The 67,534-nt window shown below is 36.0% G+C and overlaps 1 protein-coding gene, 1 long non-coding RNA gene and 2 pseudogenes across 2 annotated transcripts; 1 reads left to right on the top strand and 3 right to left on the bottom strand.

Annotated features, from left to right (window-relative positions):
• Positions 1 to 6,793: 6,793 nt before the first annotated feature.
• On the bottom strand, positions 6,794 to 8,257 carry LOC116109190. Its single transcript, XM_031395424.1, has 3 exons — positions 7,790 to 8,257; positions 7,247 to 7,294; positions 6,794 to 6,877 (listed from the first exon to the last, which is right to left on the bottom strand). Exons 1-3 carry the CDS (start codon positions 8,255 to 8,257, stop codon positions 6,794 to 6,796), a joined length of 600 nt encoding a protein of 199 aa, XP_031251284.1.
• Positions 8,258 to 22,988: 14,731 nt separating this feature from the next.
• LOC116109189 lies at positions 22,989 to 29,572 on the top strand (annotated as a pseudogene).
• Positions 29,573 to 32,337: 2,765 nt separating this feature from the next.
• On the bottom strand, positions 32,338 to 32,912 carry LOC116109217. Its single transcript, XR_004124743.1, has 2 exons — positions 32,851 to 32,912; positions 32,338 to 32,744 (listed from the first exon to the last, which is right to left on the bottom strand). It is a non-coding gene; the product is annotated as an uncharacterized LOC116109217 (long non-coding RNA).
• Positions 32,913 to 33,222: 310 nt separating this feature from the next.
• LOC116109215 lies at positions 33,223 to 34,806 on the bottom strand (annotated as a pseudogene).
• Positions 34,807 to 67,534: the final 32,728 nt, after the last annotated feature.

Below are 67,534 nucleotides of genomic sequence, written 5' to 3'. Positions count from 1 at the left end.
TTTTTGAGAGTTTTGAGTTGGAATTTGACAAAGAAGTGATCCTAAGTAAGAAGAGGTAAGAATCCCTACTCTAGAGATGAGTTTTATTTATGTAAGGGTTAAGTTCTTACTAAGTTTATGCTTAGGAAATAAGAGAAAGCTATGATCCAACAAGAGTAGAGAGCTTTAGTGGAGACTACTCAAGTATGAGGTAAGTAAATCCAACTCAAGCTAAAGTTTAAGAAATTCTTAAGTAGAAATTTATTTATGCATGTATATATGATGCCTATTGAGAAATTGAGTAGAGATGTATGTCTATTTGTTTAGGAATTGAGCTGAGAAGAGTATTTATGTTATGTTTGTTGGATATTTCCTTTATGGGAAGTGTTGATGTGTGATGAGTTTGAGATGAAGTTGGAGGAGATTGAGTAGATATCTTGGGAGTGTTCTTCTATGATAGGAACCATGTCCATAGAAGGGAGTTTCTTCCCATTTTGGATGGTTAAAAAGAGAAGGAGAGTGGTAGTTAGAGAAGAGTTTTGTATGCATATGAGTTGCTTGATGAAATGCCTAAGTGAAATCTGCCCTGTCACAGCCATGACTTTCTAAGTGAATTTTTGGCATTTTAAGGATTTAACTGGTCTGAGACCAAAACATAGAAGTTGTAGCCCTATCTCTAAGCTTTAAAACGAGACCAAAACCGTAGCAATCCGAGGTATATAACGCAAGTTATGCCCTTTTTAGTATGACCTATGCAGAATGACTGTTTTGATGCAATATTGCGCATTTGGCATTCCAAAAGTGCATTAATGAGTATGGACCATCCATATGCATTAATTGTGCATTGATACGTAGCTTGAGAAAGAATAGAGAGTGTTGAGTATGAGCTACATTATGAGTACTAGCTTAAGAGTAGAGAATTTTGAGTAAAAGTTATACTATGAGTAATAGTTTGAGTAGGAAAGAGTAGAGACTGTTGAGAATAGCAACTCCTAAGAGTAAAGAGAATGAGAACACTCTGATAGTAAAGAGAAAGAGAGATTGAGCACTAGTGAATAAAAGAGCGAAAAGTGCTAAGGAAGAGAATAGAGTAAGTTGTGCGATGGGGAACCTGTGAGTGATGAGTAGAGTCACGAGAGTGGGTGCTTTGTGATCCCCAGCCGTGCCTCCAGTAAGATGAGGCCGTGACCATCACGCAGAGTGGAACATGAGGTTCCAGCCGTGCCTCCAGTAAGATGGGGCCGTGACATTTAGAGAGAGAGAATACACTCATATGGCCAAAGGTTCCGAATCCATGCATGACCAAATCCGATCGGTAGAGAAATAAGCGGAAGTCACATAGAGTGGTAGCGCCCAGTCGTGCCTCCGGTCAGATGAGGTCGTGACATTCTAATGAGTAAGAATGGGAAAGAACAGAAAGAGAAAAAGAGTAAAGTCACGAAAAGCGGGTTGAGTTCTCGGCCGTGCCTCCGGTCAGATAAGGCCGTGACATACACCAGAGGGTATATAACAAAGAATATGAGAAACAAAAACAGAAAGAGAACAGAGATGAGAAAAGCTAAGAGTTAAGCTATATTATGAGTACAAGCTTGAGAAAGAGGAAGAGATGAGCAAACATGAGAAAGAATAAAGAGAGAGACAATGAGTAAGGTTACGAAGAGTAGGATGAGTACCCAGCCGTGCCTCCGATAAGATAAGGCCGTAACCTACATCAGAAAGTTAACAGAAAAGAATTATGAGAAAGAGAGACAGAAAGAGAATCAGTAGAAGTCACATAGAGCGAGAGAAGTCCCGGCCGTGACTACGGTAAGACGGGGCCGTGACATTCAAAAAGCGAGTTAGTAGAAATGAATTATTAGAAATGAGAATGAGATAATAGAGAGAATTAAAGAATGAGAAAGAATGAGAAAGCTTGAGAAAGAATGAGATAGAAAGAGAAAGAATAAGAGAAAGAATGAGAGAGTTTGAGTTAGCAAAAATAGAGAGTAAAAGAAAGAAACATGCAATTCTTTTGCATTAATTGCATGTACCTCTCATACATGCATGTACCATGAGTTCTTCCATGGTTAGTGAGAGTATAATGAGAATAAGAGAGAGAACCATGATTTTCCTTCATGGTGAGTAAGAATAGAAGGAGAAAAGAGAATAGGAATAGAGAGAAAGAAAGAATAAAAAAAGCAGAACAGAGTTAAGGGAGAATAGTAGTATTAGCAAGAAAGAGAAAAACAGTGAGAAAAAGAAATAGAAGAACGATAGAGTAAGGAAAGAACCAAAGAGTGAGTTGCAGGGACAGGTAGTAGAGGATTTACTTACTGAGCATTATTGTGCTCACCCCGTTGTTCTTCTCTGTTTTGCAGGATATAGGAGCAACGGTCGGATGGACGTCGATGAGCAAAGAGTATTGGCACCACTGTCCACTAGTCATGATATTTTGTATTAATTAGAAAGTTTTTAACACATAGTATTTTGTATTTTTCAAGAATTATATTTTATGAGTAAAGAAAAATTTGAGCCCATTATCTTTCATAAGATATACATCTCTATATTTTACATAGTATGAACTATAAGAATAGTAGTTGAGAGCAAGTGTTACAACCAGCATCAATTGTAAGATTGGTCAGATTTGCAGTTCCCCTATGAAACTCATTCTGCACCACTGAATTCAGAACAGAATTTGCCTTTTCCAATCTTAATTCTAATTTCTATAGAATAATTTAAGCTTCCTAAATAGAAACAGGCTCAATTCTAGATTCTAATCTAGAGGTTATATTGACTACAGCTGCATTGTAGTCAGAATCGAGTCCATCTAGAATATAATTCAAGAGCTCTTCATCAATAATACTAACTCCACTAACTGACAAGCTCTATGCAAACCCTTTCATCTTAATGAAATAATCGTACATACTAAGATTATCCTTTTTAGTATTCTGTAACAAGCTCTTAACATGCAATGTTTTAGCTCTAGATTCAGTAAGGAATTCTTTTTTCTAATGTAGTCCAAATTTCAGTAGAATATTGACATTTTGAGATCACAGGAAACATGGATTCTGAAATTGAAGACAATAACCAACTCACTAAAAGCTTATATGTTTTCTTCCAGAGTGCATATTCTGAATTAGGTTTCTTAACCATCTCTAAGCTTGAACTGTCTAACTGAACTTTGACAAATGGAGCTGGACAAGGATTCAAGCCAATTAGGTGGTCCTCGAGGTCGTGTGAGCCAACGGTGAAGAGGATCTGAGATTTCCAGAACCTGTGATTGTCTCTTGTTAGCTTGGGTGAAATTGTGGGAAGTGAAGATGATGAAATTGTAGACAAATTAACTGGGTAAATTGAGTCAGAAAAGGGTTTAGAGCTCAAATTTGTTTCAGATTTGTTGAAAGGAGAAGACATTGTTGATTGATCTGCCATTATTTGACATTTGTCAATGGCTCTGATACCAAATGAGAAGTAGAAAGTAGAAAGAAACAGTAAGAAAGTGTGAGAGAGTGAAAGAAAATTTGAGAGAAAATTTTCTTTAAGAGACGTGTTTGTTTTTCATTACTCAACAAAGTGTTACACTTTACTTTTTATACAAAGTGAGCTGTGGTCAACAAGTCAACCTGTTCAGTCAGGTTGTGGTCAACAAGTCAACCAGTTCCGTCAACCAAAGCATCTACTTCATATATTCTAACACATACCAATTTTACCCTTAATTAGTAAACATTTTGGACACAAATGCCCTCATATGTATACTAAATAACAACTAGCCCAAATGTGCAAAATGACTTCTTTAATCTCATATGTTAATTTTTTGGAATACCCTCACTATTTACATGGATAATACCTAAAATAACCTAACCACCCAAGACAACTGCCATCCGTCGGCCACTACTGCCAGCCTTAGCCAACAGTCATCGAAACGGTGCACAACCGACCAAATTTGGTCGGTCATGTACTGATCTAGCCATTTTCAGCTAAATCAAAGGCCAAAAATGGCCAAATGGCCGTGGATCTGGCCGGAAAGGAACAAATCCATCCACGACCGGTAATGGCCATAGATCTAACTGTTAATGGCTAGAATGGATCTGGCTTTTCGGCTAAATCCACAACCATCTAGTTGTTTCTGGCCTTCGATCTAACAGAAAACGACCAGATTAGGCCACGGTCGGCCAGATCTGATCAGTCGTGCATTGTTCCGACGACTGTCAAAGGTGGTGGCTGGTAGACAGCAGTTGTCTTGGGTGGCTTGATGTATTTTGTTAAAATTTAAACTTTTGTTGTTGTGGTGTTTTAGCTAAATTCTCAAATGTAGGGGGTTAAGAAAATGTTCTAAATAATAATTATTATTATTAACAAGGAAGGGCTATTCAGTAAAAACCCCTTCGATAATATTTTATTCCTCCCAACCAAACATATTAATTATTTATATTCACCAATCTAACCAAACATATTAACATAACATTCCCCCATTAAACTTCAAGGTAATCTATCTCAGTGATAATCCTATCTTTTCAGTGATAAAAAATTCTCTGAAACAAACACTACCTTAGGATGTATTAGGGTTTAATTATGAAATAGTTACACAAATGACATGATGTATATGTCTAAATATCATTTTAAAATAATTGCTCTGTGAGTGGTGTCATTAACATCTCATTTATTTACTAATCAGTGCCCTTATTTTCAAAATCAAACTGAAATAATTTGTTTTTATTATCTATGACATTTATAATCGAAAGTTTGCTTCGATAAGTTGGGTGCCTTATAATCCATTCTCAGACCTAATCTTTATTCTCTTACCTTATCACACGTACAATTAATGACAATTTGGCCAACATGATATGATGAAAATTGAGGTGTGGAAACTGTGGCGGAGAGGGAGATATATAGTGGAGGGTACAATAGAAACCATCTGTTTTGACGCAATTGAGGTGGAAATCGCGATAGAGGGAGAACACATAGTGGATGTTGGGATAGAAGCTACTTGTTTCGATGCAATGGAGGTGGAAACCGCAGAAGAGGTAGACACATAGTGGAAGTTGCGAATGAAACTATTTGTTTCAAGGCAATGGAGGTGGAAACCTCGGCGGATAGAGACACATGGTGTAAGTCGCGATAGTTACTATCCGTTTCAACAAAACAGCGGTGGAAACTGTGGTGGAGGGAGAGCACACAATGGAAGTCGCAATAGAAATTATTTGTTTCAATACAACGGAACTATAAAACATGGCAAAGGGAGAGCACAATGGCAGTCACAACCAACGTGGAAACCATGGCGGAGGGAGAGCACATATGAACTGCATTACTGTTTGAAAGAAAAGTGGCCTAAATTTATCATATTGCCCACTAGAAATCCGATTTTAAATTATGATATTTATTATTTTAAATTATTTTATTGATGATCAATAAAATTTGTTAATCCGCTACTTAAAAGGTGAATCACTGCATGTTCCGAGAGAAAAAAAAATATACCCACTAAATCTTTCACTTTCCTGTTTTGTTGTTTAATCTTGTTTTGCAAACTTCAAATTTATTAGTAAACTCCAAATTTGTTAGTACTATAAATCTATAAACCAAAGGTATATATTACTTAAGCGAAAAACTATTAATAGTTCATCAGTCACGAGTAAAAGTCACTCTTTTTTAAGTACAGTGAGTTTAGGTTCTCCTAGCTTACAAGTGGCAAGAAATAACAAAAATAAAGAAGTGGAAACTGTTAACCAAAGATGTTTTTATCATAGGACCAGAGTATTAAGTTCACAAGTTGTTGTACTGTATCGAAAATAGGTGAAAACGGTGGCGTTTCAAGTCTTGTATATAAGTTTCTAAGTGGTTGTAAAATAAATCAATCCAATCAATGAAATTCATACTCGCCTTCTCATATTTTTCTCTCTAGCAATTTCTAGGTTTAGTTTGAACTTTTCTCAGAAACAATTTTGAAGATAAAATAACCTTTCGAATTGAACATCTATAGTGTTGTTGATTACAAGATGGAGTAGATCGATATAAGTGACATGGGTAAGATTGATGTAGAAATTTTCCGATAGAAGGCAGTGTAGTTTGTTAACCAGATATATGCTGAGTCCATGGTATAATCTTGGTATGAGCCTCGACATAAACTTTGAGGCCCTTGATAGCGCTCGCAACAAGGAATGTTTAGCTCTCTCTTTTGCCAATTGGTCTCCATAATGCTCACAGCAAGGAAGTTGGTGATGAATGCGTAACTATCTCTTTGGCTAGTATATCAAACCTTTTCTAATTATTCGAGCAGAATGAGTAATAAATTTTCAAGAAGGTTAAGCCAATTAGACATGGTGACTAACAAGAAAGTTGTAATTTTATGGAATAATTATGCATGGAACATGGTATGTATAATATAGTTAGTATGATGACTTCCAAAACAAAGAATAGGATTTAAATAAGAAATTATAGTAAGGATATATGTTTTCCTTTACTATATATGTATTAACAAGAATTTGAATAGGTATCAAAATCCTTAAGAGGGATTCACCTAGCCAAAATTAAAATACTGAGAATAAAATTATAATGATTAATGAATAGTAACCAATATAAAATATAAAGTAGAATTAATATTTATAACCGATATTAAATACAACTCAAATTATAAAACCAATTTAAGAAAAGACCCTAAAATAAATCTGATTTCTAAGGACCATAAATATAATTGGTAGACATAGGTTGCTAACATTAAAGTGAAAATTAACTATCTTTATAAAATCGTATTAAGAAATTACATTACAAAGAAAATGAATTGGGTAAATTGACCATTCTTTTTATCTTCAGCTTCTTGGTTATAATTATTGTAATCAGATTACATAATGCTACAGCCAACAGAAGCCAAACTTCCAATAGCCAATGCCGTCTCTAATGCTTGAAAGGCTTTCCACCATCTTATCTGAAATTTAAATTAAAATAAAACTTATATATATATGAAAGAAAGAATAATTTAGATGCCTCTTCTAATTATGGAAATATAAATTTTTGAATGGCAGTCTATATAATTACCCCATCATTCTCCTTTTTAATTAAATATTTATTAATCAATCTCTTTTACAAATTTATTCATTTACTTTCTGACACATCAATTTATATATTTATTATTATTCATAATTGAATATAAAATATAAGTCAAAACAATTGTTGGGTTGTGAATATTAAATATGTGTCTTACCTTTAATTAATTATCTTATCAGATATTAAGATAAATATATAACTAAGAATTTGTAATCAACCACTAATTTGGAGAAAAGAAAAACAAAGTTACCTTTGCAGGTTCAGGTTCAGCGAGAATAAGAGGCTGAGGTATGCATGGCTACATCATAAGCACAATTTTTATCACATGAATGAGAAACAATATTTTAAAATGTTCATTCAAATTGAGAATATCAGCAAAACTAGCATGGAGTTGATTGAATCAACAAATAAAGTAATAAAGAACTAAAAGCAAAATTAATTAAGAGTAAAACTTCGTCAATGATGTTATTAGAAATATTTGTATTTTTTTATATTAAAGGTTGGATAAAATACAAATATATCTTTCTATATACAGACGGAAATTTTGAAATTCTTTAAAAAACGTCTCCCCTGAAATTACAAAAAAACAAAAAAAAAAAAAAAATCCTTAAAATCATCATACAAATACCTTGAAATTTTACTAAATTAATTTGTTTAATTTTCATATTTTTCTTGTATAAAAATTTTATATTAATTGATCAAATCTAGAGAAGTTGCATTTTTTTAATTTGATTCTTTCTTCTTTTTCCGATCTATTAAAACAAAATGAATTAGAAAATCATAGATTGCTTACGGGATTCATGTTTGTTGTGCCCATGGAAGGCCCTCTTCTCGACCTGAGCAAAACGTAACTATCCAAGAATTGCGTGTGGCGGTGGCGAAACGTTCGCCGGCAGTAACAAGTGGAGCAAAGATCGAAGGCATCGCCAGGACGATCAAAACATATAACACATGTAAAATACAGCCCTTTCAGGCACGCTCGGCACTCGCTGCAACAAACGGTACGAGTCTTTACCATATAATACAAAGTGAGAACCTCCCAGAAATCCAGGCTACCATCACGGTTGCGGTCGAGTTCAGTGAAGAAACTGGGATGAATCCATTGATAGCCTCGTTGTTGAAGGAATTGAACGAACTCGATCAGGCTTACCCTGCCATCTCCATCCGTGTCCATTGATTTGAAGAAGTTCCATGCCAGAAGTTGAAGGTCTTTTGACCCGTTGTTGTAATAAGCTATCGAGGCTTCACGTAATTCCTCCATTGTTGGGTTGGAAGTTCTGAATGTCTCTTTATCTAAAGCTAGAAATGTTTAATCTTTCCAGAGTTGGAAACAGTCTACTTGACACGACTTGGAATTATTTAATGGGTTAATTTCGTGAGAGTTTGATGCTAACATAAATAGATAATTTAGTGTACAGTCTGGAAGCTAGAAATTGGTAGTTCATCCAAATATTTATTCTTTTTATTTTATTTTATTTTACTCTAAACTAAACTGTTATGCCTAAAAAATCATGGTTGACATGAGTTCACGCCAGCAAGGCCAATCAAAGTTTAGGAAGGCTTTGTGTCGTCTAGACGCTATCATATCGCGCAAGAACGGAAGAAGTAAGGTCATCGTCAGTGTCGCAGATGAATGTCAGGCTTGTGAGTGGCTAGGAATTGTCCACCTGCCCAAACCCTACGCGATTTAAGGATGTCTCCCGTGCAGACAACCAATGGGAAGCGGGTTAGGAATTGTACCACACCTCCCCGACTGTAGAGTCATGATTACTACCTTGAATCCCCCAACTATAAATAGAGAGCTCCTCTCTCATTTACGGGATTGACTCCTCTTTAGTCTTAAAAAGCATACACACACACACACACACTCTCTCTCTCTCTAGATTGTAATGCAGCTCGCTGTACGCGACCTGAATGTAACCACCTATTAATACAACCACAGTGGACGTAGGATTCGCTTTTGAGCATCCGAACCACTTTAAAAACCGCTTCTTATTTATTCTCTCATTGCATATTTTCATACCACTTGTACTTTCTAAGTCAGCTTAGCACTTTGCACATGAGTCGTTGGTGTCAAAATCAAGCATCAATAGTTTGGCGCTAGAATGAGGGCAATGATTTGGTATCCACTCTTCATCAAAAACCTCTGACCGACCGATCCTATCCATCAGCAAATGGCTCACGGTTTTGAAACTGAGCGAACCGACCTCGACAATGAGGAAATCCCCCAAGTACAGGATGACATTTCTCTCGAAGTGCCATCAGTCCAGCAGAGCACCATGGCGGATATTCCTTCGAGCTCACAACTTGACCCAACCGTGATGAATTACCTGGAGAGGTTCAACAATACTCTCCAAACGGTTAGCCAAAGGTTAGACCATTTGGATTGGGTCGTACCACCAAAGTCCAACGAGGCGGCGCCACCGCCAAAGATGCCTACAGGTCGAGCGAAAGCGCGGAAAAGGGCGAAAGCCCGTACCGCGTGCACTGCAGTGCATAAAAGTAAGGGAAAGCAACTGGCGAGCAGTGGACCAAAGGGCTCCGAGGGACTACCGAACACCGGTCATGCAACGGGTAGAATACCTATGGCATTGCGACTTAGCGACATGTCGCAGCATGAGCCCTCCCATGCCACGTCGCATGGGCACTCCCACAAAAGTGCAAGGCAGGGAGATTCCCAATATCGCCAAAATGATGACCTCTACCGTCATCATGCAAGAAATCCCCGTCATCCGCGGGTCGATTCTGACCACTGCAGAGGTCGAAAAAACTCCTCGAGCCATTCAATGCCTTCAGATGACCCCAACCAGCATGTGTCAGGGTTTGCCGTAGCTTTCGACCGAGTTGAGGAAAAGTCCGACTTGCAGTCTTTCCTCAACTGCAACTGTGAGGGTCGAACCCACGTTGCGGAAAGTGATCCTCAAAAGGCTCCACTACCTTAGATTGAGGAATTACAGTGAGCTTTGGATCAGCTTAAGGCTCAGCAGAATGAGCGTGGGAAGGTCGTTGATGCGTCTCCCTTTTCTCCAAAAGTGTTAGATGCTCCTCTCCCATCGAGATTCAGAATTTTCGACATGCGGGCGTTCGATGGGAATTCTGATCCGTAGGATCACCTTTACGAGCTCAACGACCTCATGGAACTCCACCAAGTCTGCGACTTGGCCAAATGTCGCTGCTTAGCAATAACGCTGACTATCCATGCCAAGCGCTAGTTCAAATCACTTCCCACGGGATCAATCGGCTCATAGCAACAAATGAGCTCATCTTTCTTGAGACATTTTCAGGCGAACAGGAAGTTCTCAATGTCGTTGAGCTATCTAAGCAACATATGGCAAGAAAGGAATGAATCTCTCTAGTCTTACATAGACAGGTTCCACAGGGAAATCCATAAAGTGGCTCACACTCCCAAAGAATCTGTTTGGACTCTCATTATCACGAGGGTTCGCCCGCAAATTGACTTGTGGAAAGAATTACAATCTGAGGACGATGTTTCCCTCACTCGCTTCTACGACCTCACTAAGAAGTATCTCCAAATTGAAAATTATGTGGCTGCCCTTAATCGCCATGACCCTGATCCTTCGACTAATGCTCCCGATCGGGGGAGAACAGTAGATGGGCTAATCGTAGATGGGCTAATGACAATCAACAGAAAGGAAAAAAACAGTGATTTGAGCCCAAAAAATCTTATGCCCAAGTTCTTCGTCACGATTGCGACAAAAATCAATACACTCATTTGAATGCCTCAGTGTCGGTTATTCTGGATAAGTCAGAGGAGGTCAGCCTGCTCAGAGAGCCAGAGCCCATGAAGAATTCCCCCTCAGCCAGGAACAGCAAAAAATATTGCAGCTATCATCAGGATAATGGGCATCACATTGATGAGTGTCGGGCTCTCAAGCAAGCAATTGAAGACCTCATCAGGTAGGAGTACCTCAAAGAGTATGTTGATGGTTCGACTCCCGTTCGGGAAAAGGATCAAAAGGAACAAGGGAAGAAGCGCCTTGGTCGCAAGGGTCTCTACTGTGTAAGGATCATCTTTGGAGGACCACACCTCGCAGGGAATTCTCGATGTGCCCAGGAAAGGTATGCTCCGGAAGCTCGTCATGACCCTGTGAGTGTGATGAGCGTAAAATGTTGGTGGACAATAGAAGCGCTGTGAATATCCTGTTTCAGCGAGCTTTCGAAAAAATGCAATTGGACGAGGCAAACCTGAAGCCTGCCTCCATCCCTCTCTACGGTTTTATTGGGGATCAACTAATTCCTAGGGGAACGATTGCACTCCCTGTCAAGTTGGGTGAGACCAACGAAATGACCAAAATGACGAAGTTTTTGGTGGTAGACTATCCATCCGCCTTTAATGGCATTCTGGGATGACCTCTACTACAAAGTTTCAAGGCTGTCACGGCCATCTACCATCTGAAAATTAAGTTCCCTACTCTGAGGAGGATTGGGAAAGTAAAAGGATCTCAACGCAAATCTCGCGACTGCTACATCAGAGTAGTGCAGATGGCATGCAAGGGAAAAGGAAGGCCAATAGGCATCCCCGAGCAGGCTATGGCGATCAGTAGGATCAAGCTACAGCCCAACCCAGTAGAGGACAACATAGATCCTCGCATCCAGGAGTGCCGTCATAGTGGGCTAGTTGAGGACTTATCTGAGGTATCGGTCAATCAAAATGAGCCGACCCGAGTGTTGAGAATCAGGAGTAATCTCAAACCCCAGCTCACCAAAAGCTTGACTAGCTTCCTCAGAGAGAATGTTGAAGTTTTTGCATGGACTCATGCTGATATGATCGGGATCAGCCCGAATGTAATATGTCATGCACTCAACATTAATAGTGTAGTCAAGCCGATTCGCCAAAAGAGAAGAGTCATAGACCTTAAGCGTTATGCTGCCTTGAAAATTGAGGTAGATAAGCTCCTCTTAAACGAGTCTATTCGAGAGGCACTTTACCCGAGTTGGGTTGCCAATCTAGTCTTGGTAAAGAAGCCCAATGGCAAATGGCAAACCTATGTCGACTTCACTGACCTCAACAAAGCTTGTCCGAAGGACAGTTTTCCTTTGTCAAGGATTGATCAGCTCGTTGATGCCACCTCAAGGCACGAGCTACTGAGCTTTATGGATGCCTACTCGGGGTACAATCAGATCCCGATGTATGCATCTGACGAAGAGCATACCTTGTTTGTTACAGATCGGGGACTGTATTGTTACAAGGTTATGCCTTTCGGCCTAAAAAACATTGGGGCAACCTACCAGCGGCTGGTTAACCATATGTTTTCTAAGCAGATCAAAAAGTCGATGGAAGTTTATGTTGATGACATGTTGGTCAAATCGCTTGTCGCTTTAGATCACATAGCACATCTCGCTGAGATGTTCGACGTACTTTAAAAGTACAAGATGAAGCTCAACCTCTTAAGTGCTCATTCGAAGTATCCTCAAGAAAGTTTTTAGGGTATATAATTAACCAAAGGGGAATCAAACTCAACCCCGAGAAGATCCAAGCTCTCCTTGATGAAAAGCCGGACCAACCGAAAACAGGTTCAGAGCCTAAATGAAAGGATAGCGGCTCTCAATCGCTTCACCATTTTTTAATATACTCAAGGCCAACAAAAAGTTCGAATGGACTCCAGAGTGCAAGCAGGCTTTTTAGAGTGTAAAAGAACATCTCGGAAAGCCACCTCTCATATCTAAGCCTTTTCTCAAGGAAATTATATTCCTCTCTACCTGTCTGTCTCTCAGTATGCAGTCAGCGCAGCTCTGATTCGAGAAGAAGGCAAAGTTCAGTAGCTAGTGTATTACGCGAGCAAGCAACTACTGGACGCTGAGATATGGTATCTAGAAATGGAGCGATTAGCTTATGCCCTGCTGATCGCCTCCAATAAGCTACGACCCTATTTCCATGCCCACACAATCCATGTCCTGACCAACAACCCGCTCAGGCAAGTTCTTCAAAAACTTCGGGTAAGTTACTCAAATGGGAAATGGAATTGAGTCAGTTCAATCTACATTACAGATCGAAGGCAACTATCAAAGGGCAAGTTGTTGCCGATTTCATTTCGGAATTCTCGTACCAGCCAAATCAAGAATCTAAGCAGCCAGCCAGCAAAGTCATCCAGGAAATTGTTTAGAACTTATCGACTTGGAGCCTCTATGTCGATGGTTCCTCGAACAGGAAAAAAGTCAGGGTACGTCTTCTCCTTCTCAATCCCAAAAGGACTCGCATTCATGGAATTCTTCGATTTGGGTTCCAAGCTACGAACAATGAGGCCAAATATGAAGCGTTGCTCGCCGGTTTATGACTAGCGAGGGAAATGCAATCGGACGCGATCAGCATTCACAGCGACTCCCAACTGGTTGTTAATTAGATCTTGGGAGAATATCAAGCCAATGAAGAAAACAAGATTAGTTATCTGAAGAAAGCTAAGGCCACACTCGAGCCTTTCAAGTGCTTCACAATCAAGCAAATCCCAAGAGACAATAACTCTGTCGTGGACGCCTTGGCAAGAATAGCTTCATCGCTAGACTCAGATATGCTGGAAAGTATTCCAGTTAGGTACATAAAGATTCCTAGTATCAACTCGCCCGAGCAAACCGTAGCTACAACAAAATCTATCTCCTGGATGACTCCAATCATTCAGTATCTCCGAGATAAGACTCTGCCCAGTGACTAGACTGAGGCAAAAATCTGCGCACCAGAGCTGCTCATTACACGTTCGTCAGAGATCAGTTGTACAAGTAAGGGTTTAGCGCCCCTCTCCTCCGATGTGTGACCGACGAAGAAGCAGACTACATTATGAGGAAGATACATGAAGGGATCTGCGGTAATCACACCTCTACATGATCCCTCACCAATAAAATTGTCCGCCAAGGATACTATTGGCCTTTACTTCAGGAAGACACTTTCAATTTTGTGAAAAAATGTGACAAGTGCCAACAGTTCGCAAACATCCCGCGAGTTCCTTCCCACCAACTGACAACAATGACCAGTGATGCATTGTAACTATAACATGCAATGTATAGCAAGAGCACTAGTCGCACAAAGTAATAAATTGATAAGTGAAGTATCGTTCTCACGAGGATTGTTTGTTAAGCACTGATTTTCCTAATTGTTTATCAAGTTGGAGAAACCAAAAAGTGTTTGGATTGGCGGAGACTCTAAGCTAAAATGAAAACAAAAATTACTACATACTTAAAAGGCTAATTAATGACAGTAAAACTAATTCGATAGAGAAAATCAATTAAAGCAAACGGTTAGGGTTTTGACTTCACTAGGATCCTATGAATTAATCTACGAATTATGCTACCTCTACACTCACATGCACGGATTATAAATCAAACTCCCTAATGTGTAAAACATACCTTCTTATGTCATGTTTTCCCTACTTTCCCCTATTAAGCTTCCGCACCCAACAATATGAAGATTAATAGATTCAAGTTCATTAAGCTAATGGACTCCTAAATTGATTTCATTGATTTTCAAACCTGTCTCTAGCGTTCAATACAACAATGGTGATTACCCTAGGAAGCTCATACATGATTTATTTTTCAATCTCATCATGTTCAACAAATAAATTCAATAAAGACACGAATAATCACACAATCCATGCAATAGAATGTAGAAGCAACAATAATCTATTGATTAACCATAAAAATCCTAATTACATCAAAACCCTAACCCAATGTGAGTTAGTTCATACTGAAATTAACACAAATAGAAGTAAAAATAGTAAACAATATGTCCAACATATTGAAATAAAGAAAAGAGAACAAAGATCTTCCCTAATTGATGAATCCAACAAGTTCAATCTCAAATCTTCTCTCCTTTTCTCCCAAAATGTCAAACTTCCTCTAAACAAAATGACGATCTTAAAAATGGTTAAGTTTTTCTTATATAGTCGGTCCAAAAACCTAAAAACTTTTCTAAAGTAAAACTGTGCGTTTTGAATAAAACTGAAAATCGTAGACTTCGCCGCGGTAGAGAATTTTCTTCGCCGCAGCAACGAGTTAAATTGTAGTCTCATGCCGAGAGTTTATCGCTGCGGCGATACTTCCTGAACAATTTTGAATTATGGAATTGCCCTCTGCTTGCTTCCTTGCTTGAATCTTTAATCTTCGATGCTCTCCGATGGGAATAAGCTTCATAGTGCTTCAAATCCGCTTCAGAACTTTCCCAAATTCTGAGATCCGCTTGCTTCTGGGTCCAAAAACTCGATTTCGCTCATTATTTGCTCAAAGTGCACGTTTTGGCCTAAAACATAAAACATATGAAATTAAGTTGCAATTCAGGCAAAAACGATATAAGAAGTATCCAAAATATGGCCAAAAAGCCTCAATAAAATAGTATAATCCTCGGATTATCAACCAGCCCCTGACCATTCTCTATGTGGGGAAATGATCTCATCGGGCCTATGCCGACCAGAAAGGGGGGCATCAAGTATGCTGTGGTCGCGGTATATTACTTTACCAAATGGGCCAAGGTCGAGCCCTTAGCAGCAATCACCACACCACCAAGAAGCTCAAAGACTTCGTCTTCAAGAATATAGTGTGTCGCTATAGGATTCCTCATACACTCATATTTGATAATGGGAAACAGTTTGACAATGAGGAATTCAAGCAGTTTTGCGATGAGTTGGGGATCCATAAAAAGTTTGCCTCAGTCGCAAGACTACAAGCCAATGGTCAAGTTGAAGCTGTCAAGAAAACCATCAAGCACACACTGAAGGCCAAGCTTGGTGCTGCCAAGGGCAATTGGGCCGATGACCTCCCAGAAGTTCTATAGGCATATAGAACAACTCCGAGAACCTCTACTTCAGAAACGCCCTTCTCACTAGCATATGACTGCGAGATTATGATTCTAGTGGAAGTAGGGACTGGTTCACTCCGGAGAGACCTATTCAATGAAACAGACAATGAAGCACTTTTACGTGCAAGTTTGGACCTAGTTGAAGAACACCGCGACAAGGCTCGGTTAAGGGTAGCATCCTACTAGCAGTGTGCGAAAAGGTTATTCGACTCTAAGGTTAGGAGAAGAGACTTTCAGGTCAGCGACTTGGTCCTCAAAGAAGTCTTTCTCAGTACAAAAGAACCAAGTGCGGGGGTATTAGGACCTAACTAGGAGGGTCCATACCATATTGCTAAGGTAATACGACCTGGAACGTATCACCTCAAAAGGCTTAACGATTCCGAAGTACCGCAAGCTTGGAATATTGAACATCTTCGCCCCTATTACCAGTAATTTCGAACTTGCTCTTAATTTTATTCATTTCTTTTACTTGTAAAGTTTTCCTTGTAATCTTTATGAATAAGATCGTTCTGTTTTATTTTGAAGAAATATATGTGTCATGTTCTTTTGAATGATCTTGTTCGTTACGATATTTTTACAAGTTTCCTGATCAAATGTATAATATTAGTCTTGTGAAGTGCTCGAATTATAGAAGTGCTATCACAAATGGACGAAAATACTCCTTTTATATATGTTCAAATAAGTACAGTGGGCAACAGAAAAGATAAAAAGAAAAAGAGGAAGAGTCAAAAGGAAAGTTGTGCCAAAGCAGAAGAGGTGATCACTACTTCTCGCCTCCAGGCTCTACGGGCGCAACTTTTGTATCCCCTGGTTGGTCGTCGACCATCCAATCAGCTGTTGGGTCCTTAGGGATGTATGCCTCTTGCTGGTTGTCCTCTAGAGGAGGCCCTTTTCCCTGTTCCTCCTCGGCATCATCAACTTGGGTCATGGAAGCAAAGATGTCTTGATATTTATTCGGGAGGTCGGAGAGGTCCATCCCAAGATTCCTCAGTCGCAAGCTGTAGATGGCCTGTATTGCCTAGTTAGCGGCCTTCATCTAATCAGTTAATGAAGTGACTCGCCCTTAGGGCAGCTTGAGATCCACCTTTAGAGCTCTCTTCTGCTTCTCAGAGTTTTCCCACAGTCAAGCTCTGTCTCCTTCCGCCTTCATGGCACGCTCAAAGTTTGCCTTCAGCTCCTTCTCTTTCTCGCCACACTCTTTGGTGAGTCTGGCCACTGTCTTTTGGAGCTTTTTGTTCTCTTCGCCTCTCTTCTCGAGCTCAGCCTTCTAGAAGTCCACTATGCGAAGGGTAGAATTTCTCTCTACCAAGTACTGATTCGCTTGAATATGGATCATTTTCGCCTCTGTGTCTAGAGCTACGAAGTCCTCTTTCAGCTTGGTATTCTCTTCCCTCAGCTCGTGGAACCCTCCAGCAGAGTCCATATCAATCTTCTGTTAGGCCATATGCAAGGCGAGTAGGGACTGCATGAAAAAGAAACAAGAGTTAACCTCTATTTTCCTGAAAATCATAAAGGTTAGAAAATCAACTAATATTGGAAAATCCTTGGCAAGAACGAGCTGTTTTACCTGGCTTTGCAGCTGAAGCGCAGTAGCCACCAGGTCCACCGGTCGAGAAGCTACGAACTCCTCAAAGGTCGCAGCCAATTGGCACTCCAATAAGGTATACACCACCGACTGTAGGTGCTCCAGGAGTTGCCCCATGGAATCCAACACAAACGTGTCTGAGCCCAAAGGAACTGGCATCTTGTCGACATGTTGTTTGTCCGCTCTCCTTTGGGCAACCGTGACCTCCCCCTCTCCTCTGCGCGAGCTCTCAGGGACCGCCGAAGTGCCAGGCGTGCTCCTCGAGGGCACCCTTGAGCAAAAAGCCTGGTAAGGCTACGATCCCCCCAGCGGCACCCTAAAGCCCTGCAGCTCAAACTCCGATTCCTCCTTAGCAAGCAGTTGTTTCCTCTTCTTAGTTTTCTAGCCCATAGTTTTCTGCTTAGCGGCGCGAGTAGCCGTGAGGGAGAAGCTTCCCCACGTCACTCTATTTGTGTTCGCTTTTCAGTGCCTATCTGTATCCCTCTTGTGGGGATATCGCCGGGGATCACCTTAGCTAGCTCAGTTAGGGTGACCCAGAGAAATATGAACCCCCTAGTCCTCGTCGACGACCTTGGAACCCTGGGTGGCATGGTCGTTGTGCGCCATGAAAGTATGTTAGTGAAAAGGCCACCTCAAGCAAAAGAAAGGGGCTCTAAGTGTGAAGATACTTACGGGCTAAGGGTTCCAAAGATACTTACAGATTGAAAAAATCGTACTTTCTTAAGTTGGTAGTAGTCACGAGCAGTCTCGCATCGCGACTCTGCTCGGGTAGACGACCGAATGTCACAATTTGGTTAAAATCTGTCAGAGTTGTCGATCTAATTGTCTTATTTCTTGCAAAGAGACAAAAAGTTCGTTAAATACAAGAGCTGAAGAAAAAGGAACAATTCGCATATCAAAGGAAAGGAAAACCTACTCGGCTCCCTAAATTGGCAAACGCTATCATATTCAAAAAAGAAAAATTTGGTCTCATAAGCCCTGACGTTACTGGGGTAACCAAATATTCCTCCCTCAATTGTAGATCACTTTGAGAGGTAAAAAAAGTCTTTATCTTTGCTCTTCTTCAGATAGTAAGCACATGCGAGCTCCAGCGCTATCAGCTCGCTAAGACCATTTTTGCCACATGCGATATACATAGCAACTGCTATCATATACGCATTAGGCGTCAATTGTAATGGCGTGACCTTGAAGTAGTCGAGGATCAATCTAATGAAAGGGTGAAAAGGTATCAACGCCCCACATTTAAAGATCGCCTCGAAGATCGTGGCCATTCCCTCTGGGGGATTCTGAGTTGTGTACATCCTATGCTGGTAGACATCCACTCTAAGCGTGAATTGGTCCACCACTTTCTGTATCTCGTCCCAGGTGGCCACTGATAAGGCCTCTTGCACGGGACCTGCTGGGGTGCTCTGTGCCTGCGAGCTTGTCCCCTCGGCTACTCTAGTCGCTAAAGTATCCATTGCTCCTAAAGTTTGAAAAAGGGTGACATGTTGAGATAACTCAGTCTCCGTACAGTGTTCCATACGATGACATGGAAGAGCAAAAGAAACCCTAATTTACCTTCCTTAACCCTTAGAAAAACCCTAAAAACCCTTAGGAATGAATCCCCAAGGATTCATGCCCTAAGTTATGTTGGGATTCATGCATTTTGGACATGGAAATGGAGAGAAAATGTTGATCAAGATATGGACATAAGGTAGAAAACAAACAATTAAAACATTTACTTATTAATGTAAGAAAATGATAGAAAATTACCAACTCCTTTGCTATTCAACACTTGAATCTTCTTTCTTGGAGTCTTAGTTTTTCAAGTGGACTTGAATAACCTCAAAATGTGATCCACACAAGTCAAGGAAAAGAGAGCCAAAAGAGTGATTTTTGTTTCAATTCTTTCATTTCTATGAATTTGGTATAACACTTGGTTTATATACTATGGGCACAAAATGTAATTTTTAAATTGTCTTGGGAAGTCCTCAAACAATTTAAAATTAATCTTGGAAAAGAGCATTTATGTCAAGTCCTTGGTTTTATGGTTAATTCATAATTAGACCAAATTTTAATTCAATTGAATATTATAACCCTTTAGAATAAAACCAATGCACTTTTGCCCCCATCATTGAATCCAATTCAATAATAATTTTTAATAAATCCTTACTATCCTTGGGTAGTGCTAACTATCCATGTATAATCATTTCTCACCAATACGTTAATTTGGATGCAACCGTTTACGTCCGAACATCATTAATCTGATTAATGATATGTATTACTCTCTCTCCTTGAGCTTGGTTTTATGTGTGACTATTTTGGTTCACTGTGATCTAACCGTGGGCCCAATATCGGATTTTGATATGTTTCGTTATAACTCTTTATAATCAAAACTCCCACTGATTATGGTAAACGTCTAGCAATGTGTCATAACCCCTAAACCACAATGAAGTGTAAACTCCAATGAACATATTCTGATTGTACATACCGTGTAGTCAAATCCCTCCGTTATCTAATCCCGATTAAGAATGGTTTATGGTATGTCAAAACCTTTAACTTAATCTTTAATCGAATTGTCAATCGATACAATGGAACTCGCCAACATGAAACTACTTTTCATTTGACATTCATTATACTCTGGCCAGGGATTTCCTTTTTCCAATGTTTATTGACATTCGTCTGGGAACTCGAGATTAGACTATTTTTAGTTAACGGATCTCATCTTGACCATCACTTGTCCTCGCACATGAATAACATATGACCAAACCAGCTTATTACACAAGACATGACTAGTCTCGTGCTTATACACCATATGAACCATATGCATCCTATGTTGAATCCAACCGTGATGTCTCAGGTCTAAGGATCAGTGGAACACTAGCACAATCCTACGATGCATCATTGACCACATCCATGTGATTCATTGTAATCGGTCATATTCGATAAACAATTCACTAACCGTTTATCCATGCTAATGCCTTAGTGACATTCCTCTTATAATCACCCACACTAATACCATCACATGATATTCAAATGAGACATTCAGCATGCCTACTATGCAATGTTATTGCCCAATTAACATTACTTGCGTAGGGAATTCTTTGATGATTTGATCTTCTGAAGATCCAATCCGTGTCATCCAGACAGTTCATGTGCAATATTAAATATAATATAATATAAATGAAGTAAAAAATCAACATGTGAAATAAGAACACTTTCTTTTATTCATAATACATTTACAAGATATAATGTCCTGAAACCGACAACACGATTGATTCTTAGGGCATACACTAACAAGTTCTCACTTTTTATAAAGGAAAAAAGTTATCTTCTTACAACTGTCCATAAATACGCACCATGTAAGCTTACCAGGCAGTTGATACCCACCATTACCATAAAGTCAAGCTATTAACAAAAATAATAGAAGAAAACGAAGGAGAAATCCTCCTTACCGCTAGACTGTCGGGAACGAACTTCATGTCATAACGGAGAGTGCGCATCAACTGGAAGAAGAACGAACTGATTTTGTGAATGCAAGAGTTTTGTTTTTCTCTCTGAAAATGTAAGTTCTGTGATAAAACTTAAGGCAAACCTAGGGTTTTATAGGGAGATTAACGACGATTGGTTTCTCTAAGCAAGCGACACTTGGGCAAAATACGTTTCTCATCATTGATTATGACCATGTGTCGTTAATCCACGAGAAGAGTAATATGCACGCTTCGAGGATGCTAATCAACATTTCCCTCCATTGGAGCAACCAAGCGTTGACGCGGTTACCTCCTCCACAATAAATGCGCCCTCATTCGCATTTAATGCTCTGAAAGGGAATGTCGTTTCAGCATAGCTGGCACTTATTGCGCAATAGACACGTCTATCAGAATAAAGATTATTTTATTGACTAGAATAGCTGTCAAGCGCAACGGATAACATCTAAAGAGATCGTTCGAGTAAAACACTCTTCGCCGTGTATCAGTTTCGAGACAATGTGATTCCTTGCTTTCGGTAAAAATGTGCTAAGTATTTTCAAGTCGCGAGCCACGGATGAAACTTAAAGCATGTTAGTATAGCACTGAGTAGGGTCCGACCCAGGTCGCTGAACCTATGGGAGAAGGCCACCTCCGGTCGCTTGCGCTATCCGTAGAGACCTATGATACGACCTCCTTACAACTCGATCAAGCGTCATTCGGGATAAGTCAAGTCACGGCATAATCATGAAGTTCTCAAGGTTCAATCCTTAAACTTTAAAAACTGGGGGGCTTCTGTTAAGCCTAAAAAATCAAGGCTGATGTGAGTTGACGCCAGCAAGGGCCAATCAGAGTTCAGGAAGGTTTGTGTCGTCTAGACACTGCCACGTCGCGCAAAGACGGAAGAGGTAAGGTTATCGTCAGTGTGGCAAGTGAATGCCAAGCTTGTAAGTGGCTAGGAATTGTCCACCTGCCCAAGCCCTACACAATTTAAGGATGTCTCCCGTACAGATAACCAATGGGAAACAGGTTAGGAATTGTAGCACACCTACCCGACTACAGAGTCATGATTACTACCTTGAATCCCCTAACTATAAATAGAGTGTTTCTCTCTCATTTAAGGGATTAGCTCATCTTTAGTCTTAAAAAGCACTCTCTCTCTCTCTCTCTCTCTCTCTCGTCTCTCAATTATATATATATATATATATATATATATAATATATATTAATATATATATATATAATATATATATTATATATTTAATATATATATATATGAGTTCTCTCTAGATTGTAATTCACATCGCTGTACACGACCTGACTGTAACCACCTTTAATACAGCCACAATGGACATAGGATTCGCTTTTGAACATCGAACCACTTTAAAAACCGCTTCTTATTTATTCTCTCATTACATATTTTCATATTACGTGTAATTATAAGTCATTTAGCACTTTACACGTGTGAGTTTGTAGTGTCAAAATCAAGCATCAACATAAACTAACTAACCTAAACTCCCCCACATCAACCAACACACTCTACCTGCAGCAAGCCTCGTCGCGAACAGCCACCATCCTAACCGCCACAGCCTCAATGACAAACCACCCACTGCTGAACCCCCACCCCTATCTCGCCGCCCCGCCGACTGCAACCCCATCCCAGCCCCACAAGGCTCGCTGCCACAACCCACAGCTTGTCTATGGAACCTAATACTTCTTCTCAATCCTCACCATCTTTCAGTTTTTAATTCTTTCTTTCTTTCTTTCTTCTCTTGTTTTCGTGATTTTAATGAAGGAAGTAAAAGCTACTAAATGAAATGGTGTGTGATGTCATCATCATTTCAAATGTTGGAAACACAGCGACTTTAACATGCTTTGAAGGCCTTTGTATGAAGGACTTTTTAAAAAGGCTTAATTGAGATTATGTGATTTGTTGCACTGGTTGGATTTTAAAGGAAAATTTACTTTTGGTAAAAAGAAACGAAATTTTTTATTTCTTATATTTTAGAGCGAAATACAGCTTTCCCCTGGGGACCTTATGATACGTAGCAGTGTTGAAGTGTTTGTATTACTGAAGTGCTATTTCCACTTACGTAATTAAATTTGCCAGATAAGTAGTTAAATTTCTCATAATATGGGACCGATTTGTATTAATATTAATGGATGCTATTTTCCCGGTTACGTATTACTTCCAGCCGCCTTTGTCAGCAGCCTTTCAATATTCTCAGGAAACCAACACACAGTGATTTACTTATTTATATTCCCCAATAAAAGCAAAACTAACATAATCTCACAATAAACAAAACCAAAATCTCTTGCAGTAAGTAAATTGGCTTCCTTTGCAGTTTTTTCAACTCCAACTTCTTCGTTCTTTAACAAGGTAATCAATTACATTCCAAAATATCCACTTGAGCTCATTTCTCAATATCATATTTCCTTTTTTTTTTTTTTACTATATTATTAAAAATTTGATTGTATATTTTACTGAACATCTAATTAGAAATTTGTATTCTTTGTTCCTAATAGAAGACCTGGTTGGTTGGTTCTCTTCAACTTCACAATTATCTGTTCACAAATGCAAGACTCCAGAAAAATGTTCAGTTATGGCACCTCAACATCAGAACGCAGGCCTGCCACCACTGGCTCGGTAAAGTTTCTTTCCTTTCTGACTTCATTTTGAAGAATCTTTGTCACAAATTTTATTTTTTATTTTTGGTAAAAAAAAAAAATGGGCCACTTTAATGCCTGTTATAGGCTGTTCTTAGTTATTTTGATTTATTGGTTATAAAATTTGATCATTTGATTATGTTTTTTGATTTTTCTTTATAAATTTTGATAATTTCGACTAATGGCTATGATTTTAATTGCTTTGGGTCAAAAATGAATTGGATTTTTCAGGTAAAAACTGCAATGACATGACTGAGAAGATACTGGCTCGGGCTTCAGAGAAACCTCAGTTGTTCCCAGGAGAGAATGCATGGGTTAGTGTTGATATCTTGATGACCCATGATATTTGTGGCCCTGGTTCCTGGTATCTTCAAGAAAGAATTTGGTGCAAATGCTAAGGTATTCATTTGATGGCTCACGCTTTATCCTGATCCTTAATTTGTTTTGTAATTTATTACAAAAATTTTTACTAGCTCATCTGTGGTATCCACATGATTATTTGTTTAAATTATAGAACATTAGGATGTGAGATATACTGTAGTAACTTGCTTTCCATCAATAGAAATTTCTTTTTGGTAACTTATGCATAAGTGAACTTTAGTTGTTTTGACAAGTGTTTGTTTGTTGCGTTTGTTGTGTCTTACATAGCATCTGTACAAGTTAAAGTTCAAAGCTTGATGAGTACAATGTCATGGTTACTAATATAATGGAGCCATTGATATATGTGTCATGGTTACTCATAAAAGTGGAGCCATTATATATGTGTTTCGTTGTGTCTTAACATAGCATCTGTTCAATTTAAAAATTCAAAGCTTGATGAGGTACAATGTCATGATTATTACTAATATAAAGTGGAGCAATTGATATATGGTAGTACTATGTTCTTAATCCTCAATTAGGTTAACCTCTTGAATTATGTGGGAATTGCAAGACTGATTCTGTTTAGTGGGATGTCTGAAAATCACATTGATTAACTGAGGCCTTTAGGTTTCAACTGTTATTAACTTTTATTAAGCATTTATTTTAGTTTCTTTTCTTTGTCATCACTTATGGTTAAGCCCTGTGTTGAAAGTTTCATAAACATCAATATTTTATGCCATCTCTGTTTGTGTGTGTATATGTTTGCGTGCATCAGTGTCCCCATGGGCATTATTTACTGTTTACCATATGAGATGTCTACATTACTATGATATTGAAGGTTTGGGACCGTGAAAAGATTGTAATCATACCTGAACATTATGTATTCACAAGTGATGAGCGTGCAAATCGTAATGTGGGTATCTTGAGAGATTTCTGCACCGAGCAAAATATCAAGTACTTCTATGACATTACAGATCTTGGTAATTTTAGGGTATGGATCTGTCATTCTTTTTAATTCATTGCCAATTGCTAATTCAGTTTTTCAAAAAGCTTAGACATTGAAGTCTAATTGATCCCTGTTTATCAAGAATTTTACTTCCTAACCTTGCAGGCTATCCCGATTACAAAGGTGTATGCCATGTTGCACTTGCCCAAGAAGGCCATTGCAGGCCTGGAGAGGTGCAATTTTTATCATCAAAATTGTTGAGTCGTTTACTCTTCATTGGTTTTATGCCATTATTTTGGGAACTGCTTTTAAACTCTTCAGTGCTCCCATCAGGTTTTGTTAGGTACAGACTCTCACACCTGTACTGCTGGAGCTTTTGGTCAATTTGCTACTGGCATTGGCATCACTGATGCTGGCTTCTTATTGGGCACCGGGAAGACTCTGCTCAAGGTTTGCTCATGTTATTTCTTTTCTACAAAGGGAGACTAGTATAATGCTCTGTAGAATTTCAAGAATTAGTGTTGAATACTGATGGAATGAACTCTTTTTTTTAATAGAATGGTATAGGGAATTCAAGGTCAAAAAGTTATGATATATGCTTATAGAAATAATTTATAGTTTGCATGGTCATGGTCATGGTGACAGCAGTGGTGGTAGTAGTAGGATGTGTGCAATCATGATACTATATCTATTTCTAGTTGTGCCTTCCTTGTGTTTCTTATCTGCACCAATTTTTTTTTTTTTTCTTTTAATTTTCTGGAACATGGTTTGTAGTTTGTTACTTGAGATGGGAAACCTGCATCCCTTAAAACCCCATTCCCCTGTAGCAGAATTTCAATTGAATGTCGGATTTGGCTGTTATTTATATGCAATACATGACAAACCCCATTCCCCAAAGATGACAAATCATTCTTGCTATAGTGGATAGTAAAAGGAGTAACTATTGTAATGCTCATTAAAAAATAGGATAAAATCTGCGAAGGAGTCTATGCATCTTTGTCATAAACTCTCATAATTTTTGTAATTAGAGTCTTCAACTGAGATTGCAGTCAGATTAAGACACTTTCAGTTGTTTCTGCTTGTCCATATAACAATTGTAGTGAAACATTTTTCTCATCTGATTTAATGTTCTGAGTAAAAGTTATGGATATCAATTCTCTATTTGTTCTTGTATAACAGAACTATAATCTCAACAAAATACATAATAGACCAAGAAGGAAGATGGAAATTCTTAATAATTTTCCTCAAACTATATACTTGTTCTACTTCGTAAATTCCAAGAAATGAGACAATGCAGGCAAAAGAATCCAGATTCATGGAGACATAGGATAGCATATAAGTTATCATTCTCACATATCCACCATATGAGTCTCCAACAGTTATTTGAATAATTACGTATCCAATTTGACCTATGTAACTTAAAACATATCTGTAAAATTTTTTACTTGTATCTATAAATTGCAGGTGCCTCCAACTATATAGATTCATGGAGGTTCCTCAAACTATATACTTGTTCTACTTCGTAAATTCCAAGAAATGAGACAATGCAAGCAAAAGAATCTAGATTCATGGAGACATAGGATAGCATATAAGTTATCATTCTCACATATCCACCATATGAGTCTCCAACCGTTATTTGAATAATTACATATCCAATTTGACCTATGTAACTTAAAACATATCTGTAAAATTTTTTACTTGTATCTATAAATTGCAGGTGCCTCCAACTCTCAGATTTGTATTGGATGGTGAAATGCCTGATTATTGTGGCTAAGGATTTAATTCTACAAGTAAGATTACATGTGGTATTTTTTTCCTTGTTAGGGATAAAAACACCCTCAAGGAGTTTAAAGTTTATAGTTATAATTGGATGATAAGTGCTTTTCTACAACGCTGAAAATTATTGTCACTTTGCACAGATAATTGGTGAAATATCTGTTGCTGGTGCTACATATAAATCTATGGAGTTTACTGGTACAACCGTTGAAAGCTTAAGTGTAAAGTCCAGTTGAAATTATCTGTCTTCAATTGTTTATCATACTTTTGAGGGCTTTTAAATTAAATCGTTTAATCATGTTTGTACTGAACAGATGGAAGAGCAGATGACGTTGTGTAACATGGTTATTGAAGCCGGGGCAAAGAATGGCGTGGTCCCAGCTGATACTACGACATTTAATTATCTTGAGGTAGGCACTTTCGCAAATGATAATTTTCTTTTTCACCTGCATTTACTAAGATGTTTTTCTTTATGCTTGCATGGACTTACTGTGTTATGTTTTGTTTTGCACAGGATAAGACATCTCTGCCCTATGAACCAGTTTATAGTGATGAGCAAGCAAGGTAGTTTTATTGGATGTGTTCCTAATCCTCAAAAATAACAAGCTCCACATTTATTAACTTCTTAGTTTTTCTGAAATTATGTTATTTTACTAATATTTGTTGGAACCTCAGTTTTCAAAGCTATGTGTTTTTCTTTAGACCTTGCTCCCTTCAGGTTTTACCTTTATTATGTCCTCGGGAACTGTTATGTGATGTAATGAACTTTTAAATAGAATTTGTAATTTTGTAAATTTTGTTATCATCTATATCATACAAGTTATACAATTTGCTCGTGTGAGGATGGTTTTTTTTTTTTTTTTAATTCCTTCATGCTTTCTAAAATTCTGTTTTTTTTTTATTTATCTTTTTGGCTTTTAGATTCCTTTCTGAGTACAGATGTGATGTCTCCAAGCTGGAGCCACTGGTGGCTAAGGTGGTGATTTTATGTACTTTAGGTGGAAGATCTGTCTCTCTGACAAGTTGCTATGATATTGTTTTCCATAAATAATATAATAGATGTACTTCTGCAGCCTCATTCTCCTGATAATCGTGCTTTAGCAAGAGAATGCAAAGATGTGAAAATAGACAGAGTATATATTGGATCTTGTACAGGTGGAAAAACAGAGGATTTTCTAGCAGCAGCCAGAGTCTTCCTTGCTTCTGTAAGAGCAACATTCATTGTTATGTATTTCTGCAACTTATTGTACAACTAATTGAAACATATGAAGAAAGAAGTTATTTGCTGAATCCCTGCTTGAAAAAAATACCTGACTCAACTGTTACTAAAAGTTCATTATGGATGACCAATTTGATACCTTCCATTTTATTTAGAATAACTAGAAATTTGGCTTTTTCCTGCTATAAGCAGTAGGATAATAGTAATTAACGATCATGGATATGTTTCTTGCTACCGGAACACATATTATACTATATTTGCCCATTTCATTTCGTGTTGTCTAATATAGCACTAATAATTATTCTGAGAAAAGGATTTTAAAGTATGCATGTTACATTTGGAGTCAGTGGCAATGGTTTCTGTTGATAGATAAGCTGACAAACCTCCTCGGAACTTCCTTGGTCTCTGTGATTTGATTTTTATAAAATTCTGTCTTCAAATGTAATTTTATGTGTATATGTTTATATGTGATTCTTAATAAAATAAAATAAAAAATTCAATTGCTTATCTTCAGGGCAAAAAGGTTAAAGTTCCCACGTTCCTTGTCCCTGCTACCCAAAAGGTTTGTAATTCTGCTTTACTTTTTGTGGAAATGTCAGTGAATTTGGTTTTTGTAACTTGGGAATTTATGGAGAAAATTAATCCTGAGCGAAGTGTTATATATATATTTGGATGGTGAAATTGACAGGTTTGGATGGGCTTATATACTCTCCCAGTACCAGGATCCGGTGGCAAGACTTGTTCCCAGATATTTGAAGAAGCTGGTTGCGACACACCTGCAAGTCCCAGTTGTGGTGCTTGTATGGGTGGCCCTTTAGACACTTATGCACGCTTGAATGAACCTAAGGTAAGTTTTTCCCTCCAACTGAAAAGTCTTAGGAAGCATAGAATTTGACCATGGGACCTAAACTACCCCTTGATACATTTGTTTGCACATTTTCCTAAAATGATCTTCTTACCAACACTTTACATGGCCTCCTAATGATCGTCATATCTACAAATGGTGCAAAATAGTCCAGGGTCTTGTCCTTTGTAGTAATCCAGCTATATATATTGGCTTGTAATGAATCTCTATTCCTTTGTGATCCCGAAACATTTCTTGAGGAGCATAACGCTTTGGATGTTAGGCTTCTGCTCTAATTACCCTTTTGTTGTTGAGGCATTCTGTACCCAAAAGTTTGGAGATATTTTACTTACATCAAATTAGAACACTGAGATTACAAAGACAGAATATGGGTGATTCTTTTATTTTATCTATCATATACTATTAGAATACCACTGCAGAGTTCTGTTGGCGTTATATTTTTGGCACACATCAAATGATCCTATGAGCTCCTTGCTTTATATAGTTACTGATGCTATTGTTCTCAAACCAGTTCTCTTCAACTGAGATTCCTCATTGAATCTTGGTGACAAATCTGGGCATACCATTATGACTGTCCCATTTGTTTGTTAAGTAATTATGATCTTGAGACAACACTTATTGAGGCGATGATCATTTCAGGTCTGTGTCTCAACAACAAATAGGAACTTCCCGGGCAGAATGGGACACAAGGAAGGCCAGATCTACCTTGCTTCACCATATACAGCTGCAGCATCTGCTTTAACTGGTTATGTCACTGATCCAAGAGAGTTTCTGCGGTAGACAATCAAAGGCTGTAATTTTGATCACGTGATGTATTTTATTATTAGTATTTTGTCCGTCATCCCAGTACCTTTCCAGATGTAACTTAGATCTGCAGAGTCTTTTGCTGTGCCGATACAAGAAGGTTTTGTCTGCTGTGACATTGACAATTTGACTTGTAGGCTGGCCTTAATAAAATGTTTTATTCATAATTACCATAGTAAAGATTGCTTGTGAAAGGACTTGCAGTATAGTGGCAGTGGCAAATATGAATATACAACCGTCATGGATAGTTGAATTTAACAGCTGCTATTGCATAACATCGGAAATCATTTTTACCAAAGAGGTCGACTTGGAGACAAACAACAGGAATTGGATAACTAGTGTGTAGATAGTAAATTAGTGTCAACAGAGTTTCAAAATACTAATTTGTTAAGGTAAAAACTTAGATCACGAGAGGATCCAAATCCCACAATTCTACCATTCTGCTTTGCATTTTATTTTTTTTTTTTTTTTTTTATAGCCAAAATTGGAAAAACCTCATTAAAAGGAAAAGCGGCAAAATGATGTAGCAGAGCATCAGGTGCCCTGACTCACCGACCCCCAACATTCATTTTTTCAGCGTACGGCGGTGAAGGCGGCAAAATGCATTAACAATAATGATGATCATACAATACAATACAAAACAACTTTTACTCATTGAAATCTCTCAAGTGTTTATAAATTGTGAATAACTTCTATTGAGGCCTTTCTTTCCTCGGAAAGCAGTGGAGCCACCAACTTCATTCTGCTTAGGACTTTCCAGCTGTTGCCATTATTACTGTTTTGCATGAGATTAACATCTACTATGTATCATTTATACATAACAACAAAAGTTGAAAATATGGTTTCAGATATGGTGGGTCGTTCGTTTAACTTTCATCTCCAAAATCTTATAATATAAACAAGAAAAGACAAATGTAAAAGAATCCTTTTTCTTAGGTGAATATCTTGATTATTCCTACTTTAGGACCTTCAATATCCTTATCGAAATTTACAATTTACAACATCTTTACCCATACACGTAATACATTTATGTTAGTATATGATTAAACATACATGGATACATGTAATAAATAAAGGGTTCAAGGTTTATCACAAAGATGATTAACTCTATACGCTTTGGTCTAAGAAATATGTTATCTGTAAGAGATATAACTCTTAGGGAAAGGATACAGTATCTGTTCCTGGTCTATAAATGAGATGTTAAACAGACTTTGAACATTCATTCTACTTTTCTTAGTATTACTCATGTACACAGATATTAACAATGAGAATTATCTAAGTTTTTTAATGCAATTTTGAGTGTTTCAAGATTCTTGCATGTCATTACGTTAGGATCCCACATTAGGATCTCACACCTATTAAATGCGGTATTTAAGCTTAAGGGTGTATATTAAAACTCAAGTCCAAGAGAAAACTCAACCCAAAAGACCGGCTTGATAATTGGGAGAATCTCTAAGCTTAAGTACCAAACTTAATAGGTGTGAGATCCCGATATAAGATCCTAACACACCACTAATCTTACGTGGTGTCTAAGATATTATATTTGATATTATTACATGAAAACAGATTACAATATCCTTATATTAACATACAATATACCTAACAATGTAATCCATGTGAGAACATTATAGTTGGTAGTCTCTACTTTGAGAAGACATGGAAACCAACAAGAAAAAATGTAGAAGATATGATGGAAAGTTAGAACAGTGGGAAAGCATGGATTGAGTGTTTTAAAGAAAGAGACGAATAGTAGTAGCATACAGTTGTGAGAGAAATATAATCAAGTAAAAGAGGGTGATTATGTTGAAATGGGTCACCACTACAAATCAATCAATGGGTAGTAATCTGCAGTCAAAATCAGAATGATTGCTTCATCTTCATATCTTAAGAGCCAAGTCTGTTCCCTTTCTCTCAGCAGGATCTATCAAAACAGATTGCATTGATTAGATTTACTACCAGAAGTTAGAAGCTGGAACGCCATGTCTTGTCTCTTCCCTGACCTTTTTTATTTTCTCATTTACTTTTTCAGAACCAGCATACATAATTACTAATAAATGCTATGAAGAAAAAAATATTCAAATGACAGTGGGTCATGTCATTTTTATAAATTTAGTCTTTTTCATGAGAATAACATCCAATTAAGCTTCTTCTTGTGTTTTATTTATTATGGAGGAGGTAATAAATCTTTCATCTCCATCTCTCTAACTGACTTTTTTTTTTTCAGTTGGGTCTAATTATAACCAAATCCTTTGTTCAAAAAACTGTTGGGCTCTGTTATCCGTTTAGCATTTGATCACATGTGAGATTAAATGGTATGAAAATTTTCGTTTGATGTTCCCAGTGATGGTAGGGTTCGGTGGACGCTCCTGTTTCGAACTCTGGACTTGCAAAGCAAATGTAGAGATTTTTAGATCGATAAAGATTAACTCATAATTCGATCTTACAAACTCTCTCTCACAACTTATACGTAATAACTTTCAGTTTTTTGCTCATGAATTTTGAATTTTGAAAAATTCATCGGCAAAAAACTGAACTACCACCTAGGGGTTATAAAAGAGAGTTTACGAGATTGAATTGTAAATGTAATATTATCATTTTCTGAATTATCAAAAAACAAAGACTTTTGCTTTGATGTTACAAGTTATTATACAAATTAGTGTTTGTTAGACTTGATGTTGCATAGGAGTTGAAAGGTATGAACAGATTGATTTCAGCCACGAAAGATTCTATTAATTAAAGGATTCCAAGCTGCAAACACAACACTTCGAAGCTCCAGGCTCAAGCATTAACAAATAAGAAAATCAACAGCAAATGTAAAACCACACAAGCAATTTCTTCTAGCAATGACAAAGAGAAGAAAACTGACTCCACTGCATTGCAACAACAAACTCAACACTCTAGATATCAAGAACTCTCATATTTACAGTATGAGAATAAGCATCATTAGTCAAGGTAAGCTGCAGGCCTGTATTGTACCACTGTATAGGAGGAGACAAAAACTAATTGAATATGGCCTACGGGAACCAAAAAAAAAAAAAAAAAAAAAAAAGCAGCAAGAACCAGATAACAGCTGGTAATAAACATAAAAAGAAATGGAATAAAGTAATCTTGATGCAAAATGCTCCAACTCATCAAATCTCTCTACTATTCTTTAGCTGCAGTACTTTTCAACTGCGGGTAGTTTCTTCATCTTTTTTTATTTTTCAAATGTTGGGATAGTGCTAAACACTAAACAGGCTTAGCTTTTTGTTTCTCATTCCTTTCTTGGAATATTGGACCTGAAATTAAATGATTTACTCGACTTAGATGGCGAATGGGAGAAAAGGAAAAAAAAAAAAAAACTGAGTAGTGAAATACAAGAATGTTTGAGGCACATTTGCATACCAAGTCCATTAGCCTCAGAGGTTTCATGATACGAAGCCTTTTTACTGAGCAGAGAAACATCCTGATCACAATAAGGAACACAGAACATAGCATTCGAAAGAATCGAAACAAATTATAACATATAGATGCACAATTTCTTGAATAAAGATGCATACCCCAAGGGACATCTCCAACAAGCATCCAATCTCCTTCTTTATCTTCATAGGTGAGAACAAATTCAGATGACCCGTCCCAAAGTTTAGAGGTTTTTGCAGCTGAATCCTTCTTCTCTGCACCTAACCTGTACACACAAGCACAGAGTAAGCAATTAAAGAGGCATAAGCAACAGAAATTATCTTGTTGCTGACTAAACATGGTAACTTTTTATATATTTTCAAGTGGCAAAAATTAATTTACCTATTGAATTGATTGTTGGGGTGGAAAGAAAAACATTTCCTCCAATGTTTGAGCTAGAGTCTCATAGAGGCATGAGCATTAGTCAACTTCCTTCCTATTGGAAGTCATCTATATTCACTTTGACAAACCAAGATGTCCTTTTTCATTAAACATACTGTTGGTTTTGTTACCATTGCAAATTTTTTTCTTCAAATTATCCTTTGATTCTCTTGTCACTGCCCACTTTTTCTTCTTCAGATCTTGGAGCTTTGCTTGGCTAACCAAACTGTTCATCTGTAGCCCTTATTGGTGGCCATCCCACAACCTGACTGTTTTCACAAAACAATTAATTTACCAACAAGGTCAGCCACAGTGACAAAAATGAAATCCCAGTTTTAGAAAAGAACCAATATAACAATTTGTTGGCAGAAAAGACTAAAAGGAAAAACAAAATAGATAGATTCTATCAAGAGAATACAGAACAGAATAAAGGAATTGGAACAGAGTGTAAATAACACCACCTACTAAAACATAATCAAAGCTAAACATGACAATCCATTAGAGGAAATAACTTTAAAAATAATAAATCCCAGTTCAATGATAGAAGAGAATCAAGATTAGCACAAGTCATTAATTAGCAGCAATTAAAAATATCATAACCAATAAGTCAGTAAAGGAAAAAGTTGATATTGCTAAACTTATTAAAGTTGGTTAATTTTATTGGTAACAGGACTACTTTACTCCATATTGAGGACCAACATAAAATCGAGTTGAGTTCTTCATCTTTCATGATGTAAATAACTGAAACACACAGAACGTTAGAAAACCAAAAAAAAAAACTTTTCTTTCCTTATCTTGATTCAACTTTTCTTAGGATCCATTTCTATACACAAGAAAATATGTATGCATGAACATATTTATAATACTCGTTTTCTCAATTTTAATAGCAAACATTTGGGCAATATATTCATAAACACAATACAGAAATTTATGGTTTGTGCAACATATTGAACCTGATACTGGGAGGGGATCCACCCTCATGGGAAACTGAGTCAGCAGCTCTCTTAGTACCAGAAACAGCAGAAGGGAAATCCTTCGCAGTTAAAATTCTGCCACACTCACCCCATGCACTTCCCTTACTTTTCCCACCACCAAGACTCAGTCCCAGCCCCAGCTCCAGCTCATCACTCTCAGCTGGGTGATGGTCATAGTCTTTCTCAACTTTTGAAACAGTTGACTCATTTGCAGAACCACCTCCTTTGCCACCACCACCACCACCACCAACACCAACTAAACCAAGACCACCTTGCATGACAGCAACAGCAACAACAACAAGAAGAAGCAAAGAGAAGAAAGAGTTTTTTCAAGATTTGACAGGGAGAGAGAGAGAGTGTGTGTGTAGAACACTAGAACTAGAAGCAAAGGAAGGATTTTGATGTTTTGGGTGGGAAGAGTAATTAAAGATAATAGAACAGAAAGAGGTAGGTTAAGAAAGATGGTGGAGGAAGTGATGATGTTGGGACCCATATGTCTGCTAGTGCGCCTAGCACTCTCACCACTCTTTACTCCGTTTTCCTTGACACGATCATAGTCTCTTTAGAATCTGTATTTTTTCTCATCGATCAGTTGGTCGATATAATACAAAATTTTATCAAATTTACATTGAAACCTCCAAGAAACAACTAGCTTGACCTCCAAGTTCCCAGTTGAAATTGTCCTCTAGCTTTTGAGTAGTGCCAACTGTAACATATTTTTCACTGTTCTTTAGTCATAATGTGACAAAGGGGATAGTTTCATGGGGATTTTATTACTATTTTGTCATTTTTCATTTTTGCAAAAGGTTAATAATAATTTTGTCTCTTATTATTATGATGCCACATCATATTAATTTATACATGAAATATGATGGCTTTTGTCAATTTTTTCTCTCTTCTTCTTTCCATTTTTACACCTTGTTCCTTTTCTTCTTACCCTGATTCATCTAACACTAAACCTTGCTTTAATTGATTAGATTAAGTAATCAAGAATTTATTTTGAAGTACAGGGGTAATATTTCAAGANGAGAGAGAGAGTGTGTGTGTAGAACACTAGAACTAGAAGCAAAGGAAGGATTTTGATGTTTTGGGTGGGAAGAGTAATTAAAGATAATAGAACAGAAAGAGGTAGGTTAAGAAAGATGGTGGAGGAAGTGATGATGTTGGGACCCATATGTCTGCTAGTGCGCCTAGCACTCTCACCACTCTTTACTCCGTTTTCCTTGACACGATCATAGTCTCTTTAGAATCTGTATTTTTTCTCATCGATCAGTTGGTCGATATAATACAAAATTTTATCAAATTTACATTGAAACCTCCAAGAAACAACTAGCTTGACCTCCAAGTTCCCAGTTGAAATTGTCCTCTAGCTTTTGAGTAGTGCCAACTGTAACATATTTTTCACTGTTCTTTAGTCATAATGTGACAAAGGGGATAGTTTCATGGGGATTTTATTACTATTTTGTCATTTTTCATTTTTGCAAAAGGTTAATAATAATTTTGTCTCTTATTATTATGATGCCACATCATATTAATTTATACATGAAATATGATGGCTTTTGTCAATTTTTTCTCTCTTCTTCTTTCCATTTTTACACCTTGTTCTTTTTCTTCTTACCCTGATTCATCTAACACTAAACCTTGCTTTAATTGATTAGATTAAGTAATCAAGAATTTATTTTGAAGTACAGGGGTAATATTTCATGAAAAATATTGTTTATTTATTTTTAAAAAAAATTAATTTCAGCTAGATTCTCTATAGTCTGATTGTTAATATTCTAGCTTACTTATGTCCTCATTCTTGAACATGCTTATATCTAATACCATATAAAATCTTATGAGAAACAAAGGAATGGATTCATTATTCCATATATATAGCTATATGTATGTATGTATATATATATGTGGGTGTGTGTGTGTGAAATACTCATAAAGGGTTAGCCGAGCAGTTAAACTTGTGGTTTGCTTTTATACAACTAAAAGTCATTGTTTCTCACTTCCTAAAGATGGTAGAAATCGGCAAAAGCACCAGTTTCAAACTCATCCTCACAACACGGTCGGAAGATTTCTACATTATTATATATATGTGTCAAAGATGATTGACTCATAATAAGTGTTTAAAAATTAAGTCAAGAATTTAAGTCAACATACACTTAACCATTAACTAACTATGCTTCGAAAGAGTGATTACCTAGAATTAGAAGCTCTTTTTATTTAAGAACAAAACTTTTGATGATAAAAAAAAAAAGCATAAATATACAAATTGGAATGATTCAAAATTAGAAATATAGGTAGAAGCAAATTTACCCAAATCTAGATTAATAATATATGGGTAGTGAATTAATTAAGGAATAAGTGTATAAATATATATAAAGAAAGCATAAGTGTTTAGTCTTTTTACAAGCAAAAGCATATTCTAATAATCTTTACTTCTCAATGCAAACCAAATTCCTTTATTTATTCCTATGTGCTGTCCACTATTTTAAAGACAAAGGGCACAAAACCTTGTTTTAGAAAGTTGAAACCTAAACCCTAAACTTTAAAGAAGTAGACTGTGGGGTTGCTCTATAAACTTTATACCCAATTAAAACTTAAACCTATAATTAAACTAAAGATTTCTGCCATCCCTATACTGGACCACTTCTTATATAATTACTTTCTTTTCTGGAAATGGTCTAATCTTTTTATTGTTAATTTGGGAAACAATCCAAGATCCTTGACCAAATCTTATGGATTTTAAATTAATTATTTTTTTATCAGTTTTTGCAGGTGTTTGTTCCATTAATGGAAGTAAATTATTATTATTTTTAAAAAAAGCTAATTTAATCATATTTAATCATCACTGGGTGGTTGGATAGTAAAAGAGTAAATAGATCTAATATGATTTCTTGAGTTTGAGTCCCGCAGACACTAATAAAAGTAGCCACTGAAAGAATTTACTCAATCGTTCATTTTAAGATCCTGTAAGATTAGTTAAGGTATACTTAAACTGACTCGGACTCCCCCAATCACAAAAAAAAAAAAAAAAAAAATTAATCCTATTTAATATTCATTTAATCGTATTATGGATAAATTGAAAAATAATGGATTAAGGTTTTCATAAATAAGAATAAATACCTTATTGTAGAATGTGAAAGCAAGAGGACACCTTTTTCTTTGTTTTATCTTTTAAATATTCGTTATAAAAAAAAAAAAAATACGTAATTTAAAGTATTTGAAAGTAGAAATACAAGTAGAATTTGGACAAAGGATAAAGATAAAAAGAGTAAAAAAGTGAAAGGTTGTCGCTTTGAAGGGACAAGCCGACAGAGCCACTTGTCTCTATGCCATGGTGAACCGCCACGTCAACCGACAGGGAGCGCGGCTCACCGGGGGACCAATCTCCTTTGCTTTTCTTACGTTTTTCTTTTTTTAGTCTGAGACAGCTCGACACTTTTAAGAATAATCCCTACTTAACACCACGCGCCACCACCACTGTTGCTAAGCTGTTCTGTCTGTTTTTTTATTAACAACATTTTTAAATACCATTATTTTTATATAAATGTTTTTCAATTAATAAAAGTGTTTTAATTTTTAGAAGAAAAAAAAAAGGGTTGGTGCCTTTTAAAAGGAAAAGATTGATAAATTGTATTAAATTCATTCCATATTTATTTTAATAAAATGAATTTATATCAATATATATAACAAGTATTATGACCATGAAATTGAAATCTAAAATATAGAATTGATGCCTTTGTTATTACTTTGTTTTATAATTTTAAAATGAAATAAACTAGAAGAAGGTAATTAAAGTTTAACAAAATTTATTTACTTCAGTTTAAAAGATATATTATAAGATGATAATATTGCCATGCCATCCTCATTTTTAAAGAAGACAGAAATTAAGTGAGGAAGCGCGTGGGGGATGTTAAAAAATTGAGGGAGAAGCTAAGGCAAAGGATAAAGGATAAAGTAGGAATTAGCGAAAGTGGAATGATACGGAATGGGGTTAATTAGAGGCATGAAATGAAGAGAGAAGTAGGGGGAGAAGCTTGAACCAGCTCAACTAATTCTGTGGAATACCTTATACGTTCAATAGTTTAAGGTAAGTCGTAATGTAATGTGATAAGTGGTTTGTAGCTTTAAGGTTCAGACTTAAGAAGATAATGAATAGAACAAACATCTTTGATCGTCAAATCAACCCCTTAATATTATATACTGATCTTTTACTATTTTGACAATACATGTCTTTAGGTATGATCAAATAATAACATAAATTTTTCTATCATTAATTTTTTGATGTTAAAATAAATGACAGAAGACCAATTAAGTAAATATCAATTCATCAATCAAGATATAAACTTTAACAGTACATTAATGGTGAGAAATTTTTTTTATATTTCTGAAATTTCAGGGAACTTTTGTTATTTGAATAAATCTCAAGGGTTGAGCAAAACCCCTTAATTTTATACCAATCTTATATTTTAACTCATGTGATTATTGAATATATGATAGTATCGGGTTAATTATAGAATTATGAAATAAATAATATTCACTTACAATTTACAATTGAAATTTTAACTTTTTAAAACTTAACCCAATTATCATCTTATCCATTCATGGATATAATAACATCCTACCAAACTCTTGTTTATATTTCACTTTATCTAAGCTATCATAATTGATCAATTTTACTTCAATTGGTTCACTAATTATTGACCATTTACTTCAATTGGGTCACTAATTATTGACCACAGATATATAGCAATTCCATAGACTTAGAGAGAATTGGCAAAATCAAAAAGTTATTTTTGGAGAGGTCAAAGTGTAATAATGTTTAACAAATGAGAGACACCAAAATATTTATGTAGAAAACTGCATTTAAGAAAGATAAAAGTGTCAAGTATAGCAAATAAGAGGGCCAAAGCGTAAAAAGAAAAATAAAAATTTTAAAGAATGAAATTATTAATTTTTATATAAGAAATTTTAAATTTTTTGTAAAACTAATCGGCCACTATATGAGTGTAGTTGAAGAAACTTTTCTCTTGTCAATAAATTTATATCTTTTTGTTAAGATTATGTCGAGATATTTTGTATATTCAATAATCTCTTAATTATGTTAGCTTAACATATTTTATAATCTTTTAATTATGTTTGTAATTTGTTAATTATATTAACCGATATAATTAGGAGATTTGAGTTGGTTGTATTCTTCCTATATATTTTGTAATTCATGATTGAAAACAATAAATGAAAAACAATTCATCACTTTTAAAATGAGTTGTAACTATGTATAATGTGTTAGAAATTATAATTCCAAAGTTTAATTAATTAATGCTATACATCATATATACTCCAAACATTATAGCAAAATCACTTAAGGTGTGTTTGGTTGGGGGTAATCCCTCACTCCAATAATGTTACCTTATATTACTAACATTACAATATTTGGTTGTCAAGTAATAAAAAATTATGATAATTCTCCAATATCAATAGTAATTATTATATAAGTGGTAACCTAAATACCATTATTTTCCTAGGTATTCTAAGATTATTTGGTAATCTTAATTTTATTATAATTTTACCTCTAACTAATACATTTTTTGGATAGTAATGCCCTTGCTCTAAAAACAATTTACAAAATATTCATGAACTATTTTATTCTTATACACAAGATTTTTAAGACATTATTACCCTTGTACTTCAACCAAATTACCCAAGACCACAACCGAATCTGGCCACCATCGCTGACCGTCGACCACCACCACTGCAATCAGCTAAATCCGACCAGTTGTGTGCCAATTTGGCTGAAAAGAAATGGACAAATTCATTCTGGCCATTTTTGGAGCAGATAATTCCTTTTTTGGCATGAAGATATCTTGCGGTATGGACTCCACGATCAAAGCCAAAGATTTGCCTATTTTCTTTTGACTTTATTTCCAATTCAATCTTGTAACGGGTATAAACCCAATTATAATCTGTTTCCAGGGAGCTAGAGAGAGACTGAGAAAAGAGATAACTCATTGAGATAACTCTTTGTAACTTATAATAACTTGTGGTAACTCATCTCGTTAATACAACCAATAAAATAATAATGGATATAGATTTTGCATTATAAGCAACTGAACCACTTTAAAAAATCTTTTCAGTTCTTTGTTGTTTTATGATTATTACTACACAATCATCGTCACATTGTCTCCATCTCTAATCCATCAGGATCATATACATATCCTACGTGGTTTTAGAATTGTCAATCACATACCTCTAGTAAATACAATTTTCTACATCATATGTTATAAAATATGAATATTACACTACTTGTGTTCCAAATTCTGTTCTCTCTTAAGTGATATATATAAAATGATTGCTGAAGATTCCAACTTATGATATTCTTATTTGATGGCAATTCCTGTCTGATCCCCAATGTTAAAGAAGATATTGCAACTTGCAAGCCTACTAAATAGAGAGAAGTAGCTTTGACATCTACAAAAATTTCTCAGAAATTAGAGAATATGATGATTCCATTAAAATGATGGAAACCGAAAGTTCGTCCAAATATCAGCTGAATGAGTATCACCTGAATGGAATCCAATTCCATTAATGGATATCATTTATTCATTTTAAAAGATATAAATATTCTTGGATTCTTATCACAATTTCAGATCAAAACAAAAACTTCTTTCAAACTCAATATCCACCTATATACGCATACATGGACCAATTTCTTTCTCTTTATTTTTTATTTTTCCTCTTTTAGTTCATCGATGGGAGAAGCATAAACTCATCATGACTGCTTGTTGTTTTGCAGAAGCTGGGTTGTCTAACATGATATCAACAAGGAAATATTTAATACAAAAAATAAGTTATCTATAAAATATTGAGGAAATAAGTTTCATAGAAATTTATTCAAGAAACAGTTTTTGCATATAATACCAGACGGTACTGTAAAATATAAAGGATTATATCAAATTCATTTTCAAATATTAAAAATTTAAAATTCTGAATTATGTTCATTTTGTTACAGGTATTTCTAAAATATAAGTTATTAATAGAAATAGAAAAACAAAAATTGTTCTCCGTTTTTCAAGATTGAAATACAAGGCAAACTCGACTAGCATCAATACTGAAATTAATATATAGTTTCTCCAACGATAACGTAAGAGATTTCCCCGAAATTTATAAAATTTATCACAAACAGTTCACATAGGGAGATGGTCTCTTGCTTCATATCAGTCAAGAATTAATAGAAAAATTCCCATTTTTAGGTGATATAGTATCAATAAACATCAAAACATGAAATAATTCCATGATGGAAGCTGTAGGTATATTTCCGATCAATTGTTGGGGAATTAGGGACTCTACTAACATTAAGAACTTTTCATATCAGTATTTACAGGAGGCACTGCACAACATGTACGAGCTCCCTCTAATGAAAAAGTCAATTTTAATAAGGATTTGGTTCATCCCACACATATACGTCACAAGCATCCTGCTTTTCTATGATATATAGATATGTAAGTAATTGAGAGTGAAAATATTATGCATAACGTGATATTCCATCAAAAAGAGAGATTAATTTTTTTCATTATCAAGTAAAATAACAAATGAATAAAAGAATGAAAGATTAACATAATTGTACGTATACAACTACGGTTTGGTATAACTTTTGTGAAGACATCAAATTAAAAAGAAAGACAAAGAATAATACCTGAATAAAAAGAATTCTGTAACGTACACTCTTTCGTGCACGTTTTATCCACACCCAGGTATGGTCTTAAAACCTGTAGTTAGTTATTTCATCACCCAACTGGGAGCTAGCTCTACAGTCCAAACCCACGCCACGTTTTTCTATTCAATCATCTAAAGGGAGCTCGTATTGTTTAGACGGGCTCCGAATCAACCGCCCACTACTACCTTTCTTCTTTGTCTTCTTCGGTGGACCCGGCCCGCAAACGATGGAGCATTCGCATCCACAATTTTACTAAAACAAGAGAACAACCGGGACTGTTGCCTCCATCAGCGTGCCTCCGACTGGTCTTCCAGTCGATTTTCCGCCGCCGACACCAGTGGTGCTGGAGGGAAAGCTCGAGTGTATAAAGGTGGTAGTTCCGCCTCCAACGCCCAACTTCGATTGAAGTCCTTCAACGCTGCTGTCATTTCCCATCCTGGAAGTCCCGAACTATCCTCGTCGTTCGTTTTCTGTAACAGCTTCTCCTTGGCCTTGGCGCCGCAACTTCCGATGGCGATGGGCCTAATTCGGATTCGGTCACATTGCCGCGCCTTTGAAAGTTTTAAATTTATTCGGGGCTCCGAATTCGTTTCCACAATACGAGGAGGAAGCGGTTATACGGGGACCCGGGATGTTCTTCGTTTGTTGGTGAATCCGTAAACTCTTGGTGGGTCAGAAGATCCGACCCATTATCACTGAACCAGTGGTTTTACAGGTTTAAGTTTAACGCTCTTTAACGGGTCCGCAACTTCCAAACCGCTACCTAATGGATTTCCTTTTCCAAATTTTCCTAATTGGAATAACATCCGACCCGCTAGCAACCGACCGTATTCACCCTAACAGTACTTCCTGGATGTTTTTCTGAACGGTTCAATGCTGCTGACGGTAGACCCGCCTTTTGCGATACGAACCTGGATTTTTAAGCAACTCCGACCCGAGCATGGAACTTGAACGCTTTTAGTCCGACGTAATTCGGGTTTCCCGAGGAGAAACGGAACGAGGTTTGATTATTACTAGTCGTGCTGGCGTTCGGATTTTCTGAAACGGATCCTCCTCGCCCATCAAATGGCGGTAACCAACGGCGGAGCTAAGTTGCGTGTACAAAGGCTGCTCCGCATGGAACTATCAGGAGGGCCACGCCGAGTTCAAGATACCCTGAGGTCTCCCCGACGGACGGCGAACTTGCAAGGCCACGAATCTCATTCCCAACTGCATGTGATTCGAGTGACGGTGCGATCTTTGCGGCGGACGGATTAGATTCCCAACTAAAACACGGACGGTCCTACGTGAATGTCGCGGAACCATGTAGAGCAAAGATTTCAATCATCACAGCCGACGTATCGTTTCGAAGAAACGCCTTCAACCCGAAAAACAAATTTGTGTTCCATGTAGGGTGTGCGCCCATGCGCGGCCACACGTGTGGACAGTTTGCGGTCGGGGTGAACCCAGGCGACGGCGTAGGCTCGCATGGAGCGTGAGACGGGGCTCAAGTCTTGTGCAGAAATGATATTGAGTTCAGTAGCTGAAACGGAGCAAGAATATTGGATGATGTTTGTACCTGAATAATAAGTTCAGTGATTGGAAGAAGGACCCACGACTCGCCGACGGGACGACAGGACGGAGCCGGGTGGCGTGAAAAGAGGAAGAGAGGGAAAGAGAGAATTGGTGGTGAGGGATGAATGAAAATTTGATTGAGTTAAAATGGCGAAAGCAAAGGGGAATATATGGTGATTGGTTCGTTAGAAATTGACCACGGTTTTTGTTTCTTTATCAGGTTGTTTTGTATTTCTGGTTAGGAAGATTGGATGGTAAAATATGATGCTGTGATGTAATTTGATAACAATCAGACTGTTTATAATCCTATTTTATAATTAGTTTTTAACTTCAACTTCACTGACTCGCTTGTTTTCTTGTTTTCTCATATCTCACAGTTTATAACCTTCTTTTTATGTATCACCTGACCACGTTTTATATAAGTAGGAATTTAAAATATAATATATATATTTTTTTTCATATTATCATATTAGTGTATCATTTATGAGAAGACAATTATCTTATTCGGAAATAAATTTGGAGTACTGTTTGAAGAGAAAGATTGTAGTACCACAATGGTATTTGATAGGTTAAGATATATAAATTGATAATTTATTAAACTTTCCGATAGGTTTTGATTGTTTTAGAAATCATTCTAATCATAGATCTGATGTGCTGTGAAATTATAATCAAACAAACAATGATTTGAGTAGATTCAAAGTTTTCAATTGATCTGTAGTTGAAACCAATATTACCTTATTTAATTTATTTAAGGTAAAATGGGCTTCTAAACACAAAGGTGGGGCTAAAAATCACTTCCCTTACACTTCTTTATCAATTTACATCTTTTATACTTAGTATAAGTTACTTGTGCTAATTCTCGGCTGTTGAACTATTTTGAGCTTTATTTTATTTTTATTTATTTCACGGGAAAGGTGTTAGCTCCCGCATTGGTTCATTAGCTTTAGCCTAACTTCTATTAGCTAATGATAAAATAGTATTTTAAAAAAATTAACCCTAACTTTTATGGTTATTCAAAATTTCATAAAATAATTTAAAACCCTGTTCTTTATTTATTCTAGATTAGAACATGTTATTTGATTTAGATTTTTTCAAGATGATTAAAGTTATAAAGACTAGTTTTCATTGTAGTAATATCATATTTATGTTGTTTAGAAATATTCATATTTGATGCGTGGAATGGGACTTGTTCTTTGCAGTGCTTTAAAACCTGAGCAGACCAACCGATTCAACCGGTTTGACTATCGACCGCCCCTTCTTTCGTCGAGGACACCTTAAACTTGGTTTCAGCCATAGCATGGAGACGCACAATTGAATCGACAGAACTATGCCAAACCGTCAGGTTAGAGAATCGGTGGTCGAGCTAATTGTTGTAGGTGAGCGAAAAGGATGACATTCAAAGCTGTGAAGGGACGAGGTAAAAAGAAAGGCTGAAGGTGGTGTTGGCGTCAACAATCACGGCGGATCGCAAAGTGAGCTATACGAGTGATGTTGATCGATTGGAAATCGATAATGGAGCATAAAAAATGTTTAGGCGATGTTTGGGGGTTGGGAAAAGCAGTTAGGCATGGAAAATGATTGAAAAAAGCTGGGGACAAATCTAGGGTGGATTACGTTACGACCCCTAGGGTTTCCTGGCCAGATCACAGAGGTATATTTTCCATATTTCAAACTTGCAGGGACTTATGCGTAATTTATCAAGGGTGTGTTTGTTGAATTTCAAACCTGCTGGATATGTTGACCTCACCAATCCAATCAACCAATCCAATAGTCAAACCACCAACCTTGGGACCAACCCATTGACCGAGTCAAGGTCTAATTCGAGTTTAAAAACATTGGTTCTTTGGACTGCTTATAGTACTTTTGATGTGTTAACTAGCAGTTGTATTTCAAAATTATTATAGGATCGGTTTGTGATATATTTTGCAATAAGTTTATGAGTGGGATTTAATTCTGTGTGACATTTACTGTATAATGGATTACTAACATAAACCTAAAATTAATTATCATAATCTTGGACTGTGGTATGGCAATTAAAGATGTCTATCTGTTTCAGGAGTTCTATTTTATTTCATCAGTACTTTCTGGGTAATTGAGATGATCAATGTCAATTATTTGATGTGTGTGTTTATTATTTCTATGCGATTCTTGTTGTGCAGTAGAAGCACTGTTTAATTGAAGAATTGTGGATTTCAATTCATTGATTTTCAATACATAGTTACAGTCCTTATATAGGTAAAACAAACCACTGAATCTCCTAATTATGTTAGTTTCATATTACACATTATAATGACATAATTAGAAGATTAGATAATAACGAGTATTTAAGATTGACAAAAATAGGAGATTACAAAATATTTTGGAAATCTAACACTCTCCTCAAGTTGGTGGTAGATGTCACACATGCCCAACTTATCTAAAACTTGTGAGAATATACTTTAGAGATAGCATTGGTAAGAATGTCGGCCAATTGATCCTCTAACCGAATTTGGCAATTCAATAATATTTTCATCCAGTTTCTTTTGATGAAAATATATCTACTTCAATATGTTTTGTTGATCGTGTTGAATTGGATTGTGAGTAATCACATGTTGCTTTATTGTCACAATATAACTGGATTGGTATATTAGGTTGATAGCCCAAATCTTGAAGAGAAGTCATAGCCACAAAGCTTTACAAATCTCAAGTGTCATTCTCTAAATTCTGCTTCAGCGCTTGAGCGTGCCATAACATTCTATTTTTGCTTCTCCATGTGACTAGATTACCTCTTAAAAGTGAAATAACCCGTAGTAGATCACCTGTCATCCACTGCTGCCGCCCAATCAACATCAGTATATGCATTCACATTTTGGTAACCGTATTTTATTAAATATGATTCCTTTCCCAGGAGCATGTTTTAAGTATCTCAAAATGTATGTGACAACATTCATATGTTGTTCTCCAGGGTTATGCATGAACTGACTGACTATACTCAATGCATAAGCAAGATTTAGTCTAGTGTGTGACAAGTACATCAATTTCCCACAAGTCTTTGATATCTCCCTTTTCAACTGGTACTTGATCCGTCTTGATACATAATTTCAAACCTTCTTCAATTGGTGTATCTGCTGGTTGACATGCGTACTAGTTTCCTGCAAGACATCTAAGGCATACTTTCTTTGTGATAAAAAGATACCTTTGTTAGATTGAGAATCATTCGATCCAAAATATTTCAAGGAACCTAGGTCTTCATTTGAAATCTTTTGACAAACACCTTGAGAGCCTTTCTTTCTTAGGATCATCTCCAGTGACCACCATTCATCCACAATACAATAAGTGTGGTGATCATTCCTTGCTGTTTTTTTAGGAACAATGTGTGATCTAAATTGCTCTAATGGTAGCAAAAGACTTCATAGCTTTTGTAAACCTCCCAAACCATGCTCTTGGAGATTGCTTCAACCCATATAAAGATTTTGTAACTTACATACCTTTTGGTTGTGCTTTTTTGGTGGAATACACCCTAGTAAAGGATCCATATCTATCTCTTCTACAATTCTCCATGTAGAAAAGCATCTTCATATCGAATTATTGTAATTGCCAATCAAGGTTTGCAGCTAAAGATAATAAAACACGTACCGTGTTGATTTTAGCTACAAGTGCAAATGTCTCATATAGTCATCCCATGGGTTTGGGGGTACCCTTTTGCTACTAGTCTAGCATTGATATCTTCAATTGTACCATCAGCTTATACTCACATTATAAACTCATTGACATCCAATAGTTTTTTTCTGGTGGACGATCAACAAGGTCCCAAGTCTCATTCTTTTGCAATGATTTTATCTCTCATTCGTGGCAACTTTCCATTTTGAATCAGATAAGGCTTTCTGCACACTGTAGGAATAGATGCAGCAGATAATTGATTCATAAATGACATATTCGATTCAACAGACGATGGTTAGAAACAATAAGACTCATAAGGTATTTGACCTTACTAGATAGCTTAGGTTCGTATGTTGGTTTGGGAATCCTTCTAGTACTACATGGTACTACTGTGGTAACTGTTTCCTAATTGGTTAAGACTCAATTAGTTCAGACTTTAAATCAAGAACATTCTCAATAAATGATGGTTGTGAAATACCAGGAATGAGAGACTCAGACTAAAAGCTTCTACGGAAGGGTTTGATACCATCTCCACAATTTCATCATCCATTTCCTCCTCTTGTTGAACAACAAGTCTAGTTTGTGACTCATAATCTCCCATATCTTGAAAAGCATAGTAAAGAGTTGATTCTCCCTGACATACTCCCCATGAAGTTCAGACTCAGAAGAAAAATACATCAAATCTTTATGAAAAACAACATCCATCATCACAAACGTTTGTTGAGTTGGAGGATGATAACATCTATACTCCTTTGATGAACACCATATCCAACGAAAACACATTTCAATGCACGAGGGGACAACTTGTTGCGTTGATGTTTATGGAGATGAACAAAGGCGATACAGCCAGAAACATGAGGCGGTAAATGTGACCGTTGGAGCATTCATTGCTTTACCAAGAGCCTAAAAAGGTGTCTCGAACCCAATAGAAATAGAGGGTACCCGATGATTAGGTAGGCTACAGAAGTAAGTGCTTCTCATCAAAAAGATAATGGCATGTGAGCTTTTATTAATAAGGCACGAATGACCTCCAATAAGTGCCGATTTTTTCGCCCAGTAACACCATTTTGTTGGGGTGTGTTGGGAGAAGTAGTTTGATGAATGATACCATGTGTTGCCAGGTACTGTTAAAGATCCAAACTTTGATATTCTCTCCATTGTCACTTCAGAGGACCTGAATATGTGCTTTATACTGCATACAAACCATTTTGTGAAATCTCTGAAACAACAAATTAACCTCCCTTTGGATTTCATAGACATACCCAAGTCATCCTTATATAGTCTTAATAAAAGTAACAAACAAATAAGATCCACCTAAACTAGTAACTTGTGATGGCCTCCAGACATCTGAATGTATAAGCATAAAAGGACTGGACTTTTGTTTAATGTTATTGAAATGGGACTCGATGGCTTTTTGATAGTTCACAAACGTCACAACGTAAGTTATTGATATCATTTTTTTAAACAAACTTGGAAAAAGTTTCTTTAAGTAACAACGAAGCATGCAAGGCGTTGATGCCACAACTAGATGTCAGATTCTGTTTATTCCATTTTGAGTAATCTACTATCAAAGTGCTTTAACACAGTAGAAATTTGTAACTCTAAATCCAAGTACTACAACTGCCCCGTCTAACACCACAACAAATCATCTACTTTGTTTGAATGCTTTTAAACTCACAAAATCAAGCCAAAAAATCACCACACAGATAAGGCTGAAGGTGGTGTTGGCGTCAACAATCATGCGCGGATCGCAAAGTGAGCTATACGAGTGATGTTGATCGATTGAAAATCGATAATGGAGCATAAAAACGTTTGGCGATGTTTGGAGAGTTGGGAAAAGCAGTTAGGCATGGAAAATGATTGAAAAAAGGCTGGGGACAAATCTAGGGTGGATTACAGTTGCGACCCCTAAGGTTTCCTGGAGATCACAGAGGTTATTTCCATATTTCAAACTTGCAGGGACTTATGCGTAATTTATCAAGGGTGGGTTTGTTGAATTTCAAACGCTGGATATGCTGACCTCACCAATCCACGACCAATCCAATAGGTCAAACCACCCAACCTTCACTACAAGAAAACTGACATTCTGCGTCTAGCAAAATTAGACGCAGAAAGTCATTGGTTGTCGCCCCCTTAGTTGCAGTATGCTGGTCGTGTTCAAGCGCGTCTATGTTGTGGTTAGACGCAAAAAGTTTTTTTTTTGCGATAGCAAAATAGTCGGTAAATGCTGGTCAAATAGTCCCCCAACTTAGACGCAAAGTTCAAGGTAATTGGTAAAATTGTATAGTGACTAATCAATTAGTTGCAAAAGTCAGTTTTAGTGTTAATAATTTGTCGCGAATCCCACACAAATTAGACGCCAAAGGTGTAAGGGTAATTTCGTAAAAGATTTTCGCAACTATTTTATAGTCGACGAATGTATCTTTTGTGACCAAAATTTAGTGGCTAATTGTAACTCTTTTAGACGCTGAATGTAGAATCCAAACAGTTTTCGCAACTATTTTATTAGTGGCCGAATGTATCTTTGGTGACCAAAATTTAGTAGTTAATTATAGTCATTTTAGACGCTGAATGTGGAATCCAATAGGTTTTTGTGACTATTTTATTAGTGGCCAAATTTATCTTTTAGTGATAAAAATTTAATAGTTAATTGTAATCATTTTAGCTGATGATGTGAAATCCAAAATGTTATCGCGACTATTTTTTTGTGCGAATATGGAAACAATTATACTAAATTACTTTTTGCTACTAAAACATTAGTTGCGAATGTGTTTTTTAGAGCATTTCATATTGACCTCCAGCGGAATGCAACTATGCTAAATGACTTTTTGTACTAAAACATTAGTTGCAGAATGTTTTTTTTTTAGAGCATTTCGAATTGCTACATTATACATTCAACATGAACAAAATAATGGAACAAATATAAAATCTGATCACTAAATCAAAAATCATATTTTCATACATATATATAGTCCATACATGGATTTTATGCATGATGAGCAATAAAAATCCAAAATGCACTATCACATGTGCATAACAACCAAAGAACAACATGCACCCACATTTTCCTTTTTCTACCTATCTATCTGTGCATAACAAAAAAAAAATGCCCCCCCCTGTACACCATCTAACACATATATGCAAAACATCTAAAAGATGGTTCTACCCCCATGTCAAAATATCTATTGTCCATACAACACAAAAATAACCATCAATACCGTTAGCACGTCAAGTATCCAAGTTCCAGTATTTGAAATAGTTGTATCTGATGAGGATGAGTCTTCATCAGTTCGAGAAGTCATTGCTGTCAAGATGGAGCTTTATCAGATTTCCCTAGTTCAAGGGCTATGTTGGCTACTTCATCATCTCTAACATGACCAATTGTTGGTGTTCAAGGCTTTTTATTTTCTCTTTTTGTTGATCAAATAAGATTAGTTGGTCCTCCAACTGTTTAATCTTCTATCCATTGTGACCTTCTAGGTTCATAAACAAAACTAAATTCAGTATCATAAATATGTTCTATCACAAAGACAATACTCAACCCAATTAAACCACATTATCATACAAAGAATATAGTAATAGTGATAATGTAAATGGTCTAAACGATCAATAAATTAATTAAATATCCATTTACGTAACTTATACCTTTTTGTTATGGTTGTAGTAGCTGTGGTGCCCGCAGTCTTGTTAGCCTCGGTCTTCAAGTCAACTTTAAGATCCTCAAAAACCTTTACAACAAAATATTAGGTTTTAATTTTATAATTTATCAAGAATATGTCTTTTTCTTATATGAAAAGAAATACACACTCTAATTATTAATGTAGGAGGTCTCTCTTTGGTACCTAATTAAATACATATAAAAAACGTCAACTCTCCGTAGAAGTCAATGGAGACAAAGATGGCTATGGAGGCAAGCAATAAAAAAGAAAAAGAATATGCAACTGGCTAATTAATTAAAGAGATTAAGTAAGAATTACAAGGAGTTTAACAAGTAACACCATGATCTAGACATTATAAAGTCTTAAATGATAGAATCAACTTGTAGACGGCAGGAAAAAGCAAGCTTTACAACTTTAATTATTTTTTCGTTGAGCATGCCTTATCCTCACAATCTTATGATATTAAAAATTAATTATATATAATTCAAACCAAACTTTGTTATCTTCACTTTTATAAGAAAATTATAAAAATTAAGAATTGTTGTAAATGATGATTCATCAAATTACACTACTAATTAAAGCCTTCTATATTTTTTCTTGCCAAAAGCACTTACAAAATTTTTACTTGCCCAAAAGCACTTAATAAATGTATATGTGTAGTTCTCAGCTCGGAAACTATATATTTTTAGAAGAAATTAAGGTATTAGATATAGCTAACTTATACCAGGACTACTTCAAAGTTAACTAAACAAAAAGCATTAACATCTCATAATGAGCAAGCATTAAAAATGCAGTATTCCCTTTCAACCAGAAGGCCCACCTCATCATTATTATATATACCTAATTAATGTTTGCTTTCACTCAAAGCATGGTTAACTGACCTGCAATTTTTATGATAAAATATCCACAAGTTCCTGTTAGTTGAAGAATAACATTTGAATTCATTATTCAAAAAATGATACCTCGCAACCAGGTCAGAAGGTGAGGGTAGAGTGATGCCAAACCCTTTGGCAAACACGATGGTCCTTGAGGTTTGGCCTAAGTAACACTGGGAGTTAGGTCTAGTAAAATTTTCAAGTGACATAACACAGCAACGAAATTTTTAATTTTCCTACGGCTAATGTATATTTTCAATGAATTCTATCATCAAATCCAAAACCATAACCAATGCAATACTCAATAACTAGAGTAAGCCAGCAATTTAGATGAATTACCGGGTTTCTACTCTTGACTCCTTCCCCTTCACAGTATCTTCATACAAGCTGAAGTACAATTGAAAATTTGAAACAAACATCACCTTCATTACCAGTTTCAGAAACATACATATAGATAAAACAAAACATTTCATACAACATTTATTTCCTATATTCTCCTAAAACTTCATAAAATCCAAGGTAAATTGATTAAAGTTCTCCTCGTAATCATATAGCCTAAAGTAAATATACTTTGAATGTAGGTTATCAGTGACCTAGATATTTAAAATTCAGCAGCAATAAAAGAATTAATATAGTATTTGCACTATCAAAAATTCATAGAAGAAAGCATATAAGTTGGTAAGCAAAAGGAATATGTTCACCTTAATATCCAGTACTCAGAATGTAAACGAGAAACAAAGGAAATCATGAGGAACCAATGACCTCAATTGGCGATTTGGCTGGTTGCACCATGGCAGATCTGAATGTGGTGACCACTCTAGGCAGCATGAATTTTACATAATAATGACACTTGTTTTAGCTCATTTTGATAATCTAGCTTACACCAAGACTTTTAAAGTAGAAATACCATTTGCAAAGTAGCACTGATGATTGTTTATTTTTCATAAGGGTGCTAAATTTTCATTACACCGAGTATAATATGTGTGTACTATCTTTGCCCCAAATGAAAATACACTTTCATTGCCATCATCCCCTAACAGTTTAATCCTCGATAACAAAATAAAAAGAAAGTAACTAGCTTACCCTTTTGACATGGATTCCATGCAGAAGGCAGAGTTGGTGGTGTCCGGAGCATTTGTTTCCAAGAGTATCTGAATTGCCTCACACTTCCTTGAATAAAACTAAATGGTGCAAATGTAAAGTCAGAATGAAAAAATTGAAGCAGGGCTTTGTAATTAATGATGTGGGTTTTTCATGAGGCAGAGGTGATGAAGCATAACACTTAATTTAATTTGAACCCCAAAATAAAATTCAGCATTAAAATGATTAGAACATCAAACTAACCCGAGCACGGCCACTTAAATAAGTACTCATGTTTCACATTTTAACTCATTCTTTGACTCATTTCCTCAAGCACATGGTGCGTACAAGCAAAATAAAAAAATTGCCACCTAATCTTCATTCTATTCAGTACATTATGAAATGGAAAATCTACCATAGCCATGAAAGAACAAAAACATGAAGCACGTAACATGATTTAATAAACTTATGTTATCTGATTACTATAATTAACAGCATACCATCTCATGCAATTCGAAACTCACATGAAAAACTTGATAATTAATAAATATTGGCATTATAAGCTAGATGCTATCAATCAAATTGAACTCCAGTGAACATGGATACTATTCCACAAATCCCAAATTCTGTAACTTCTAGATCCATGCTTCTTTCATCTTTATACACTTAGTCGCCAACAAGTACAACACCCAAAACTAAAATTAGCTATAATCCAACAACCATATCAACGCAATCATAATTAACTTAATTCAACGAATAATATATCAGCTCTAAAAACGCAGTAATGAATACCTTAGAAACAACATGAAATGTGTCAAGCAACAGTTCAAGAGCCTCCCTAGCCGCAGCAGCCTCCAATCTTTTTTAAACTACTCTGCAACGCCAAAATAGAACCTTCAACATGACTCTAAAACCCCGATTCTCTCCCTCAACTCCAACAGCCTGGTCAATTTCCCGAAGCACATCTCGTTGATGGATGTCGTTGCCGTGAAGTGAGTTGGCCACGGATAATTCCTAGCGCTCGAGGCAAGGTAGGGATGTTCGGGTTGAGCAAAGACTTCAAAGTAAGTTCAGGCTGACTTTAAACTAACCAACGTGCAGAACTTCATCGAGAAAGGGATGTTGCTTGCCTTCCCGGAGTCCAAGAGCCCAATGCAGATCGACATAGACGTTTCCTAAGCAGGTCCATACTGCCGGAGTTGCTAAAAATAATGGAAGAAGCAAATCGTACAGGTTTTGTCGATGACGAATTCCTCTTTCAATCCTAAACCCCTCTTCTCATTCGCTGCTGGAATTCGACTGTGATGGATGTGCTTGGCCGAGGGTTTGAGGGTTAGTAGCTATAAAGCAGGCCGCGTCGACATTGACGAGCTTGGTGTTCAAGTTAACGAAATCAGCACAGTCCCGGTCAATTAAATCAATAAGTTCATGGTTGAGGGAAGATAAATGGATGTAGCTTAGATCGGAGTGTCTCGAAGGGAAAAAATTCGGAGCTCCAAGATATAGGATTCGGAGTCAAAGGTTGGGGAGAGAAGAGATTGGATTTAAACAAACAGGATGCTCAAACTGGTTCAAAGAAAAGGTTAGTGGCGGATCTAGGCGGTGGAGCAGTTGCGATCGAATCCACATTTCTGATTGTGGTTGTGTTTCTTTGATAACAAGTTTTTTCTCCTAATTAATCAAGACTTCGTATTTGCATTGGAGTGAAGATTTAGAGTGCAACTGTAACTGCAAGTTAAGAAAGAACGAACGCTTCTGACGTCGTCGTTTAATAAAGAACATTGTTGTAACAGTGTTAGGGTCAGAAGCTGGCCGTGAAAAGATTGAGAACAGATGAGGTTCAATGGACGACAGTCAGAAATGACAAGGACAACGGGAGAAGTCTAGATTTCAGGGAAAAAATGGAGAAGAAGATGCGAACGGAGTGATCAATTGGGTTTAGGGTAAATTAGTTTGGGGCTTTTGGATAATTGGGTATATGCAAAACCTACATGAATGAAAGTGAAAAGTGACCCTAAATAATATCATTTGACCCCTAAACAGAAAAATGAGACAAAAACAACCTGCTGTATATACTTTGGGGCCTTGTAATACTGTCCAAATATGGGATATTTTGAAAATAATTCTATTATGGAAATAAGTCAATTTGCAACTAAAAATTTAGTCAGTAAAGAATTAGTGTTAGTTGCCCATAATTGAGGTCCGGCGGGAACAAATAATTTGGGGGGAATATAAATTTTTAAGTTAAATAGCAACTAAATCAAATTTAGTTGCTGTATATACTTTGGGGCCCTTGTAATTACTGTCCAAATATGGGATATTTTGGTTAATTTCATTTTTCATAAATAATCTAATAGTTACTAATAAATCCTAATTATTGCAACTAATTTAGCAACTAAATTAGTAGTTGCAAAAAATTGTTTTTTGTAACAAAAAAGTAGATGCAAAAAGCCATATTTTAGATGCAAATTATCAAATTTGGAGGGAAAAATCACCCGGAAAAAATTACAAATACAAATTTATTAGTAAACTAAAGCAACGGTTCTGGACTAACAAAATAGTCGCAAAAAATTAACTTTAGATGCCAAATGTTGGAACATGTGGGCCCAAAATTTTAATCCTCTTTGCTCGACTAATGTCAATTTAGGTGGTAAATGTAGCCTTTTGTAACTAATTCTGGTTAGTTGCTAAAAAATTGATTGCAAAATGTCAATTTTTTTTTAGTGCTTGGGACCGACCCATTGATGCAGTCAAGGTCTAATTCGAGTTTAAAACATTGGTTCTTTGGACTTTGCTTATAGTATTGTGATGTGTAACCTAACAGTTGTATTTGAAAATTATTATAGGATCGGTTTATGATATATTTTACAATAAATTATATGAGTGGGATTTAATTATGTGTGGACATTTATTGTATAATTGGATTACTAACATAAACTCTAAATTTAATTATCATATCTTGGACTAGTGGTATGGCAATTAAAAGATGTCTATCTGTTTCAGGAGTTTCTATTCTTATTTTCATCATGTACTTTCTTTGGTAATTGAGACTGATCAATGTCAATTATTGATGGTGTGTGTTATTCTTTCTTATGCGATTCTTGTTGTGCAGTGGAAGCACTGTTTAATTGAAGAATTGCGGATTTCAATTCATTGATTTTCAATACATAGTTACAGTCCTTATATAGGTAAAACACAAACCACTGAATCTCCTAATTAGTTGTTCATATTACACTTTATACTGACATAATTAGAAGATTAGATAATATCACGGATTCTAAGATTGACAAAATAGGATATTACAAAATATTTTGGAAACTTAACATCTCCCTAAGTTGGTGCGTAGATGTCACACATGCCAACTTATCTAAAACTTGTGAGAATATACATTTAGAGACAGTATGGTAGAATGTCGGCCAATTGATCCTCTAACTGATCTTGGGCAATTCAATAATCTTTTCATCCAGTTTTTCTTTGATGAAAAATATATCTACTTCAATATGTTTTGTACAATCGGTTGAATTGGTTGTGAGTAATATCACATGTGCTTATTGTCACAATATAACTGGATTGGTATATTAGGTTGATAGCCCAAATTTGCAAGAGAAGTCATAGCACAAAGCTTCACAAATCTTAAGTGTCATTCTCCTAAATTCTGCTTCAGCGCTTGAGCGTGCCATAACATTCTATTTTTTGCTTCTCCATGTGACTAGATTACCTCTTACAAAAGTGAAATAACCCGTAGTAGATCACCTGTCATCCACTGCTGCCGCCCAATCAACATCAGTATATGCATTCACATTTTGGTAATCCGTATTTTTATTAAATATGATTCCTTTCCCAGGAGCATGTTTTAAGTATCTCAAAATGTATGTGACAACATTCATATGTTGTTCTCCAGGGTTATGCATGAACTGACTGACTATACTCAATGCATAAGCAAGATTTAGTCTAGTGTGTGACAAGTACATCAATCTTCCCACAAGTCTTTGATATCTCCCTTTTTCAACTGGTACTTGATCAGTCTTGATACATAATTTCAAACCTTCTTCAATTGGTGTATCTGCTGGTTGACATGCTGACATACTAGTTTCCTGCAAGACATCTAAGGCATACTTTCTTTGTGATAAAAAGATACCTTTGTTAGATTGAGACACTTCGATTCCAAAAAAATATTTCAAGGAACCTAGGTCTTTCATTTTGAAATCTTTTGACAAACACCCTTGTAGAGCCTTTCTTTCTTATGGATCATCTCCAGTGACCACCATATCATCCACATATACAATAAGTGTGGTGATCATTCCTTGCTGTTTTTTTAGGAACAATGTGTGATCTAAATTGCTCTAATGGTAGCCAAAAGACTTCATAGCTTTTGTAAACCTCCCAAACCATGCTCTTGGAGATTGCTTCAACCCATATAAAGATTTTGGTAACTTACATACCTTTTGGTTGTGCTTTTCTGGTGGAATACACCCTAGTAAAGGATCCATATCTATCTCTTCTAACAATTCTCCAAGTAGAAAAGCATTCTTCATATCGAATTATTGTAATTGCCAATCAAGGTTTGCAGCTAAAGATAATAAAACACGTACCGTGTTGATTTTAGCTACAAATGCAAATGTCTCTATATAGTATATCCCATGGGTTTGGGGGTACCCTTTTGCTACTAGTCTAGCATTGAATCTCTCAATTGTACCATCAGCTTTATACTTCACATTATAAACCCATTGACATCTAATAGTTTTTTTTCCCGGTGGACGATCAACAAGTTCCCAAGTCTCATTCTTCTACAATAATTTTATCTCCTCATTCATGGCAACTTTCCATTTTGAATCAAATAAGGCTTTCTGCACACTGTTAGGAATAGATACAGCAGATAATTGATTCACAAATGACATATTCGATTCTAACAGACGATGGTTAGACACATAATAACTCATAAGGTATTTGACCTTACTAGATAGCTTAGGTTCGTATGTTGGTTTGGGAATCCTTCTAGTACTACATGGTACTACATGGTGGTAACTGTTTCCTAATTGGTTCAGNGGGAAAGAGAGAATTGGTGGTGAGGGATGAATGAAAATTTGATTGAGTTAAAATGGCGAAAGCAAAGGGGAATATACATGGTGATTGGTTCGTTAGAAATTGACCACGGTTTTTTGTTTTCTTTATCAGGTTGTTTTGTATTTCTGGTTAGGAAGATTGGATGGTAAAATATGATTGCTGTGATGTAATTTGATAACAATCAGACTGTTATATAATCATATTTTTATAATTAGTTTTTTAACTTCACTTGACTCGCTTGTTATTCTTGTTTCTCATATCTCACAGTTTATAACCTTCTTTTTATGTATAATCTGGTATCACCTGACCACGTTTTATATAAGTTAGGAATTTAAAATATATATATATATATTTTTTATCATATTATCATATTAGTGTATCATTTATGAGAAGACAATATATCTTATTCGGAAATAAAATTTGGAGTACTGTTTGAAGAGAAAGATTGTAGTACCACAATGGTATTGTGATAGGTTAAGATATATAAATTGATTAATTTATTTAAACTTTTCCGATAGGTTTTGATTTGTTTTAGAAATCATTCTTAATCATAGATCTGATGATTGTCTGTGAAATTATAATCAAACAAACAATGATTTGAGATAGATTCAAAGTTTTCAATTGATCTGTAGTTGAAACCAATATTATCCTTATTACTAATTTTATTTAAGGTAAAATGGGCTTCTAAAACAAAAGGTGGGGCTAAAAATCACTTCCCTTACACTTCTTTATCAATTTACATCATTTTATACTTTAGTATAAGTTACTTGTGCTAATTCTCGGCTGTTGAACTATTTTGAGCTTTATTTTTATTTTTATTTATTTCACGGGAAAGGTGTTTAGCTCCCGCATTTGGTTTCATTAGCTTTAGCCTAACTTCTATTTAGCTAATGATAAAATAGTATTTTAAAAAAATTAACCCTAACTTTTATGGTTATTCAAAATTTCATAAAATAATTTAAAACACTGTTCTTTATTTATTCTAGATTTAGAACATGTTATTTGATTTAGATTTTTTCAAGATGATTAAAGTTATAAAGACTAGTTTTCATTGTAGTAATATCATATTTATGTTGTTTAGAAATATTCATATTTGATGCGTGGAATGGGACTTGTTCTTTGCAGTGCTTTAAAACCTGAGCCAGACCAACCGATTCAACCGGTTTGACTATCGACCGACCCCTTCTTTCGTCCGAGGACACCTTAAACTTGGTTTCAGCCATTAGCATGGATTGACGCACAATTGAATCGACAGAACTATGCCAAACCGTCAGGTTAGAGAATCGGTGGTCGACGATAATTGTTGTAGGTGAGCGAAAAGGATGACATTCAAAGCTGTGAAGGGACGAGGTAAAAAGAAAGGCTGAAGGTGGTGTTGGCGTCAACAATCACGCGCGGATCGCAAAGTGAGCTATACGAGTGATGTTGATCGATTGGAAATCGATAATGGAGCATAAAAAATGTTTAGGCGATGTTTGGAGAGTTGGGAAAAGCAGTTAGGCATGGAAAATGATTGAAAAAAGGCTGGGGACAAATCTAGGGTGGATTACAGTTACGACCCCTAGGGTTTCCTGGCCAGATCACAGAGGTATATTTTCCATATTTCAAACTTGCAGGGACTTATGCGTAATTTATCAAGGGTGTGTTTGTTGAATTTCAAACCTGCTGGATATGTTGACCTCACCAATCCAATCAACCAATCCAATAGGTCAAACCACCCAACCTTGGGACCAACCCATTGACCGAGTCAAGTCTAATTCGAGTTTAAAAACATTGGTTCTTTGGACTTTGCTTATAGTATTGTGATGTGTTACACCTAGCAGTTGTATTTCAAAATTATTATGGATCGGTTTGTGATATATTTTGCAATAAGTTATTATGAGTGGGATTTAATTCTGTGTGACATTTACTGTATAATTGGATTACTAACATAAACTCTAAAATTTAATTATCATAATCTTGGACTAGTGGTATGGCAATTAAAAGATGTCTATCTGTTTCAGGAGTTCTTTCTTATTTTCATCATGTACTTTCTTTGGTAATTGAGACTGATCAATGTCAATTATTTGATGTGTGTGTTTATTATTTCTTATGCGATTCTTGTTGTGCAGTAGAAGCACTGTTTAATTGAAGAATTGTGGATTTCAATTCATTGATTTTCAATACATAGTTACAGCCTTTATATAGGTAAAACACAAACCACTGAATCTCCTAATTATGTTAGTTTCATATTACACATTATACTGACATAATTAGAAGATTAGATAATATCACGAGTATTCTAAGATTGACAAAAATAGGAGATTACAAAATATTTGGAAATCTTAACACTCTCCCTCAAGTTGGTGCGTAGATGTCACACATGCCCAACTTATCTAAAACTTGTGAGAATATACATTTAGAGATAGCATTGGTAAGAATGTCGGCCAATTGATCCTCTAACCGAATCTTTGGCAATTCAATAATTTTCATCCAGTTTTTCTTTGATGAAAATATATCTACTTCAATATGTTTTGTATGATCGTGTTGAATTGGATTGTGAGTAATATCACATGTTGCTTTATTGTCACAATATAACTGGATTGGTATATTAGGTTGATAGCCAAATCTTGCAAGAGAAGTCATAGCCACAAAGCTTTACAAATCTCAAGTGTCATTCTCCTAAATTCTGCTTAGCGCTTGAGCGTGCCATAACATTCTATTTTTTGCTTCTCCATGTGACTAGATTACCTCTTACAAAAGTGAAAAACCCGTAGTAGATCACCTGTCATCCACTGCTGCCGCCCAATCACATCAGTATATGCATTCACATTTTGGTAATCCGTATTTTATAAATATGATCCTTTCCCAGGAGCATGTTTAAGTATCTCACAAATGTATGTGACAACATTCATATGTTGTTCTCCAGGGTTATGCATGAACTGACTGACTATACTCAATGCATAAGCAAGATTTAGTCTAGTGTGTGACAAGTACATCAATCTCTCCCACAAGTCTTTGATATCTCCCTTTTTCAACTGGTACTTGATCAGTCTTGATACATAATTTCAAACCTTCTTCAATTGGTGTATCTGCTGGTTGACATGCTGACATACTAGTTTCCTGCAAGACATCTAAGGCATACTTTCTTTGTGATAAAAGATACCTTTGTTAGATTGAGACACTTCGATTCCAAAAAATATTTCAAGGAACCTAGGTCTTTCATTTTGAAATCTTTTGACAAACACCCTTGTAGAGCCTTTCTTTCTTATGGATCATCTCCAGTGACCACCATATCATCCACATATACAATAAGTGTGGTGATCATTCCTTGCTGTTTTTTTAGGAACAATGTGTGATCTAAATTGCTCTAATGGTAGCCAAAAGACTTCATAGCTTTTGTAAACCTCCCAAACCATGCTCTTGGAGATTGCTTAACCCATATAAAGATTTTGGTAACTTACATACCTTTGGTTGTGCTTTTCTGGTGGAATACACCCTAGTAAAGGATCCATATCTATCTCTTCTAACAATTCTCCATGTAGAAAAGCATTCTTCATATCGAATTATTGTAATTGCCAATCAAGGTTTGAGCTAAAGAAATAAAACACGTACCGTTTGATTTTAGCTACAAGTGCAAATGTCTCTATATAGTCTATCCCAGGGTTTGGGGGTACCCTTTTGCTACTAGTCTAGCATTGAATCTCTCAATTGTACCATCAGCTTTATACTTCACATTATAAACTCATTGACATCCAATAGTTTTTTTTCCTGTGGACGATCAACAAGTTCCAAGTCTCATTCTTTTGCAATGATTTTATCTCCTCATTCGTGGCAACTTTCCATTTTGAATCAGATAAGGCTTTCTGCACAGTGTTAGGAATAGATGCAGCAGATAATTGATTCATAAATGACATATTCGATTCTAACAGACGATGGTTAGCACATAATGACATAAGGTATTTGACCTTACTAGATAGCTTAGGTGTATGTTGGTTTGGGAATCCTTCTAGTACTACATGGTACTACATGGTGGTAACTGTTTCCTAATTGGTTAAGACTCATTAGTTCAGACTTTAAATCAAGAACATTCTCAATAAAGATGGTTGTGACATACCAGGAATGAGAGACTCAGACTAAAAAGCTTCACGGAAGGGTTTGATACCATCTCCCACATTTTCATCATCCATTTCATCCTCTTGTTGAACAACAAGTCTAGTTTGTGACTCATAATCTCCCATATCTTGACAGCATAGTAAAGAGTCTGAATTTCTCCCGACAATACTCCCCTGAAGTTCAGACTCAGAAGAAAAATACATCAAATCTTCATGAAAAACAACATCCATCATCACAAACGTTTGTTGAGTTGGAGGATGATAACATCTATACTCCTTTTGATGAACACCATATCCAACGAAAACACATTTCAATGCACGAGGGGACAACTTGTTGCGTTGATGTTTATGGAGATGAACAAAGGCGATCAGCCAGAAACGAGGCGGTAAATTTGGGACCGTTGGAGCATTCATTGCTTTACCAAGAGCCTAAAAAGTGTCTCGAACCCAATAGAACTAGAGGGTACCGATGATTAGGTAGGCTACAGAAGTAAGTGCTTCTCATCAAAAAGATAATGGCATGTGAGCTTTTATAATAAGGCACGAATGACCTCCAATAAGTGCCGATTTTTTCGCCCAGAACACCATTTTGTTGGGTGTGTTGGGAGAAGTAGTTGATGAATGATACATGTGTTGCCAGGTACTGTTAAAGATCCAAACTTTGATATTCTCCTCCATTGTCACTTCAGAGGACCTGAATATGTGCTTTATACTGCATACAAACCATTTTGTGAAATCTCTGAAACAACAAATTAACCTCCCCTTTGGATTTCATTAGAACATACCCAAGTCATCCTTATTAGTCTTTAATAAAAGTAACAACAAATAAGATCCACCTAAACTAGTAACTTGTGATGGCCTCAGACATCTGAATGTATAAGCATAAAAGGACTTGGACTTTTGTTTAATGTTATTGAAAATGGGACTCGATGGCTTTTTGATAGTTCAAAACGTCACAACGTAAGTTATTGATATCATTTTTTTCAAACAAACTTGGAAAAGTTTCTTTAAGTAACCAAACGAAGCATGCCCAAGGCGTTGATGCCACAACTAGATGTCAGATTTCTGTTTATTCCATTTTGAGTAATCTACTATCAAAGCCTGCTTTAACACGTAGAACTTTGTAACTCTAAATCCAAGTACTACAACTGCCCCCGTCTAACACCACAACAATCATCTACTTTGTTTGAATGCTTTTAAACTCACAAAATCAAGCCAAAAAATCACCACACAAGATAAGGCTGAAGGTGTGTGGCGTCAACAATCATGCGCGGATCGCAAAGTGAGCTATACGAGTGATGTTGACGATTGAAAATCGATAATGGAGCATAAAAACTGTTTAGGCGATGTTTGGAGAGTTGGGAAAAGCAGTTAGGCATGGAAAATGATTGAAAAAGGCTGGGGACAAATCTAGGGTGGATTACAGTTGCGACCCCTAGGTTTCGGCCAGATCACGAGGTAATTTTCCATATTTCAAACTTGCAGGGACTTAGCGTAATTTATCAAGGGTGTGTTTGTTGAATTTCAAACCTGCGGATATGCTGACCTCACCAATCCAATCGACCAATAAAGGTCAAACCACCAACCTACTACAAGAAAACTGACATTCTGCGTCTAGCAAAATTAGACGCAGAAAGTCATTGGTTGTCGCCCCTTAGTTGCAGTTATGCTGGTCGTAGATTCATAGCGCGTCTATGTGTGGTTTAGACGCAAAAAGTTTTTTTTTTGCGACTAGCAAAATAGTGTAAATGCTGGTCATAATAGTCCCCCACTAGACGCTAAAAGTTCAAGGGTAATTTGGTAAATTGTATAGTGACTAATCAATTAGTTGCAAATGTCAGTTTTAGTGTTAATAATTTGTCGCGAATCCCACACAAATTAGACGCCAAAGGTGTAAGGGTAATTTCGTAAAAGATTTTCGCAACTATTTTATTAGTCGACGAATGTATCTTTTTGTGACCAAAATTTAGTGGCTAATTGTAACTCTTTTAGACGCTGAATGTAGAATCCAAACAGTTTTCGCAACTATTTTATTAGTGGCCGAATGTATCTTTTGGTGACCAAAATTAGTAGTTAATTATAGTCATTAGACGCTGAGTGGAATCCAATAGGTTTTTGTGACTATTTTATTAGTGGCCAAATTTATCTTTTAGTGATAAAAATTTAATAGTTAATTGTAATCTTTAGAGCTGAATGTGAAATCCAAATGTTAGGCGACTATTTTTTTGATGCTGAATATGGAAACAATTATACTAAATTACTTTTGCTACTAAACATTAGTTGCAGAATGTGTTTTTTAGAGCATTTCAATTGACCTCCAGCGGAATGCAACTATGCTAAATGACTTTTGCTACTAAAACATTAGTTGCAGAATGTTTTTTTTTTAGAGCATTTCGAATTGACCTACATTATACATCAACTGAACAAAATAATGGAGACACATATTAAAATCTGATCACTAAATCAAAAATCATATTTTCATACATATATATATACCATACATGGATTTTTATGCATGATGAGCAATAAAAATCCAAAATGCACTATCACATGTGCATAACCCAAAAGAACAACATGCACCCACATTTTCCTTTTTCTACCTATCTATCTGTGATAACTAAAAAAAAAAATGCCACCCCATGTACACCATCTAACACATATTGCAAACAATCTAAAAAGATGTTCTACCCCCATGTCAAAATATCTATTGTCCATACAACACAAAATAACCATCAAACCGTTAGCACGTCAAGTATCACCAGTTCCAGTTTTGAAATAGTTGTATCTGTGAGGATGAGTCTTCATCAGTTCGAGAAGTCAATTGCTGTCAAGATGGAGCTTTATCGATTTCCCTAGTTCAAGGGCTATAGTTGGCTACTTCATCATCTCTAACATGACCAATTGTTGGTGTTCAAGGCTTTTTATTTTCTCTTTTTGTTGATCAAATAAGATTAGTTGGTCCTCCAACTGTTTAATCTTATCCATGTGACCTTCTAGGTTCATAAACAAAACTAAATTAGTATCAAAATATGTTCATCACAAAGACAATACTCAACAATTAAACCACATCATCATACAAAGAATATAGTACTAGTGATAATGTAAATGGGCTCAAACGATCAATAAATAATTAAATATCAATTTACGTAACTAACCTTTTGTTATGGTTGTAGTAGCTGTGGTGCCCGCAGTCTTGTTAGCCTCGGTCTTCAAGTCAACTTTAAGATCCTCAAAAACCTTTTACAACAAAATAATTAGGTTTTTAATTTATAATTTATCAAGATATGTCATTTTCTATATGAAAAGAAATACCACACTCTAAATTATTATGAGGAGGTCTCTCTTGGTACCTAATAAATACATATAAAAAACGTCAACTCTCCGTAGAAGTCAATGGAGACAAGATGGCTATGGAGGCAAGCAATAAAAAGAAAAAGATATGCAACTGGCTATAATTAAGAATTAAGTAAGATTACAAGGAGTTTAACAAGTAACACCATGATCTAGACATTATAAAGTCTTAAATGATAGAATAGACTTGTAGAACGGCAGGAAAAGCAAGCTTTACAACTTTAATTATTTTTTCGTTGAGCATGCCTTATCCTCACAATCTTATAGATATTAAAAATAATATATAATTCATAACCAAACTTGTTATCTTCACTTTTATAAGAAAATTATTAAAAATAAGAATTGTTGTAACTGATGATTCATCAAATTACACTACTAATTAAAGCCTTCTATTATTTTTTCTTGCCCAAAAGCACTTAACAAATTTTTACTTGCCCAAAAGCACTTAATAAATGTATATGTGTAGTTCTCAGCTCGGAAACAATTTAATTTTAGAAGAAATTAAAGGTATTAGATATAGCAACTTATACCAGGACTTACTTCAAAGTTAACTAAACAAAAAGCATTAACATCTCATAATGAGCAAGCATTAAAAATGCGATATTCCCTTTCAACCAGAAGGCCCACCTCATCATTATTATATATACCTAATTAATGTTTGCTTTCACTCAAAGCATGGTTAACTGACCTGCAATTTTATGATAAAATATCACCAAGTTCCTGTTAGTTGAAGAATAACATTTGAATTCATTATTCAAAAAATGATACCTCGCAACAGGTCAGAAGGTGGGGTAGAGTGATGCCAAACCCTTTGGCAAACACGACTGGTCCTTGAGGTTTGGCCTAAGACACTGGGAGTTAGGTCTAGTAAATTTTCAAGTGACATACCACAGCAACGAAATTTTAATTTTCCTACGGCTAAGTATATTTTTCAATGAATTCTATATCAAATCCAAAACCATAACCAATGCAATACTCAATAACTAGAGTAAGCCAGCAATTTAGATGAATTACCGGGTTTCTACTCTTGATCCCTTCCCCTTCCAAGTATCTTCATACAAGCTGAAGTACAATTGAAAATTTGAAACAAACATTCACCTTCATTACAGTTTCAGAACATTACATTAGAAAAAAAAAACATTTCATACAACATTTATTTCTATATTCTCCTAAACTTCATAAAATCCAAGGTAAAATTGATTAAAGTTCTCCTCATGTAAATCATATAGCCTAAAGTTATATACTTTGAATGTAGGTTATCAGTGACTAGATATTAAAATTCAGCACACTAAAGAAAATTAATATAGTATTTGCACTATCAAAAATTCATAGAAGAAAGCATATAAGTTGGTAAGCAAAGGAATATGTTCACCTTAATATCCAGTACCAGAATGTAAACGAGAAAAAGGAAATCATGAGGAACCAATGACCTCAATTGTGCATTGGCTGGTTGCACCATGGCAGATCTGAATGTGGTGACCACTCTAGGCAGCATGAATTTTAACATAATATGACACTTGTTTTAGCTCATTTTGATAATCTAGCTTACACCAAGACTTTTAAAGTAGAAATACCATTTGCAAAGTAGCACCTGATGATTGTTTTATTTTTCATAAGGGTGCTAAAATTTTCATTTACACGGTATAAATAGTGTGTGATACATCTTTGCCCCAAATGAAAATACACTTCATTGCCATCATCCCCTTAACAGTTAATCCTCGATAACAAAATAAAAAGAAAGTAACTAGCTACCCTTTTGACATGGATTCCATGCAGAAGGCAGAGTTGGTGGTGTCCGGAGCATTTGTTTCCAAGAGTATCTGAATTGCCTCACACTTCCTTGAATAAAAACTAATGGTGCAAATGTAAAGTCAGAATGAAAAAATTGAAGCAGGGCTTTGTAATTAATGAGTGGGTTTTTCATGAGGCAGAGGTGATGAAGCATAACACTTAATTTAATTTGAACCCCAATAATTAAAATTCAGCATAAAATTTGATTAGAACATCAAACTAACCCGAGCACGGCCACTTAAATAAGTACTCATGTTTCCACTTTAACTCATTCTTTGACTCATTTCCTCAAGCACATGGTGCGTACAATGCAAAAAAAAAATACTGCCACCTAATCTTCATTCTATTCAGTACATTATGAAATGGAAAATCTACCTAGCCATGAAAGACAAAAAACATGAAGCACGTAACATGATAATAAACTTATGTTATCGATTACTATAATTAACAGCATACCCAT

Source organism: Pistacia vera, unplaced genomic scaffold, assembly GCF_008641045.1.
Source record: "Pistacia vera cultivar Batoury unplaced genomic scaffold, PisVer_v2 Contig575, whole genome shotgun sequence".
Taxonomy (NCBI): Eukaryota; Viridiplantae; Streptophyta; class Magnoliopsida; order Sapindales; family Anacardiaceae; genus Pistacia; species Pistacia vera.
The sequence above is the reverse complement of the archived record's forward strand: the minus strand, read 5'-3'. Positions and strand labels throughout refer to the sequence as shown.

Coding starts and splice junctions, on each gene's coding strand:
- LOC116109190 (XM_031395424.1), bottom strand. CDS start 8,257: ATGGAGGAATTACGTGAAGCCTCGATAGCTTATTACAACAACGGGTCA. Junction 7,295..7,789: donor GCACAACAAACATGAATCCC/GTAAGCAATCTA, acceptor CTTATGATGTAG/CCATGCATACCTCAGCCTCT. Junction 6,878..7,246: donor CTGAACCTGAACCTGCAAAG/GTAACTTTGTTT, acceptor TTTAAATTTCAG/ATAAGATGGTGGAAAGCCTT.